This window comes from Condylostylus longicornis, unplaced genomic scaffold (genome assembly GCF_029603195.1).
Source record: "Condylostylus longicornis isolate FDR11 unplaced genomic scaffold, ASM2960319v2 ptg000049l, whole genome shotgun sequence".
Classification (NCBI taxonomy): Eukaryota; Metazoa; Arthropoda; class Insecta; order Diptera; family Dolichopodidae; genus Condylostylus; species Condylostylus longicornis.
Window position 1 is genome coordinate 263,920 of NW_026578018.1, and position 69,363 is coordinate 333,282.

The window sequence follows — 69,363 nt, forward strand, 5'->3', positions numbered from 1 at the left end:
CTGTGAGGGGCCAGACTGAGGACATGAAGTAGAGCAAGTGTGAGTATCAGATGTTTTAAAATTACGTGCGGCATTTAAAATCTCTCATTCTTGGATATTTTTATTTACTTTCGACATTTCTTCAATTTGAAATTTAAGCATATCCTTAAATTAATAGGAGTTTAACTAAAAAATCATTCAATCAAAAACAAACTGCATCATATGAAAAATAAATTATTACTTACACCGAAAATTTTATAAATTTTTCGAAATTAGCGAAATTTTAATTATAACTAAAATATCCCATAATTGGCACATGTGTTATTATTTTTTTTTTATTTATTTTTATTAATGTTAAATATATTTTTTATTTTACGCCGGAAGAAAGAAATAATAAGAAAATTAAAATAATTTTCTTATGTTTATTTTGTCCTTATTACTTTTTTTTTCTTTTGATGTCTTTAATTTGAGTAAGTATAACATGGCTGCATATTATGTAATATAAACAGGGCTATAAATTGTATAATAAAAAGACTAACATAGAACAGAAAAAAATATTAAGTAATGAAAATATAAAACAAAAATTTGGAAAATTTTTTTTTCTGTTTTTCACACGCACATACGTTCATACAAATATTGTTCCTACCTTAATATTAAACACATTGTGCCATGGTATATTTTGTTGTCTTTTTGGGTGGTATACAATAAAAACAGAAATAACCAGAAGAAAAAACTTAAAAATGATTTAAGAAGATAAAATTCTTATACACTCATTAAAAAAAAAAAAGAAACATACAAAAAATCTTTTTCATTTGAATAATAAAAATGCCAGGATATACCAAAAGTATGCGTGAGTAATTAAACAACTCCATTTCATTTCTTGCTTTGTACATGTATATTGTGTATAAAAATCATTATGTATGTATATAATATCCGTGAACAAAATTTATACATATGTGCTTGTCGTACACTCTTTCGTATATTTTCGATAAATTTAAAAAAAAAAATTCTTTATAGCCACAATCTTTGTTTGCATGTCTGTTTATAAAATTCTTCACATTTCTCGAAGTCTAAAGCTGAAATTTTATGGAAAAATAAAGTACAAATTATTTCTTTGTATAATAATTTTGACGAACACAGTAAATACCACCTTCAAGTTGTGAAATTGTAAATAAAGTTTTTTAAGGCGAAACCATAAAAATAATTTGTACATTCTGGGAACGTAGGAAGTTAATGAATTTCTTATACAATCTCAAAATCTTATAGGAAAATCTCAGGTCGTTGAATTTGTTCTCATATTAACTGATATTCAAAACAAGTTTTCCACTTATTTAAACCTCAATCTAAGATAGTTTATAGACATTGGCAAATATTTTTTTTTTGCTTGGAGGAGCATACAAATACTTTTGTATGCTTCTGGTTTGTATTTTGATCTTAACTCCTGTCGAACTTCCTTAAAAGAAAAGATATTGTAACTGCCAAATTAGTAGCACAAATTTTTTTCAAAATGATTGTTTTACCATTTTTCCCAAAAATTATAAGGTAGCTACCGAATTTATTATTTCAATAGATTCTTCTAAATATATAAAAGTATGTTTTATAGACTCATAATTTTTAAAGGAAAATGTGCTATTTTACAAACCATGTCTTTCATCGATTACATTCGTTTTCTTATTTTATAATTTTTGCTGCATACGAGTACTATACTTTCAACAAATTTATACATTTTGCCGGCTTGTATAATAATTATTGGTTATTATTAGAAGCACGTACAAAATTCTAAATAAGTGGATATTACACGTGTTAAAAGAAACTTGTTAGAATAAAATAAGTAAAATGTATTTTTCGTATTTATACTTAATTTCTTAAATTCATATATGCGTATATGTAGTATCAGCTGCTTAATACCGTTAGGTACCTATTTTATTTTCTTCATATCAATAGGGTATAATTATATAGTCAAGGATAATTTTAATTAGTTAATTTGATTTGTGTTAGATATTTTGATATTATCCTAGAATTAATAATAATACGGAAAATTTTTATAAATAAGTACAAGAAATTAAAGTGAAATATTTTAATTGCAAATAATATGAAATAAAAATTAATATGTAAATTGTATAAGAAATTCTTAATATGAACAATAAATTTGACAGTGTTGTTGTAATTTTCATAAGTTTTTAAACAAGAAGTGAGTTTTGGTTTAATTAAGTAATTATTTTTATCCACAACTGAGACGCGATTTCCCAAAAGCTGTCAAAGTATTCACATGATAAGGTGCAAAAAGCTTGATTAGACTTAATTCCCTTGTAAGAGATAATCACAAGCACGAACGACTATCAACTATATGTGCTCTTTTAAAATATTGTTTTTGAATAGACAAATTCTATAATTTTGATAAATTTTAAGGTTTTCAGATTTAGGTTCAACAAAATTGAAATTTTGTTAGATTCTATTTTATATTATATGAAAAGTTCCATTTTGAGTAAAACGTCCTGTGTGTGCTTAATAGTGGTTTCCATTCTATTCTAAAATTCCTTAATATACTAATGTGCTAATTATAAGATTTTATGAATGAAAAAATTAACGAATGTTGAAAATTGAAATGAAATTATAATGAAAATTAGACATCAATATTTTGTATAACAGTGTATGATACAAGCTCTATAATGAATTTGTATAGATTTCCAATGTGATTTAGGAAAAAAATTTTCAGCAATTTTCAATTAAAATTTTGATTATAAGTTTTATACAGTATTTTTTTTGTGGTCATGCACCAATAATGTTGTTAACAAAATGACAAAACAACACGAAAATTATGGCATTAAAAATTTCTGATATAATAAAATTATAATTCCTTTTTATTCTGCGCTACAAGTTTTGAATAAGGAAATTAATTCGTATCAATGTCATTTGGAATTGAAAATATGTTTTTAAATCCCTGAGGCTGTAACATTTCCATGAGAACCTTCAATTTATGGATATAATTATTTGTACATTTTTACTGTTATATATGATATAATATCTATACTTAATATAACAATTATCCCGTAATATAATTTTAAATTAAAAATTAATAAACATTTTGGAAATAACATTATAAACCCGTATAATTGTATTGTTCATCTAAAAAAAAAATACATTCAATCCTTAAAATTTTGTTTTTATATATTTGTGAATGTTAATGGTATTGCATATTATATAATAATATACAAAATTGTTATATATGCCTAGAAAAATTTCAAATTCATTTTAACATTCTTTAAATTTCAAATTCATTTTCAGTTTTATTATTTACTTAATATTTTTCTGCCCCTACTCACCAATCGTAGACTTTTCATATACTAAACACAGCCATATTCGAATAACTGTATTTCATCCTATGCATACGAAAACAAATAATTACACACATACATATGTACATATATGTGACAGTGTGTGAATTTTTGTTGCCATTGTAACATTGTAAAATATAATTTAATGGTATAATATATACTATATTATTATAATTTACATACATATAAGTACATAAAATGATCGGTATATACAACATTATTATTATATACGCATATAAGGGTGCAGAACATGAATAAAGTACAAGAGTATTTTGTAACATCAGGTATAACATGGCTTCAACTTATGTTATATCATTACAATGAAAATACTGATAAATTACTTCAATTTCCATACAGTGATAGTAATTACACGTTTAGACTTGGAAATATTCCTAAAAACAAAAGTATATAAAAGTATGTATATTAAGCAACAAGAAGTACATAATGATATACGCAAAAACAAAAAATAAGAACGAAAGGATAATAATGACACCAGAGACATCAGTGACAAAATATGAACAGTCAGAATTAAACTCAGAAAATATTTTTACTGTAACATTATTTATTATGCATGTATATGTACATAAGAATTATTTTCTTCAATTCCTTTTAACAAATTAACTTCATTTTGAAGTCACCGTCAAAATAAAAGAAATCCTTTCATTATTATTATTCAAACATATGGGCAATTTAATCGCATTATATGACACGATCATATGTGTAATTGTCAGAAGATCAGTGAAATTTAAATACTCTAAATTAAGAGCTTGGACACTTAAGACAACTGAACTAACAGAGATCATTATAACCCCATAAGCAGTGGCAATTTGTTGGAATTTCAAAAAATATTGTGATAGTTTTTCAGAACCCTTAAACAGATGGTTTATAATGGTATGAGGAATATGAAATTTCGAAGCAAACTCTTTGTGAATGTTGAACACTTAATTGTAAGAAGGTAGAATACTTAACACAGATCTTATGAAATGACCTTCAACCTTCTGTCATGATATTATTGTATTCAACTTGTTATTGAATGTCATAATTATAGTTTTAGTAGCTTGAAACGATTTCTAATCATCATTCAAATCGTGCGATTTTATTTTGCTTTTATGATGACAAGAATTACAAATACAACTTAACAAATTAGAATTCAGAGCAGAACCAATTTTCCTCTGTAATATTAAATTTTTTTTTTTGGAACTAATTCTACTAAGGTATACTCATATCGTAAAATTCCTAAAACAACGCTTAAGAAAATATCAAATAATAAATGGCAATAGAGTAAATTGAATATTAATATTAAGAAGAATCTATTCAAACCTAAAGAAAACCCCAATGTAAGTAATAGTTGCCCTAAAAAAATTTTCACCACAGAACATAGATAGACCTACATAATTAATAATAAAATATATGTGAGCATTTAACAATTTTTAACACTTGTTACTTGTGTAAAAAAGGTTTATTGTTGCATATATGTATATGTTCCTTTTTTACAATAAATAAAATATCCTGGAGACTGATACTGAAAAACAACATAGTAGATTCTGGGAAAAAATGGGGACAAAGGAAAAAACACACATAAAATAATAACATTAAAGTTCGTCACTTGGAAAGCTAATAATTTCCTTTTTTTATTGAGAATTTAGTGCGAACGTAAAAATTTTTACCGTATTTTTTGTTTTTTCGTTACCAAAATTAATTTTATTTTCATTTTTGCCAGGTCTATATAAAAGAGTAATCACTTTTTCTTTGACTCGAGTACTCGTAATTTATGGTGATATTTTTTTTATTATTTTTGATGATTTTGTTTTTGGGAGTATGCAAAGATTAATTTATTTAATTTAATTTAAGGAAGAAAAATTTTATTATACAATGTTTTTGTGTTCTGTGTTAAAGTGAAGTAAATCTCTTTTAATTCCTAATTGAAATTAAATGACAACTCATGTGATTTGATTTGTTGTTTTATTTTTCTTTACACTTCATTCTTGATTTTTTTGAAAAAAATTCATCTTGATTTTGTCAACTTTGATTTTTATAATTTCCATGAATTTTTTGGAATATTCATAGAAATATTAATTTTGAAAAAATTTTAGGTTTAAAGTTCACGAAATTTAATGTTATGGTAAATAATAACGGACAATTAATAATTCTCTAAAATATTGTGTTAAATGATTAAGGAAATTCTAAACATCACTTTAGTTTTGATAATCACTTCAATAACGATAAAATTACTGAGATTTATAAAAAAATTTTATGATCCGTTTTGATTGTTTTCTTCATGGATGTTGCTGTACTGAGTTGTTTTAAAATTGAGAGGAATATAAGCGACTGTACTAGGTTTACTGGAGGAATTAAGTTCAACAGCATCTCAGACAACAGAAAGTTTCTGCTCGAATATTGTTTCAATGAGTTCCTTAACAACCGCTGCATTAAATTCGGCAATGAATATCTCAGAGGTAAAATTAAAGGTATAGAGATGGATCTTCGAGTTCGTGAATGTTTGAAATTTCTCGCTACTTATGCTGCATTACCGCTTAGCTTTATTTGACAGGATATTCGCCGTCGTGACAGTATGTGCGCAAGCAGTTCTTCTTTTTACAAAAATTGATGGTTATATGCTATGCAAATCCATATCCCCCCCTCCCATCCCCCTACAACTTTTTGCTGAAAATTGATTAAGGAATCATTTCTGATATTATTGTTACTATTATTTTCATTTGGTTTATTTTAATTTGTTATTTAATTCAATTCATTTTTTTTAATTAAATAATGAGAATAATTCAAGAAAATTAAATTTACCCATAGTTTTTTACCCGTTATTTTAAACGCGTACTAGAGGCATATACTGAATCGACTACATCCGCGGACAGTTTCCGCAATATGTATAGTGATATGAATGTCTATATTCTGTTATTTCCGTGAATTATAATATTAATATTTTATTAATGCCGTTCATAAAAAACTGGGAGGCTCCATAAGATGAATAATATTTATTGAACCCTTGATCAAATTATCAATTGAAATTAAACAATAAAATTTATCGTTATAATTACCAAATTCAAAGATTATTTTAAATAGTGCTATATTAAGAATTAAGAAAAGAGAAGATGTCTGTTATAATTGTATAAATAACATATTTGAAAATAATTGCAATTTATAAAAACACAAAAATTTATAAAAACTTAAAATTTTGTTATTTCATTTAATATTCCATTTTTAAGGTCGGATATTGGTAACAATGCAACCTAAAATATAATAATAATTATTAAATTATATTTTATAATTTAAAAAAAAAGAAAAATTCTTATCATATATTTGCACAACACTTAATCCTTTTTAAAATTCAATTCAAATGAAAAAAGAAAAGCACAAAAAAAAAATATTTTTATGCATTTTATCAAAAAATTCCAAAGTTCTTTACCATAACCTCAAAATCTTTCGTAATACTACGAAAATCTTTTTTCATTCCTTTACGATTGCATATTATATTATTATGTATGTATGTATGTATTGGCAAAAAAACTTATCTTTAATAAAATGCAAAATTTTTTTCCTATTTCCTTACATTTTATACAACTATAAGAACATAAGGACTATAAAGACATACATATACTGTCATTCTAAAGTATTTTTCCCAGTAATAAAAAGGAGTGTAGCTATATTCGAAAAATTCTTTAAAAATCAGTAATTTGAAATAAAATCTCTGATATGGCTAAAAAAATTATTTTTCCCGGTGACAAGATTTAAATTTAAACACAAAATTTCAAACAAGTTATAGAACAATATATTCAAATTAACCAAGATTTTAACAAACAAAGGCTATTAAAAAACTCTAGATTTCATTTTATTTTAACCTTTATTTAGTTTTGAATTAAATAAAAAATTAAATTTGCGTTCAAGTTCAATTTTTAAAGAAAAACAATTCGTGGCCTTTCAAATTTTTTCCACAACTTAAAAGCTAAGTAAGATATAATCACAATCTTTTTAGAGAATGTCTTTCTTAGACTTTTCAAATTAAGGATGGTATAATTAATATCGTAAGAAATCGGCTTTGGCAATAATTGCCAAAAATTATACCAAAGAAGTTCTATTATAATTATTAGATTTTTACAACATTATATTATTGTTTATAGTTATAACGTTCATCAGAAATGCTATGGGAAACATAAAATGTGGACAAAAAAATATTACGTATACGTACACAATAAAAATGAAAGATATTGTTTTTATGAGATAAAATATTTTTCCGTAACTAAAAACAATGTGGTATTTTAAATCATAAAGACCTTTATTTTTGCTACTTTTTATTAAAGAAATAGAAATTTCAACTTATAACATTAATTGCCTTAAGAAATCATTTTTAAAAGCTAGTATTTTGAAGTACAATTTTATATTATTATTTCGAATACTAGAAGAAAAAAATATCAAAATATTGAATCGCTTTTACGTTATTTTTCTGGCATAAACAGCTTAATGTAATTTAAAACAGTTGGAAAAAAAATTCAATGGAAGAGCGGACAACAACCACTGAAAAATAATAAAATTCTTAAAGCAAAAATGGCGTTATGCCGCTGTACTTTTGGAATAAGAACAAACACTGCAAGCTTTTATTTATTAAAATTTTCTATTAACAACTTAAACAATTTTTAAAAATTTTAATGTAAATTTATCTAAAAATTTAATTTCAATATTATCGCACATTATTGAATATATAGTTAAAGTTAATCACCTTTTTATGATTAAACTTTAGAAATTGCTTTAGAAATTATATACAGTTTCTACTCTTCTCAATGAATTTTCTCCTTATACTTCTGGTATCTTAGCACTGTAAATTATAGCACTGTAATTTCAATAGTTTCCATAATATACGTCCAAATGGCTCTCGAAATTCTATGGCAGTTACTACTGCCATTTAAGAAACTTCACTTAGTTTTATCAAATATAAGAGCTTTAATAAAATATTGGATTTTTCAAAAATCCAATACTGTAAGTTTTATAATTTCAAAAGTCTAGCCAAATAACTTTGGTTGTATGGAAATTATTTGAAGCCCTCAAAGTATCAAATCCTATTCATTTTGACTCCAACCAATGGTATATGCTATTGTTTACTTTTCTGGACCATCCTGTAATCAGAAAAATTACTTGAGTTAATGATTGCAGCCACAAATAAATTTAAACTATTGTTGTAATTTTGGAAATTGTTAACAATTTTCTGTTCTATACATAAATTATCTATACATAATTATCTATACATAAATACAATATTTTAAAAGATTTTAGGAATATTAATTTCTTAACAATTTCAAATCGTCCAAATTCCTTCAAAAATTTGAAATTCTTGATTTTAATAGAGTTCGGAAAAGTGTTTTTTAATTAGAAAATAAATACACACCATTTGAACATGAATTTTTTGAATTTTCCATAACTAAATATTTGATTTTTCACACTAAGTAAAAATAGCTGTACTATTGAATAATTATATTACATAAATAGTCATTGCAAGTACACGAAAGTGATACACAGTTACTATTTTTATGGCATACTTTAAACATTAAAATGAAATCAGCATGCATAGATTGTCGTAAAACTTTTCGATATCCTTTTATTTTTGTGTCTATCACAATTTTTATTTCCTCAAATCGAAAATCAATAAAATTCTACATTATATACATACATATATTTTTCGATATTCACTCAAAGATTATCTAAGAAAAATTTGTTCAATGAAAATGTCGTTGTTTTGCAATAAAAAAATTTGCTCAATTTACAATACTGCAGATGTAATCCACATACCTTCTAAGAATCTTTTAGAGAAGATGATAATGAATGCAATTTAATATATTTTTAGTCATCTTGTTCAATTCTTAGAATATTGTCTTTAGAGATTTTCCAAAATAAATAAGATAAACTTTTAGAAAATAAGTCACGAAATGATGAAATTGCTGGATACATGATTTAGTAGAGTTAAAAATAATTGAGTTAAACTATTCAATAAGAATTAATGTAAATAAAAAAACAGTTGAAATTTCATTTATGTTAATATTAATCAGAATCCGGAATTTAATACAATAATTAAAATAAGTAGGATGATTCAGAAAAATCAAAGATTAAGCCCTTTTTGTATTATTTACAATTCAAATTGCGTCATGAACTCAATATTAGAAATCCTCAAAACAAAAAACTCAAAAAACTATTTTAATAACAAAATAAGATGAAAACTTCTAGAAAACAGTCGTTTAGCTATGTACTTAAATTATTTTCATTAATTTATACAACAAACTATTTTATGAAATTCAAAAAATATTGCATACTTTGAGGGGGAAACGTTAGTTGGCGAAATGAATTTGCAAAATGCGTTAAAATGAATAGCAGTGTGATTCAGTAATCGGTGACATAACATAGAGTACTAACAAAAAAGAGTAAAATTTTTGTCCAGAGCTAGGTTCTTAGAAAAAATCAAAATTTTGCCTTTTTTTTATTTTTTATGTATTTTTCTCTAACCCCATAATTTCATACGCAGAATTTCAGAATTTCCCCCAGCTGATTTAGCTTTAATTTAAGTTATTAAACGTTAAGACGCCTGTTATAGTGAGGGAATACAGCACTTTCCACCACAAAAACGATTTCCATATCGTGTTTATTTTAAAGATCCCAATGAAATGTGGAAATTTTCAATATTTTTGATTTTAATTAATTTAAGGTGCTGCAATTATCAACTATTTTTAATTTTAGACCAAAATGGTTATTCTTAAAAGCAGTTAACATTTTTGAAAACCTTTATTTCACAGCATTCAGAAAATCGATTACGTTTGCGATAAATTAATAGTTGACAAATGGCATTTTCAGATTTTTGAAGGGCTATATTATATTATTGCTTTTAGAGTGGCCATTACCTTAAGTTTTCTTTTAGAGAAAAAATTTTATAACAAAGATCTATTTGGAAGTTAATTTTTTTAAAAAATGCTAAAAGGACACACAAACATAATATAATATTCATTTTTATAAGTACAAAAGGTAAGGCTTTTTAAAAAAATCTTTAAAAAATTTCATTAAAAATAGTAATATAAGTGTGTTTCACATTTGAAAATGACTTCTGAAATTTTAAAAATCTTTAAATAAGTTTGGTGGTCAATTTTGTTTAATAGTTGATTTTTTATACCATTTCAAATGAATTTTCGAAAATTTAACTATGGAAACTCTGCATGCATTCTGTATGTTTTCACGAAAATTACGATAATAAATAATTTTGAATACACATCAAAATCAATAATTTTACTTCCATTCAATCTAGTATTTTAAAAATAATAATATTATACTAATTAAATATTAAATAATATTTAAACGTTTTACTGTAATTTCAACTATAACTTTTGAATTCTATTTAAGCTTAATTGCTTTTAAAAAACTTTAAATAAAATTACAAAGAATATTAATTATTTAAAATTTATATAGCTATAATGTATAACTATATCTCTTGCTAAATATTTATGTTTTACCCTTACCGAATTCTTAAAATCATTTGATCATATAAAATTTATATATACATATATATATTACATAGATATATTATATAAATTATTCTCTTACAATAAAAAAAAAAAGTTCTTCATTCTCATTATCATAATATCATTGTATAATTATTATTGAAAATATTTATGGTGGTAAACATCTGTCAGGTCAATGTTTCATAATCATAAATCATAAAGACAAGAATTTTAAATTGTTATACAAGAATACAAAATTTAAGTACGAATATATATGTACTCCTATAATATACAAGATTAAATTATTATCATTATTGTATAAAAAGCAGAATAATAACAGATGGTATCCTTACTAAAAAAAAAAAATGATGAAAATGGAAAATAACCAAATTATCATAATTCTTTATAGACAGGATGCTTTCTTATAATAAATATATAACATTATATAATATACCACCTATACAATATTATATAATTATATTATAATATATAACTGCTTTATAATGTTTCAAAGAGAATATCAATGAATATTTAATAAATAATTCACAACAAAACAGAAAAAAAAATATCTTCAAAGTGAATTCAATTCTCGTCCTTTTAAAACTAATAATCACTCTGTGCTCTTTTTTTGTCTTCTTCTGTAATCCTGTACGATTGATATTATTTTTTTTTTTTGTTTTTTGAAGTTTAATGTACATATAATGTGTGTGTATATATATATTTTAATATAATATTAATATAATATTAAAGAAAACAAAAGAAAAAAAAATAATAATGTATTTTCTCCTGTCATTATTAACGTTGAATCAATTCTCTTAATAAATAATGTTAGGGAGTAGGATACTTTTTATCAGAAAAGAGAATGATAAATTCAATGTTTTTGGTAATGTACCATTATCATTTTGTAACATTAATTTTTAATTCATAGTATTATTGAAAAGTTATTGTAAGTTGAGTAAAAAATATATAAAAAGGATAGGGAAGTAATAAGGATTGAATTGGTATTTCTTTTTATTAATTTAATTTTTTTTTTTAAATTATTCTCTTTATTATTTTACTCTTTTTAGATATAATACCAGTATGTTTTGCTCTATTTTGCAAGGAGAAATTCACTACACTTGTTTACGAGTGCACTTTACACTGCCTTACCTCTTGTTATTTACTTTCGCAAATAATTCTTGTAATTTTGTTTTAAGATATCTAAGAAGTCGTATTGAAAACTTCACCTGAAAGCTAAACTATTTTCAATCGTAAATATGTGTTCTTGCTTATATTAAAAGAAATATATTTGAAATTTATGAAGAGAAGAGACATAGGATCATTTTAACATGCTGAATTAAACATATCGTCCTTCATTATATTAAAACAATAAAAATTTAATTATACACAAGAGCAACTTGAAAGTATCGTCTTTTATATTGTAATCTTTTAATTTGGTTCCTCAAAAATGAGAAAATATTCTCATTTTATTGACTGAAGTCAAGAACATTTATTTAAAAGCTCTAAATTCGATATTTAAAATATTACTCTTCTTGTTAATATTATTGATACGTTCAGGCTACCATTGTGGTAGCACGAACATTTACTTTGCTTATTTATTCCGTAAGTTTACGCATTGAAAGTTTAACAAGCCTTATAGAAGGGAAGGGTTAACGGTTAAAATTTGTTAAATATGTTTATTAACACATATTTGCTTTGAAAATTTTAGAATTATCAACATTGTTGCCTGCAATATTTGCAGTTAAATATTTTTGGAACGCATGTATTAATAGTAATGATGTAAATAAGAGTGTAGGCAATTTAGTTCAAACTTTTTGCAATTGGTCTCACTTTGCAAGTTCTATATTTCATAATTTTTAATTTGGCATTAAACTTTATATTTTGGGTACATATTTAACAAAGTATAAGGTGCGATACATACAAATGGAATTTATTTTATCGAAGCAACAAATATTTTTCAAATTTATCATAATGACAAGATTTACTTTGAGTATAATCCTCACGTGGAACTAAATTTTTTTTCAAACGATCTTTTTAACTAATTTCTATTTAACTAATATCCTTTTACATTATCCTACTGCGTTATAAAATTAAAATTTCCCAAATTTTCTCAAAATTTTAATTTTATATAGTAAAACATCTACTAGTATCATGGTTTAATAATGCCTTTTGTAAATCACTATATTAAAGAAAAATTATTTTAAACATTTCAAGTTGTTAAAGCCTCTCAGCTTTGCAAACACAATTGATTTCGTCTGTGCCTATTTTTCAATCCGAATGTTCAGTTCGATTCTAAACGTAAAGACATACTATTATAATAAAATTAATATACTGTTACGATACTTATAATTGTATACTATACTGTTATAAAGTCAAAAATTAAAAAAATTTATTATTACTACTACTATTAAGCAATTTTTTGTACTATAACAATGATAACTGCAAAATTTGTACTAATTTCGATATTTTCAGAGCCAAAATTCTCTTAAGGAATTTTGAATAACTTAAAATTTCTCTTTTAAAATAAAGAGTAAAAAAATTTTATTATCATTTTAGTATTTTATATGAAATATTTTTTTTTACTATTGGTCCCTTTTTTAACAACAATTTTCATGTTTCTTGTAAATGATTCTAAAATTCTCTAATAATTCTTTAATATAATTGTAAGTGTGTGTGTTTTTTACTTAACTCATTGATTTTATGAAAATATTCTTGTAATATTGAAGTCTTTAGATATATTTTTTGATGATTTAATATGACATTCTTTGATCGTTCTAAAAAAAACTTTGAATTTCATTATTAAGCTAAAAAGTTTTCCTTTTAAACCACTTTATTATTTTCTTTTGAAAAGAAAATTTTTAAATATTTTTAATTCGGGCAGATGTTTGAACTTTCATGATCGAAAAAAAGTGGAAATATTGAATTGCAATTCGAATTTTACATGCAAAATATTGTTTAACATTTTTTTACGAGTAATAATTTTCCATACAAGTGCCTAAATATTTTATTAAATTAAATGCCAAAAGGAAAATAGTATATAGCTATATATTTAAAATTTTCCGAGAATTATTGATTTCTCACTATAGTTTCTAAGGGAACTTTTAAAACTTCTTGAAAATTGTATTCAATTATTTTTAATTTTCATAGAAATATGGAAAATTATGTTCCAATTGTAGCAAAAATTATGTAATTCAAAATATCTTTCAAAATCTTTCAAAATTATGTAATACAAGCAAAGTGGCAACTTGCTTTTTGTACCGCGAAACAGTCATACAGTGCAATAAGAAATTATTAGCAGTGTGAATTAATCACTATCCCAAATCCGTGCTTTTTTTTATTGTTTTTTTGATATTGTTTTAAGCTTAGAAGGTATTTTGCGCGAGTTTCAAATTTTGATAGCTTGTACAGAACGATAATTAATTTATTTATTAATTAGAAAAAAAACTTTTTTCAACTTCCTCGTGTTCCAAATGCTATTGCTTCTCTAAAATACATCACTAAAAATTTGAAAGAATTTCGTAGAATTTAGAATCAAATTAATGCATTTAAAATTCAGGGTTAGCAATAATTTGTAAAAGTAATAATTACATCTTACTACCCAAAGTAGTATTTACTACACACTCTTTTAAAAAGTTTTCAATTTTCAACGCAAACTCTTTTATTCTGCAAAATTACTGTGGTGCTATGTAATTTTCCTGTACTTTTCTTTAAACAATACCATGACCACTATAAGCATCCCTCTGACTATAAATAAAACTGCATATATGGATCCAAATTCTTGATAAATTTTTTCAAGGCTTTGTTAAAACAGTATCTTAAGAAAGCTTTCACTCAAGGGTAACTCAAATAAGGTTTAGTTTATAAAATATTTAAACAGTTCCTGAACCGATTACAATTTTTATTTTAATTACGATACTTTAACAACTTTCATGTTGTCTTCTTTTGTTATTATTATTTTTCTTTTTTTTCTCGTAATGTATATATATATGCGAATTTCATTGTCCTTGTCATAAAGTTTTTCGTTATTGTTTCTTTTCTTTAAATTTTTTTTCTTGCGTTCATTTCTTCTGTTGCCTTTTGCTTAACATAATAATATATTAAGATGATGGAATGTCCTTCAAAAATGTATAAATTTTTTAAGAAGGTGAATAACTTTTTCATATACATACATACATTACTTTTCCATTTTTCTCGTTTAAGTTAAAAAAATAAAAATGATAATGATCCGCTTATTGAATTTTTCAACAACTATATTATAATATAAGAATATTGTATGATAGTGTGGAAGGGGGTAGAAGATTATTTGTATTGAATGAATGAATAGCTAATGACTTGTATTTGCTTGGATGTGTAGGTATGTGATGTAGTATAGAAGAACTTAAGGAATGAGTGGATTAAATTTATTATTTTCTTTTCATTTTGTACTATAATAAGTGTGTGAAATATCGAAATTGTACTTTTAGTTTTATTTTTTTCTTTTGAGTTTATATTAAAAGTTTTATGTCATATTTACGTTTTTCCTCCCCATCGCTTTTTCTCCTTATTATCATTCTTGTGTCTTCAAAGTCTTTTCTAATATAGTTTGTTTTTTTTTTTTGTAAATTACTTTTTTAAAAAACACACTCTCTCTAGCTTATTATCTAACTTTCATTTAATACTCAAAAATGATACTAAAATATATAAGTACTAAGATTCCTTATTAAAATGAAATACTTTGTAAAACAGCAAAACAGGACGACTCCATATGCAAAAAAAAACTTAAAATAAGAAAATAAAATAAAAAGTGGAGAAATGAGAAAAAAACGCAAAGGAAAAAAATTTTTTTCTTTTCGCTTTTAAATTTTAACAGGCCCACCATTTTATGTACACTCTTTTCATTTTACTTTGTCAGGACGATAAAGTTCTCTTTTTTTCCCTTATTTTTCCTGTTTTTTCTGTTTTTTCTTCTTTATGATGTACTTCAAACTTTTTTCATATTATTTAAAAGTTATTTATTTCAAAGTTTTTGTTTTTAAACTATTTTCATATTTTTTTTTTGTTTTGTTCTCTTAATAATACAAAAAAAAAATAAAGCAACTTTATTCTCTTTTAAAACAAAAACAATTTTCTGGAAAATATCAATTAAGTTTTCATGTCCTTTATTTTATTTGGCATAAAGATGACATGACAAGGAAATTTTTTTATTTTTTTTTTGTATCAGAGGATGAAAAGGCAATTTAAAAATGTCGAAAAATAAAAAAAAGAAAAAACTGTTCAAAAAAGAAGAAGAGAGAAGCGATTATTAATCAAGATAATTATCAGTAAATAAAGTTTGAGAAAAAAAGAAGCAGAACAAAAAAGAAAAATTTAATAAGGTTTTTTATATGAAAATATTTTACCATATTTAAAAGTAAATATTGTTTGCTACTCGCTTAATGAAATAACAAAATATATGTATCTACGGTTTACACTCTTCTGTCATAGTTAAACGATTAATAATTTTTAAAGGAATTTTTTTCTATAATAATGAAACCTTTATGCATATTTAAACTGGCAGGAATTTACAATGCGTAAAGAATATTACGCAAATTTAAATACCGATAGGAAACTGATAATATGAAGTAGTACAACATTATTAAAAATGTTATTCTAGGTATTTCCTATCAATATTTAAATATTAATCATTAATTGAATATCAATATAATTATTATGTAAAGTTGTGTACGTAATTAGCATTTTTCCAAAAAAAATTTTTGAAGAATTTTTGAAACTGTTCAACCTAAATATATGCAATCCCAGAAATAGTTTCGTAAATGAATGAAAATAATTTTAATAGTGTGGTAGGTATACATCGATTGTTTTGCAAAGCAGTATTTTCACTTGTTGAAGGGAAAAGTGCTACAATACAAACCATTGGTTTGACCCTTCTTTATTTTTACATTCCTATGAACAACATAAAATTCCAACATTATTAAAAATTCACCACATTGCATATTTTTAAATTAAAATTATTCTTGATTGGAATAAAAGTTTACTCATTTTTAAAGTATACAGATGAGAACTGCATTGATATTATTGCACATTGAAATTGACTTACTCATAAACTAGTATGATTTGGTTATTTTTAAATTAACAATAAAGAACTAGGTTTAAGAGTTTTCAATAATCATATTTTAAATCGTTTGTTTTTTTTTTTTTGGCAAAAATTGAAACATAAGATGATCGAAATGTAATATAAGATATTTGTATTATTGTTGGAAGAGATTTTTTGAGAAAGACAATGTCCTATCCAACAGAGTTTCATAATAACTTTTTAATAGTTAAGTTTTATATTAAAACAAAAATTATACAAAATAATAAACAATTAAAATGTTCTAAATCGATCAGAGAGAATACAATTCTATATACTCACACATGTATAATATGAATTAATTAGACACCACTGTCGAGCCTGTCGAGCCCTGTAACAATTGACAATATGTAATTAATTGTGGGCTGCGTTCGTAGGAGACAATAAGAATTTTGTCAGAACATCATCAAACTTTTTTTACTATTTTTCTTCATTTTATTTACACTTATTTCTTAAATATTTTTAATAAAAGAAACGCAACTTCCTTTTCCGAGCAATATTTTATTTGAGTTTTTTACACAGAAATAAAGAAGGTTTGATGAAGGGTGTAGGTTACACATAGGCTCCACAAAATCCTCAGTCCTCACGAGAACCAGTCCGAGCTTTACAAAAAACGGCCAAGGCATTTACATTCGTCAGGTCAGTGGTACGTAAGAAAAAAAATATCTAAGGTACCTCCGGCTGTTCTCCGCCAAAACTGAACATAAACAAAAGAGACGACCTACCGTCTCAGCAGCTGCTACAGAGATCGTTCAAATTGTGGCTTATCCTTTTGGCATGTTCACTAATAAGACAATTACTCAATCTTCCACCTAAAGGGCGTATGTAGCAAAGAAAATTCACGCATAGTAGCACAAATTTTACAAGATAACTGTTCAAAATGCTTACAACTCAAACCCAAATGGATAAATAAGGAAAATTGACCATGAAGTTAGATTTTTATGAACTAAATAAATGTATTAATATAAATAATATAGATACTAACTGTCTTATTATTAAAACACTCATTAATTTGAATATATCCGAGTTACTCTACTAAAATTTCTTGCCTCTGTTTTGATAAATAAAAACTAAGTAAGTTTAATCATCATTTAATATGATTATCCAAAACAAATTCGATTTCTTCAGAAATTAAATTTAGTTTTTCTTCCTCAACACGATCATATTTTTTGAAGTTCTCAAAATGTTTCTATAATTTAAAAACATAGGATAGATTGTTGATTTTGCAAAATTACTTTATGAAACCTTTGAGTTGCAGATAATTATGTCAAGTCATAAATATTGTTTTTAAGCACTATAATATAATAAAAAAAAAAATCCGGAAAAAAAATCGTTCACTGTAAATAATTTATTTAAGGATCAGAAATTTATAATAAATAAAATTTATTTCAGTTTACGTGACCACAATTCTACGCTATATTTAAAAGATTTATTATTATATTGACCTACATTATTATAGTTTGTTTAGGTATATAAGAAAATAGTTTCGAAAAATATTTTTTATATAGCAACGATTTTTTGTTGAAAAATTTTCGATCATCTATCTGGACATCAAAAGTAAATTCTGTACTAAAATAAAATACCAATAATATAATTTTTTTTTCAGTTTTCTTCAGTAAAATAGGACGGCGTGTATAAAAGTTAATAACTCAAAATAAAAATGACAAGATATTGTTAACTTTATAAAACCAGTTGAAAATACGTGACTTATTGTAAAATTTTTTTCTAATATATTATAATTTTTGAAAAAATCTACTATAATTTTCTTGATAACTTTCAGTTACATAGAGTTTTTGTGTGTGAGTTTTCTATAAGTAAAGTACTATACCAAGAAGGCATCACGTTAATGTTTATTTTGAAATATGGCATAATTTGTAAGGATAGGTTTGTTTTTTTTTTACATTATTATGAAGGCAGGAATAAAGTTTTATGAAAACTATTATTATGCATTATAGATGACATGAAAATAAAATGAGATTATACGCAGTCAACATATTTTCTAACATTAATTGAGATAACACAGTTATAAACTATTGATTTAATATATACTGTGTTATAATAATGTTGATTTGGCGTATTTACTTATCTGCATATACGAACAAGTTTGTTAGTAAAACAGCGAAAAATACAAATTGCAATAATTTGCTACAAAACCTCACTTGTAAACACTATATTTTTAATAAAAATCTTTAATAAAATTTACAGTGGTGAAATTTTATTTTTTAATAGAAATAAAGAAATTTTTATTATGTATCTAAATACAAATTAATCTGCAATTCACTTCATTTAGAAAATTAAATTTTTGTATAACTAGTTAAACAAATTTAGTATCCTATTGCCTATAATAATCTGTGCATATAAATTGCAACATCGGAATTGTTCTAAGACTCTGTTATAACTCAATTCAGCTTATCAATGTGAATTGCTGAATTTTGTGGTAATGCAATAATATTGAAATTTTAATCGCAGTGATACTTTAAACACTCAAAGTTTAGTTGTTATTTTAATTATATTTTTTAATTTTAAATTTTATAATTCAATTGACAGTACTTGAAAGTTGTCCTTCTAATGTTGTTAATAATAATTATTCAACATGTTCTTATTCAGCAACATAATAGTATTATTTGTTCATCTAGTCACAAAATATACACCATATTCTTTAAACTATAAGGCAAACGCGTCATTTTGCAAAAAATCACGTACAACTACAGGATATTTGACTTTCATTTAATTATGGAACATGTAAAAAATTTGTCATACAAATTTTGACTTAATTTGAAATGTATTTTGTCAAAATTTCAAAAATTCTTTAATATTGTATAATTACTTTCATTATCAATTCGCCTACAAGTTCTCTTTGAAATTGAAATGCTACTATATTAAACAATAAATTTACTTACGCAGTTTTAGCTGCTTCACAAAAAATCTTAAAACTTTTATACTTCCAAGTTCAATTATAATATTTAAACTCCTATATGAATTGTTCATATATACATACGCACTTGTAATATTATCATGATACATTATTTTTGTCATAATCTTCATAAAAGAAAATATACGCACTCTTGATGTTATTAACAATTCATAATATTCATTCACAATAATATTATTATCGTGAAGTAAAGGTAAAACTCAATACTTACATGCATAATAAATAACAAAATAAATCTCATGTAAACAAGGATTTTATTGATGTTATCGAATATGAAAGGCAAAATATAATACCTTACATCGAAAATACACCACTATTATAAGATAAAAGTAAAAGATAAAAGCATCTTGAACAGTATTTTATGGTTGTATAAGAAAGCAAGAAAAAAAAACAAAAATCAAATACTTTATGATTTTATTAGAGAATTCAAGAGGATTTTCTGTTTTTTATTTATTCGATGTTTCCATATCTTAATATACAGAGAACGACAGCATTATGAGAATTACGCAAAAGGAAAAGCATATGGAAAATGTGTAAAAGAAAAGAAAGCTAAAAGCAGATAAACTAATAGCTACTTTAGAAATAAAAATAAAAGCAGTAAAAAATTTTACATCAAAATGTAAGTATCACGTTTATTCTGTTCTGTATTAATCATACAACTATATACATACATACACATAATAATGTATGTAACATGTTATTTCGATCAATGTTGTCAAAGGCTCATAACTATATCTAAAACCATTTGAACACATCAACATTATTTTTTATTGATTATTGATAATATCATTTATACCAGGTATGAAATGATCAAATATTTTTGGTGTCGTGACTCACGAAATAAAACTGAACTTAAACTAAGTTCATTGTAGGAGCTGAAAGGAAGAAAACTGAAAATAAAGTAAAACCAAACTTCGAATAGAAAAGTGTAATATTTTAAATATACCGAAAATGAATTTTTAAAAACAATGAATTGGCAATTATAATTTGCTTAGTGATTAGTTTATATTGAAATCAGTAATATTATTTTATTCTTTTTATAAAATTGGCATTTGAAGTAGAGCAAAAATATGTCAATCTCAGACGTAAAATAAAAACGGAAATAACTGATGGCTGATTGGTACCCAATGCTCCCATTGATCAAACTCCTATATTTTTGATTTTAATATTAATTAACAACAGATTTTTAATTTTTAAATTCCAATAGCATGCCATATACTTACCACTTTGACTTCTCGAAAGAGAAAAAATTTTGTTACAATATAAACAATATCGTGAATAGATAGTACACGAGGAATGTAAACATGCCTTACGCACGTGCTTTTAATTAATTATTAAGTAAAAAGCAAAAATAAGTAATAACAAAGAATGAGCATTCTGTGCAATTCTTTACATGTGTGCCTAATCTGATATTTCCAAAATTACAACTCAACTGTTGAAAATGATAAGAATCAAAATGAAATATGTAAAATCTGATATCAATGAACATATTACTATTTTACTCCTAGGAAGGTAGATTTTCTTGTTGTTTGTTATTTTTATTTTAATAAAATAAACCATCATGTAATATTTTATTTAAAGTTCCAACTCATAGGTATTTAATCTCAATTAATATTATCTTAAGAACTTCTGTAGCATAAAGAATTTTCAAAAATGTATATGAATTTTTAAACTGGTTATTGAAAACTGAATACTAATTAGACTTAAATTTTCGATTATTTTAATTTAATTTAAATCTATTGTATTACAAATAACATGAATTTTAATAAAAATAATGAGTTTTGTGTAACAGCATCAATTCACATTCCCTATTTTTTGGGTGTTCTTTTTGAATAACTGCAATTCGATAAGTTGTATCTATTTTGTTACTATATTGTGACATAAGTAAAACATTAATTTCAATAAATATCACACACATGGTATGTGTTACATGAAAATTATGTATATGACCAAGTTGCAAAGAATCGGAAAAAAGGAACGAATTTTTTCAGATAACTAACATGCTTCTTGAAAATTTTCCGATTTTCTAATTTAAAATTTTATGTTAAAACAACTATTATTCAAATAGTTATATATATTATACAATATATTATTCAACAGAACGAAAGTGATGAACGGCAATAGGCTTATACGGGAATTATGACATCAATATTATATAGGTCTATTAATTGTTAAAACAGAACGAAAGTGATGAACGGCAATAGGTGGCGTTTTTGATTGTTAACCAAGAACAAAAGTGGAACAATAAACTGAACTATGAACAGTATTTTGCATAAATAGCACACACACAGATCAAATCAGAAGATGTCGAAAAATATAGCCAGCGGTAAAATAAAAAATTTGGGAAATTTTCCCGCTGCCGGTTAAATTCGTGGCAGTAAATTCACTTGATTCTGGATACTGCCGTTTGATATATAAATATTTTAATATTTCGCCGTTGAAAGTCGCTCTTGTTCTGTTTTCAACTTAACTGAGAAAAATTTTTAACGCATTTAGTTGCTCTGTAGGTTTTACAGCTTAATATTTTTTCTTCAAATCGATTTTCTTTAATTCCGAAAACTAAACCTGGTAGTCCGAATTTCACCCCTCCCCATTTTGGACCACACTGTATAGAAATTATAAAAAATAACAAAAGTAAAATTTTATTTTATTAATTTATTTTATTTCTTTTTTTCCATTTTTTTTTATTTATTCATTTTTAACATAATTATAATTTTTATATTTTTCTTTTCACATTATTTTTATTTTTTTGTTTTTTCTCTATTAATTTATTTTTATACATACTTAGTTTTGATGCTTTTATTTTTTATATTTCTCATAAAATATTAAAATAAAAATTTTTAATTTATAAAGAAACAAAAAGAATCATAATTATTTTTTTTTATAGGTTTAATTTGTTAGTTTAATTTTCTTTATTATTATTTAAATTAATATTAATATTCTTACAGTTTACATTTAAATAAAATTTTTTTTTTTTTTATTAATATGGCAACATTTCAATAAATCTGCTTTCTTATATACTTTTAATTTTATAATATTTTTATATAATATGCTTAATGAATTTTTTAATAATTTTATATTTTTATACATAATTTCAGAATTTTTCACGTAAACATAATAATCATTAGTTATTTTAAGTACATTATAACGTGAGTAACTTTCTTATCTATATTAAAATTTTTTATCTATATTTAAGAAATTTTTTGATATTTTAATTTAATTCTTATAAAGTAAAAGGTGGGCAGGCAGATTTTTAAGTAAAAATATAATTATTGCATTTAATTTTCACTAAAATAGTCAATAATATAGTGCAGTTTGGTTTTTCAAAATAAAATGTAGCTGAATAAAAATATTTGGTTGGACAATAGTTTATTGGCATTCAAATAAAAGCATAACCTAAGATAAGACGGAATTTATTAGTAAATGTTCTATACTCGTAAATATTATTTTCTCAATTCTTCGAAAAATGTTTTGAATTTGAAACCATTCAGAAATTTCTTTTAGTCCAAATACGTAATTTAATTTCCTAAACGGCTATAAAGTCTGTTCTGTTATCTTTAAAAAAATATGTAATTTAGATAAAATTTTTCCTATTTTCATTTTCAATATTTTATTAAAAAAATATTGTTTACTGAGTCATTCCTCATCACTGTTTTTATTGATTTTGAACATTTTTATAGGAGCAATTTCTTGCAGTCCTTTTAAACTGCGATTAAGTCTAAATCAAACAAAAAACTGTATTAACAATTTAATTAAGCAAATTTAAATAATAATTATAAATTATTTTACAGAATATTTTTAAAAGAATGTTTTTCATGAAAAATTCTGAATCTTACTTATTAAAATTTTTTTTTTTTCTTCAATTTAATGACATTTTTACAATATTTTTTTATGAATATGCCAAATATAGATTTTTTTTGTGTTTAAAAATATAATATTATTTTCATATTTTTTTTATATTATTTAACATTTTTATAATATCAACGATATAATCATCATTCTGTTTTTGATTTTTGTTAATACAATAATATTTTTTTAGTCATTTTTTAGTTATTTTGTTTTTGCTGTTAATATCTTTCTGAAAAATTTTTATTTTTTTATTTTTATTTTTTTTATAGAAACATAAACTTTAATTTTCTTCCTACAAGATTTAATTTTATTAAGTTTGAGTGGTTTTTTAATATTATATTTTTTATTTTATTTTTTTTTTTTTCGATTTTTCAATTTCTGTTTCTTTTATTTAACAAAGCCCTATAAATTAATGATATCATTTCTAATTTATTTATATTTTCTTTTTTTAATTCAATTTTTTGGTTTGATAATTTTAAAATTTTCTTCTTATTTAACACTAAATTTTTATACTAAATATGTTTTTCCTGATTTTTTTTTGTCTCATTTTTCTTAAATTTTATTCATTTTATTTAAAACTCATATTTTAATTTTAATTTACTTATAAGTATTAATTTATTTTTAATATTTTAATTAATTTTTATACTCTGAATTTAATGCCTATATAAACATTGGTTTTTTTTTGTAATAAAAAAATTTAATATTTTAGTTTTAGTTTCTTTATATAAATACATAATATTATAGAATAAATTAATTAATTAACACAATAATTATTTACTAGAATATTATATTAAATTTTAATTTTAATTAAAATAATCATCACTATATGGAATTTAATTATTATTAAACTTATTCGTTATGTTTTTATTTTTTTTTTCATAGTATACACATATTGTGTATTTATAATAAGCGTTTTTTGGAAGAGTTTTTCTTTTTTTCACTATAATAATATTAATTAATATTTTGTAGAATTTTAAAATATTAAATTGCTTTCGTATTGCAATTATATGAGAAAATAAAATTAGGATTAAAAAATTAATAAATAAATTATTAATAATTAAGTTAAATTTTCTAGACATTTAAATTTATAAAAAAAAAAATTTTATTGAATTTTGTTTTTCATAATGGTTGATGTCGTATTGAATCTTTAATTCGCAAAACAAAAAATTTCGTAAGAGAGGTGGGGTGGATATATATATATATATTTGTTTTCAAGCTACAGCCTGTTGATATGTACACGATATTTCCTGTACATATGTAAATTAATGCTTATAATTTAAGAACCATGCAACGTAGGCTAATCGTCGGTGTGTTCTTTCATAGTTGATTGATAGTTCTTCATTTTTGGCCTTATAATCTATTTGATTTGAGCCATACTTTTTAAGATCAAGCTCGTCAAAATTAGAATATGTTGTTGATTTTTTTTTTGAAATTTAAAAAAAAAATTAAACTCGAAATTTCTCGATAATTTGTTTTACAATTGTTATCTTTTGTTTATGGATTGAAATTTCATGCTTTTAATTACAAAAAAAAATTATCGATATTCAATTTCATCATGCCTCTGTAGCTCAGTTCGCCTAGCAAGCGGTAGGTCACTGGTTCTAGTCCAGTTCAAGGAGAAAAATTTTTAATGAATTTGTCTGCCTTTAACTCGTTCCTTTGATTACGTAATCCATCTGTTCTGCAGTTGCATGAAGAAATTTCCATTAAATTAAATTATCGATATTTTATTTTTACTTATTTTTATTAAGATTATATGAAATAATTAATTAAGAATTAGATATGGTAATATTCTGAAATAAATTCTAAAAGTGTGAATAGATATTTTTTAAATTAATTTTAAGCAAACTTTTGTAAGTAAATCAATAACATAATTTTTCGAAGAGATGTGCGTAAAAATACTTGGAATATAGCCTAAGTAATTTAGTGGCTAAAATATTTACTTAGAAATTAGCAAAAATATGATTTCTGAAATAATTTAATTTGAGTTTCAAAGGACTATTGCACAAGAATAATTATTATTGAATTTTTTTTTTTTTGAAAATTGTTGAACAACAAATAACAATATTATTGCATTAAAAGTATTCGCAACTTTCTTTTAATTTTTCATTAGTTGTTCTTTCCGTAAATTTATTGATATTAGTTTTGTTAGCCAACACTAAAGTATAAATTTTATATTTCATTAATTTCTTTTTATAATATTATTGACTGATGCAATGTGCATCCTATCAGGTCACCAAGCTGAAATTATTTTTCAAACTATTGCGAATTGAGAACATTACAAAAACAATTTTTAGTGTTTTATATTTTTCGAAATATTCCGATTGAAATATTTTTTTTTGTTAAAATTTTTGACGATTTTTTGTAATTCTTTCACTATTTTTTGTGATTTATTATGTTTTCAAAAGATATTGTATAGTATTACTATTGACTGAGTATTTCAAATTTAAAATTTTTTAAAAGCCCAAATAATATACCTCCCTTTATGTTTTTAAAATATTTTACCATCTCTATTTTTTGGGTATTCTTTTTGAACTTCCATTTTGTTTTAAGGACACTGTGACATGATAAAAACGGTAATTTTAATGAATGTCACACACATGGGTCCATGCTACATGAAAATTATGTATGAGCAAGTTGTAAACAAAAATATAGCGTATTAAAAAAAAAAGGACCAAATTTTTCACATAATTAAGATTTTTTTCAAAAATCTTCGGTTATTCTAAATAACAATTTTATGTTTAAGCAACTATTACTCGAATTATTATACGGGAGGTCTGACATCAATATAATCGTTATGTATAGGTCTACTAATTTTCAAAACAGAACGATAGTGGTGAGCGAGAATGGTTGCCGATTTTCATTGTTAATTAAGAACAAAAGAGGAGTTGCCGTTTTTTTTTAAATAAAAAATGATTTTTAGTTTTAAAATAAATTTTTACTTTTAATTTTTTATTTTAATTAATTAGAAATTAAGTTGTTTTTAAAACTGTTTGTATTTTCTTCCAAACTTTTAAAATTAATAATTATCAAAATAGTTTTTATTAAAGTCTAGAAAAATTAACTTCAACAATTGAAATTATTTGATTATTACCTTAAATAATGAAATATTTGTATTTTGAACTCAAGTATTATAAATTTATAATTAATTTTAAAAATAAAAATTTTTTAATTAAAAAATTCGAAAAAGAAAGTTATCAACAATTTCTTATTTTACTTTTAATAAAGGAGGGGCTCATCTTTTTTTTTTGTTATAATATTTTTATATATTTTTTTTTATTTACTTAATTTTTAACAATATTCATTCTCGAATAACTGTATAAATGTTTTTTTCTTTTTATATTTAAAAAGTAAGGAAACTCTTAAAATGAAATATGAAAAAATTAAGTTTTAATTAAAAGAAAATTTTCAAATTATAAAGAATTTTTAGAAAGCAAAAACATTTATAGAGTTTTTCTTTTTGTATAAATTTTTGAAAATTTAAAAAAAATTTTTTTTTTAATAAATACCTAAGTGTACATTTAATAAATGAGTACATTTTTGTATAGTATTTTACTTATATAAAAAAAATAATAAAAAAAAATCATAAATGGAAAAGAATTTTTTTTCTTAATGTTTTTCTTATTAAATATTCACTTACATTATTACTGTTATTAATCTATATTCTTCCTTTATATTATATACAATTATTATATACAATATACAAATTTAATTAGAAAGTATATATGTATATACAGACACATACACATACACAATCATAATTATATTAAATGTATAGTATTAAGAAATTGTGATAAATTTCTTTTTTGATTAAATTAAAATTTAAGAAATCCTTAATTGAAAATAACAATCAAAAATAATAATAATTATTATTATTTAATTATGTACTTATTAATATTCAATTACTATATTCTAAAATAGCCTATATACATAATATTACATTTATATATTATATTATTTTAATTCTTATATAATATTTTTAGTATATAAAATTAATTTAAGAAAAAAAAATTTTTTTTTTCTGTACATTAGAATTGGTTCCTCTGTTCGTTATAATTAAATTTTGTATGGCTTTTTGATTTGTTTCGAAGACAAAAAAAATTATTGAAATTTAAATGCGTGAATAAAAAATAATGTTATATAACAAATATTTATTTGTGACCTTGTAATTGTAACCCTCTTTTTCTTAAGTCAATAATTTTAAATAGTACATTCCCTAATAAATGTAAAATGTAGATTTTTATACCCTGTACCGTTGTAAATGGAGTTTGTAATTACTTGAAGGAGTCGTTTCCTGTATGGACATGTATATATATATTCTTGCTCAGCGTAAAATTCTGCGTTTATTTAGAAATGTTCATCCGTCCGATTGCATTTCTGTCCGAAATTTTTGCAAGTTATTTCCTTTGTATCAAGGACGGCGGTTATTTTAATCGGGCTAATATAGACTACGGGTTCGGATAGCTTCTTACATCTCAAAGATGTTTTTTGTATATTAAAAAATAATACAAATATCAAATTTCGTAAAGGTAAAAGTACATATATTCTAAAAAATTTTAATGGAATGGTTGCATTGGTTCGTCTAGCTTCCATAAAACTCCAAAAGTCAATTTTAAATACTTAGAAAAATATTAAAGTTAGATGCATAAATTTTGGATATCGTGTGTCCAATTTTAAGTCAGACATATCCATTAAGTTTCCATTTAAGGAAATCTACTCAAGGTACGCAGGGTATAATTCAGTCAGTTCAGAATAAATTAAATGTTTTTACTTGTTTGAAATTTAATTTTGCAAATATGAAGTAATTTTGTAAGCAAAATTTTCTTCTTTAAATGCAACTAACATTTAATTAGACCAATCACATTTATTCTTTGATAAGCACATAATATTAATTTTACAAGATTTTAAGAAAGAAATAGAAAAGATTTCTTTGAAAGGAATATGAATAAACTCTTCAATATGGTAGGATAAAATGTAAAAATTTAAAATGAAAATAATTAGGAAATCAGCTTATTAAAAAGTTATAAAAATTATTATGTCTCGTTGAAAGAACACTAAATAAAATGAATAAAAGGATAACATTATTTATTTTTGAAACCGTTTACAATAGTGAAATTTAAGAATTAAAATTAAAAGAATTTGAGTTAATTTTGGATATAATTTAAATAAGTTCACGTTCCCCAAGGTCTGAGCTCTGAGTATAGAGCAGAACTAAATTATTTAGATATTGATAATATTAAAAGAATATTTGATCATTAAAAAAAGAATCTAATACAGTCAAAGGGGAATGATTTGTATAGCACATTTAATAAACAAAATTTATTATACAACATTATTTTTGCATAATTTTATAATTTAAGCTACTTGATGCTTGTTTATCTGGGGGAAAAAAAATTCATATAGATATGACTATGAAGCTACAGCTTACAATTTTATTATTATTTTTTATAAAGTAAGTGATTGTTGTAGTAATTTTGTTTAATTTAATACAATTTTTTTTTCAATAAATCTGTAATATATTTTTAATGGTCAGTCAGGTTAATGGATTAAATTTTTGTGTATTTTTTTGTTTAATTTTTTTTTTATTTTTTGGTTTTTGGTTTTTACTTAATTACAAATTAATAATTATATTGAATCCTTAATTAATGGATATGTAATGTTTTCGATTAATTAAATTATATCCTTTAAAAATTTTTTTTTTTTTTTTTTGGTTTTAGGTTTGCACTCCCATACATATTATTATTTTTGTTCCTACTTATTGAATTGAGTATAATTTTTTTTATTTTTGGATTTAAAAATTTATAAAATTTTTAATTAAATTTTACACAAGTTTCATATTAATTTAATGATATGTTATGAAAATTAATAAAAATAATCAATTAAATTATACAAAAAATTAAGTATTTATTTTCAATTTATTTGCACAGGTTTAAATGAATTGGAAACAAAAAAAAAATTTGTACAAGAATTTGTATTACAAAATTATAATTATTTTATTATAATTATTTTCTTATTGTTGCTGTTTTTTTTTTTGGAAATATTAAAAAAACAAAATTTTAAATTTTTTTTTTTAAATAGATTAAAGTCTAGGTAAATGCTTTGTGTTTTTATTAATTTTTTGGTTTCATTTTGAATAGTGGGTGTTCGATATTAATAATATTTTTCAAATATCTCCAATTTTAAAGTATAAAATAAATAGTTAATGAAAAATTATAAAAATTATAAATAAAAATAATAAGATAATGAAAATTACTTCCTATAGTCTCCTGGGAGCTATTAAAATTTTAGCCATCGCGCTTTTTGGATCATTCATTGAAATTAAATTTACAGAAATTAATCAAAATATTAGTCAATATTATGAAATATTATCTGACCATTGGTGCAGTGGTTATCGCACCGGTCCTTTAACCGAAGGGTCTCGGGTTCAAACCCCGGTCAGGTCACTATAAAAATTATAGTCAATATTATTATAACTTAATATACAATACTAATAAAAAAAAAATATTATACAAGTAATTTTCAAATATTCCTAATATTTGATATTAAAAAAAAAAACTAAGAAAAATAAATAGTAAATATTAATAACCTCAAATAATTAATATATAAATAAAAAACTACGGTAGGCTAGTCACCTACCTAGTTAAACGCTATGACGCTATGAAACTAGTGCATGAGAAATCATGCACTAGCCCTATGCTCCTTCTAGGAGTAAACAAAGGAAAAAAAAAATTATGAAATATACTAAGTCCTCGAGAAACGCCAATGTTGGGACAAAAACTTTAAATCGTTAATTAAGCCGTATTTTCTAATTGAAAATTTAAAATAACTTAATTACATAAATTAATCAGTTCATTTATAGTTATGTACTTAACTAGGTACACACTGTTTAATACTTTCGGATGTTAAGTGTGAGCTCTCAAATACTTTAATATTTTCGGAAGTGTGATTTCTCAAAATTGTTATCAAATTTTTTGAAAATTTACAGAGCTTTACTTATACACTAATACTTCTGCAACTTTTTAAAATTGAAACGTGTCCAATTTGGTCGTTATTATTATATGACTCGTGATCCGAATTAAAAAATTTCTAATGTCGTAATACGTATTACGAAATTTATGTCGGAAGTCGGAAAAAAATAACTTAAATTATATTGGATCGTATCTAGACATGTCGTATTAGGAAACGTAGCATTTTGGGGAATTAGTGTATGTAAACTATCTTCCTTAAAATAAGAAAAGTTTTCAGTAAAACAGCTCAACTAAATTGAAACAATTAGATCTGATTAAAAACAAATTGAGCTAAAATAATTAAAATCATTAAAGGTACAAATGAGTTCATTGAATAATCAAAACGAGTTGTAGATTATGAAAAATTACAAATAATATTTTAAAACATAATTGAATTTACGATATAATTGCAAAATATCTTATAAAACCCTGTCATACGTGTTGCTTTCAAAATTTATTGTATAAACTTAAACTTGAAAAGAAAAAGTTACAATTTAAAATTAAATAAATTTCATATTAAAAACAAAAGTCCCATCTCTATTATTCAGAATACCAAATATTCTGTAGGATTTCTTCCGTAAAATTTTGTTCTGCTTTTAGAACTAAAAATTATTTAGTTTTTATTCTAGAAACTAAATTATTTTTTAAATGAAAGAGTTTGTTATACATGAATTTTACTGCAAAGAATACAAATAAAAATTAAATTAAAATACAAAATAAAATAATTTAAAAAAAACAAAAACCCACCACAATCATAACGATTTCAATATTAACATTGAATATTTTGTATAACAAAATTTTAAAATAAATTCATTAAATTTTTTTTTTATTCATTTTTAAATTTTTGTATTAATACTCTTATTGAAAATGATAATAAGAAAACACGATAATATTCTAATATAAATTTAATTAATTTTTTAGATTTTTTACATTTTTTTCTTCTTTTTATTAAACCAATAATTATACTCATAATTATAACAATTATACCTATTCTGATATTTTTAGCCATATATGTAGCAAATAACAATAATCACCCCATATGCATAATTTTTTTAAATGCTTTACGAAATTCTGGATTAAATATTGTATAAATAATTGGATTAACAAAACTATTCATATAACCTAACCATGTTGTTAATATGAATACGGTAACACCAGGTGAACAATCTTTATCTAATTTTGTACATAATGCATCCATAATATTACATGAGAAAAATGGTAACCAACATATTAAAAATACACCTGTATTAAAAAAAAAATAGAAATATAATAAGCAAAAAATAAAAAAAAAATTATTAGAAAAAATTTTCATAAAATTTTGATAAGCATAAAAAATTTTATAGGAAAAATTTATTGCGGGCCCCTAAAAGTATGCAATTTTGTCGAAAATATTCTAACTATGGCTATTACTAATTCAAAATGAATGCAAATCAAATTGAATTGTAACATTAACAGTTATTACAATTAAAAATTAAATTTAAACTTTTACTCAAAACTAAAACCATAGTCACAAAATATGGTAACAAACGATAACAGTTGGATTAGACTTTTCAAGAAAAAATATGATGACTTAGATATCACATATCGTACATTTGCCACAACAATGAAACAAGTCAAAACGAAGAGTTGCAAACTTGCTTTTGTTACTATTATATTTTATTATATAAAGATTTTCTGTAATAAAATGATAGAGAAAATATGCTTGTATACGTGAAGAATATGGCTACACACACGTTTTTTAGCCTTCGATAGTAATTTACACTCGGCTATAAATACTTTAAGTTCCGGAAGTAGAATTTATATTTTTGAGTTGTGTTGTTATTCCTCTCAATATGCGATATGTATATTATAAAATAAGACATATGAAGAGAAGCAGAATTTTCACTAGTGAAAGGAATCATACTTCTCTTATGTTTTATATTACAACATCGCTCCTGGACACGGCCACTATAATTTGATTCTACTCATAATTTCCTTTAAATGCATAAAGCATTTTTAAAAAACAAATTTCTCTTAATTTTGCTGCGACAAATATTCAATGGTGCTTTACAAGAAAATTTTTCACTAGCGTGCTATTACGTAATCTATCTAAATTAAATTGTTGAAACTAACATTGAAAGATTTAGCAAGCAATACTACATTTTTTACAAATAAAATAATTAGTTTTTCTTTTAATGATTCATTCGATAAAAAAAAAAATCCTTAGTAATTACTAAAAAAAAATTGCTATCTGAATTTTTTGGGAAAGGAAAACAACGAAATTTCTTGTTTTTAAAATAACAAAAGAATGAAATTAAAATTTCAAACTTTTTGTAACAATTTCATTCCACAACCGTCTTTTATCATTTAAGTAAATTAGATTGCCGTTGTTAATTTTCCCTATTAACTCCCTTTTTTTTTTTGCTATACTTCTTCTTGATACTAAATGCTTCTTATCCTGATAGCCATATTAAAAAAAAAGAAAATGCTTTAGCAAACCTTTTTCTGTTATTTCATTTTTCCTTATGCTCTTAAATTTTTGCCTTACAAATTTTGTAAGGCAAAATTAACACAAAACAAAAAAGAGTGAACAATATAAATACAAGACGCCCTCTAGAATTTAAGATAAAACAAAAAATAATTAGCTTTACATTTGTTTTTTTTTTTTTTTTGAATTATTTTTTTGTTGTTGTTGTTTTCCTGTGTTTCTTTTTTTTTTACATTACTTACCTAAAACAATTGCCAAAGTTTTGGTCGCTTTACGTTCCTTTTTAGCTGATGATTTTTCTCTTTTCTTTTTTGAAGCTTTATGAACTTTATAAAGGGTGAACCTGGAAGCAATTAAAGTGAGAAAAATTAAAATGGCAGCAAAGAAAAAAAATGTTTATATATAAATATAAATAAGGATTTTTAAAGTTAATATGTACAAGGATAAAAAGAAAAAAAAATATTTAGTTATCAAAAGCAGTTAAGAGAGACAAAAAAAAAAATTAAAGTGTAAGAATACAAAAAATAAAAAATACTTAAAAGGTTGACTTCCTTTTAAATAAAAGAAAAAAAGAAAAAATTATTTTGCTGTTCATTTCAGAAAATTGCAGATCATCATTGTCGCTATCATCTTCAGTAGTACTAGAATATTTGAAAAGGCGTACAAAATGTACAACTCACGAAAACTTCACGAATCTTGGAATCAAGTTTCCATCTAGTTTAATACAAAATTTTATTCCCTTATTTTGTATTTCAAAGGAATATTAAATTTATTTTTGAAAAATAATATAAGAATGTTATACATAAAGGGCGAAAAGTTAAAGACTAGACAGTAAATTGTCCCACCGTGATTATTAAAATTAAAAAAATATTGTTGGTATAATAAAAATATTATTTATGCTAATGCTTATGTAGTAAAATTGATTTCCAAGATTCCATACTTCTTAACAAGTTTTGCTTATATTTTCAATATAATGAAATTAATTTGACATTGCATTGTATTTGAAAAAATTGAACTATTTCAATTTTAAATTTAGTATATGAAACAAAATTTTAAGTTGTGACATTTTAGACATAAAGTCAATTATAATGAACATATTCCAAATTAAAAAGAAATTAGAAAGAATATATGTAGTTGACCGTGTTAATTCTGTGATACACATACGAATAAACATTTACAACCTCTTATATTTTTTATGTATAATGCTATTTAATAAATATATGGCAACTGAAAATAACTGAAAATTATCAGCAATGTTCAAACAACTTATGGAGTTTTATGGAAGCTAACATAAGCAGTCAAAAAATTTCAACGGCTTTTATCAAACATAACAGCCCTAATTGTTATTAGATTTTGATTTGTTTGTGCAAATTTTCAAAAGTATACCTTGAATAATTTATATATGGTCAGATAACTTTTGAAATTATGTGGCAGCTATCATAAGCGCTCATGACACCTCAACAAATTTCAATAAATATAGTTGCCATTTTATCATTTTCGGTTTTCAAAAATTTCAATACTGTGGTTTGAACAGTTTTTAAGGTATAGAGCAATAATCTTTTCAAGATCTAATGCAGTTACTGGAAGGAACCAAGTTATTACAATAACTTTTATCAAACAAAATAGCTTTAATAATATAGCTCCTTTTACCATAACTTCTGCAATTTCTGAGATACAGCCAAAATAAACTTTGAAGCTGTAAGGCAGCTACCCAAATCAGTATTTCGATTATATCCTATTTAAATAGGGTTCAGATATCTACTATTATAAATGATTTTAGAAAATTAGATAATTTTACCTCAACTAGTTTTTGATTTATCATTAGGAGAGACGGACGGGCGGATAGAGCGACAGACATGGTTAAATCCTCAAGTACATCTTTTTAGCGCTATACAAACGGTAAGACAAATTTAGTACACCTTTCAAACATACGTTCGTACGGGTATAAAAATATTTTATCTTAAACACTGTGTTGAATCAAATTATTAATTCATATAAGTCTTTTTTTAAAAAATTCATAATATCTCATTTTAAAAGAAAATCTCTAGTGAGTAATTTTATTAGAAAGCCTAAAAAAAAGCAAGATTTTTCTTTTTATTATCTGTGAAGCAAACAGCCATGTCCAACAATTCAAAATATTCATAACGTTGATTTACCTGTTATGAGACAATTCAACTCTTTGAAATTTCAAAATGAAAAAAGGATATTTTTATCTTATCTCCATTTTTGTTTTAAATTTTATTTGATGCTCTCATTTTTATAAAGGACCACACAACAAGGACCTTATTTGTCTATTTTAATTTCATTATCATCGTTATTATTATTATTAGGAAAAAAAAAATTTATAAATTTTTCTATTTTAGGTTCGTTGCTAAATCAACGCCTTCTCTTGAAAAACAAAAAAGAAATTAACTAAAAAGAGATGTAAACATTAACGAAAAAAAAAGAAAAATAAAATATGCAAAAAAAATTAATTTTTATATTTTTATACCTTGATGTCTGAGAATTCTTTTTATCCTTTCGTGATGCTTTTGATGTTGTTGACATTGTTGAATCATGTCTTGTTAAGGCTAAAGCTCCTTGTACACCATAACGTACAAATGATAACGGTTTCATAGGTACACTGTTTAAGATATTTTATACAAACAAAAAAAAAAAATTAAGAATTAAAAGAAAAAAATTAATCATTTAATAATCAAAAGATAACAAGAAAATAATTATCATTTTGTGTTTGTATAATAAATTAAATGTAAAGGACAAAAATAAAATTTTAATTAATTTTTTATCAACACAAATCGTTCAAAAAACATTTACTTAATAATTAATTTTTATAATGGAATAATTATTTTGAATCAGACGAATTATTAAAATTTTTAAAATATTCTTGGGTAATTAAAAAAATTTTATTTTACTTAATCCTTTTCATATTTATAATAGAAAATTTTATTAATTGCCATTAGACTGGAAAATTAATGATCAATCATAGTTTTCTTAAACATTAATTCGATTAAATTTAATTTTAAGTTCAAATCAAGTTCAAAAATAATTTCTAATAAATTTTTCGATTATAATATTTTTGTTATACGTATTACAAATATTTATTTTTATATTTTTGTCTTGGTTTTCTTTAATTTATTTCTAAAAGTCTTTCAGTTTTTTAATTAAATTATTTTATTTTCGTGTTATTTTTAAATGTTTGATAAACGTTTACGTCGCAGACTAATTTTAATTACACTGGCAATTATAGGTTTTTGACACAATCAAGGTGAATGAATTAATCAATTTTGAGATTTTTCAAAAGGGGGAATTACTATTATAATGTATGTAGTGGGAATAATATTATTGGAGAGTTTGTTGTGTTAATAATAATTGCTCTAGTCTTTCTATTGAACTATCTATTCTATTGAATTGATTCAGAACAAAAAATAAATCTATAATGGAATAAAATTAAAAATTATTCAACGCAAACTAAATAGCTTTTAAAATTATTTTGTTTTTGAATTCTCGAAACATTAAGAAGTTATCTGTGAAATTAAAAAAAATTAATAAAGCCCTACCAAAGCCTACAATTTTATATTACATTTATGACATTTTCTATAGCTAATGAAAACTTAAAATTCATATCCTCTCTGCACGTCGTGTAATTCAAAGTTGACCAAATTATTAAATTTATATCATTGGTGAAATAAACGATATTATTAAGGTACGAGTAACTTTTATATTAAAAGAAATTGAAAATCTGAAAAAAAATTTATTGCTTCTATGCTATAAGAAATAGAAAAAATCTAATGTGATCAATACATAACCGACCGCAAGACGTATTGTCTGGTTTAGAGAAAATGTTGCACAAGATTATAAAAATAATTTCTGGAACACTTCTTTTAAATTTTAAGTGAATTTGGCACTTGGTAGAGATTTACTTTATGCTATCTGAATTCCCTGGGAAGTTCGTCAGTTATTTTCGGTATCAAGTATTAAATTTTAAGAAATTTCGTTAAATAGTTCCTTAGATATGATAAACAATTTAAAATCGGCCGCTAGTTAAAGTTCGATTTCCTACCCTTGATATTCCCAAAAAAAAATTTAATTCATTGGTTTAACACTCTGAATTTTGAATGTTGAATTTCAATGGAATTGGTTGATTATTTCCTTGTATATGTACAAAAATGTAAATTCGACCCGAAATAAAAATCCGGTTGCTGACACCTGATTTCCTCAAAAAATCATGTCACTTGTTCTATTGTCAGAGATCTTACACATCATAAAAATCTGTTCATTATTTTCATAAATATAGATAAAAATGTAAAATTAGCCCGAACTTCAGATACTGGTCCCCACAGACAAAATGATACACAGACAGTCAGGCAATAAAGTTTAATTTCAAGTGGATATTATATTTTAAATTTTTTTAAGGTAAATAATAAAAATTAAAAATTTTAATCATAAACGGTGAAAATGACCATAAAGCTTACACAATTCTTTTTATAATTAATTTTCACTCCATGTTAAATTTCAAACTCAAAACAAACGAAAATTTTTTTAAATATTTTTTTTGGATTATTGTACATTATAATACCGACTACGTTAAAGTTTCATTAAAATATTTGCTTCATTTTCAATATTATTTACCAATTATACCATATTACAAAGCAGATTACAAACCATAATGTTTAAGATAGATGACCAATATAGTACACTCTGATATATTGCAATATACAGAACAGTAGAACTTAATATGAAACGCAAATATTGGTTTTATTCAAATTTAATAGGTACACAGATTGGATTTGTACGTATACAAAATTGTGTTTATACATTACGCATACAATATTATACCACATGAAAAAGGAAGATTAAGGTAAATTTTTAGTACCAAAAAATAATATAAATAAACCGAATTAGTTCCTATAATAGAACATAATAATATAACGATATAGGGTTTTTTGTGTTGTTTAAAAAGTTGGTTTCCGTTAAAAAATTTCACACAAAATCCTATAATAATTCACAAACCTTCCAGTTATATTATTATACCAACTACTACCATATTAAGTAATTTTCAATTGAATAATTATTCATAGAATAAATTTTCATATTATACATGTAGTTGCTGTTTTTTTTTCAGACCATGGCAAAAATGATTACAATATAAATAATTTCAGATCCTTGTAATGAAAATTTTGTAATGGAAAATTTTTACTTTAATAAAGAACATGGCATGAATATACATGTAAGTCACAATATATTCTATGATATAAATTTTTTATTCATTCTATGTTTTAAAAAATAATTGAAAATAAAAAAAAATAAAGTCTCACCCCGTTCCTTCTCGTTTTGGTGAACCTCCATTTGCTTCTAGACCATTCCTTTTACTACTTAGGCTACTAGTCTTCTTTAAACTTCCACTTGGCATTGGACTTTCTGGTGGTGTCAATTGTGTACTATTTCCTGCAATAACATCATCAACGTTTGATGGAGCATAACCAGAATCATGATTACCATTTGGATCCGCTACAACCAAATTTGGGGTTGTTGTTATCTGTGCCACAACACTGCAATTTTTTTTTAATAATTTTGAATTTTGACTGCCACGAAAATAATTTTTTATAATTTTAAATTAAGTGTGAGCTCTTTATGAATTTTTAAAAATATTTTTATTTTGTTATTTAAAACACGCGATATATTTATAAGGTATTTAAGGCATTTATTTTCCAATTATTTCAAATTTAAATGAATATTTGAATATACATTTGAACGGTTTCAAATTTTCACAATTTTCTCTGAAATTCAAGTTGTTGTACTAAAATTTAAGCAAGAATTTGGATATTATTAAGGTATGAGTAATCAAAAATGATAACTACCTTTCATTTGTACAACAATAACCTCATTACAACTAAATTTTCCCGCTTACCGGAGTTCATAATTAATTTTACCCTAAAATCACAATTTTTTGTTTTAATTTTTCCAAAATTCAGCATTTTCCAAATTTATTGAATTGAGGACACAATCAAAAACTGAGATTACCATTTAATGCCATTAAACATTTACATTTAAAGATCTAAGCATTTGCACTTTTGTTTTCTTTTATTTAAATTTTTTAATTATTTAAAATACACATTCATTTGCTTTACAAATACCGACAGATTGTTTTTATATTTAATGTATACTTCTATACTATTCACAAAGAAACTCACACCATTATGAATACAAATAAAAATATTCTTATTAAATAAATATTAAATCAAATTAAAGTACTCACTTTCCAGTTTCTTCAACAACAGTTGCTAACATAAATTCAGTTGATTTATCATTTACAATAACATGACAATCATCAATATCTTCTGGTGATATTGCGTTTTCATCTTCTTCTTCATTTGAACCAGATGCAGTATTTGTTGGTTGATCATCTGGCATAATACGAGCACCAGTTGTACATACAACACCAACACCACGTATACTACTATCTAATGTTGTTTCAGCTAAACGTCTTGTTTGTGCTACATTTTCAATAACACTTCCACCTGTTGTCATATCTGATAGATTTGGTTTACGGGCAGCACGATGTTTTAGGGCACGATGTCGCAAAGCCTAAAAAATAAATAAATATAACAAAAACGAAAAAAAAAGAAAAAAAAAAATTCAGACTTTATTTACTTCTAATTTCTATTTATATTGAATCTATTATTCATTTTGTATGTTTACCTTAAAAATATTCCAATATAAAAATACCATTATAATACAAGGTATGTAAAAACTGCTTAATGATGAATATAATATAAAATCGGTATTATAAAATATACATAGATCTGGTTCACGATTTGGTGTATTATTTAAACCTAATACAATTGGTGAACCAATTGCTGCTGATATTGCCCATACTAATAATATTGTTAAGCATACACGACGACTATTTTTATGTTTTGCATATTTTATTGGTTGTGTTACAGCTATATATCTATAAATAAATAAATTTTAAGAAAATAATATTAGAGTTTTATGAAAGTGTTGAAATTTATTAATATTTGTATGATTCAGAACTAGATTATATACCGTGATAACACTGATTATGTTCTAGAAATATTACATTCTTTTTAGAATATTAAGTCCTAGAAGCCGTACAGGTTACTAACTATTCAGAAATCTGTTTGTTAAAATTGTATTGTAATGTTGGAAACCTGAATCTGTTAATGAATATATGTCAAGCTATTTGTTAGAAAAAACTTGAATGCGGATGTCTTCATATAAAAATCCAAATAACAAATAATGCTAAAATTTTGATTCAAAACCGAAAAATGATTTTTAATAAGCTTAAACTTGCAGTATAAATAATTTGGATCTTACTGTCTTATAATATTATAAATTTAGAAAATTGCCGGTTTTCAGGCGCTTGATATACGCTACATAATGTTATTATTGCATGAAGAATGACATGTAATTTATGATAAAGATTAAGAAATAAAATTTTTGTGGTACATTAATAATATCGAACATTAATACATTAATAATAGAACTATTATGGATGTTAAATACGGCATCATTAACTCGAAAATTAAGAACCTAAGAATTTAAAAATAAAATTTTAATGGTTTTAGTGACAGTTTATAGTTCACTCAAAAATTCATACATATACTTCGAATGAAAATAATCAATTAAAACCGAATAATTAATCAATTAAAACCGTAGCCATAGTATCAAGTTGAATTGAATTAAAAAATATACATATACAATCCCATTTTAATTTAATTTAAATTTAAAAAAGAAAAACAAGAAAAATTGAGTTGATCATGTTAACTCTGTGATACCCGTATACGAATTTGCTATTCTATGGACGAATAAATATGTCATAGTTGTCTGTGGGACAGACTAAGACTTCAAATACGCTAATTGGCTTTTATAAAAAAATGAAATAAATTATCTTTTTGTTGTTGAACCTTTTGAAACCAACTTTATTTGACCATTTACTGGAACATTTACTTTACAGAAAAATAAGAAGAAAAGTTACGGGTAGTTGAATTTATAATACTCTTCCAGCATAAGTTCGCACGGAAATAATAGTAATGTTGTCGTATTACTAAATTACATTATGCAAAATTTAAGATATGACTAAACAACTATTTTAGTTGTGTGGCAGCTACCATAAGTACTATAATCAAAAGCTACCAAAAACCAATAAATTCCAAATTACTTTTATCACACATATATAATACCCAATAATACAATGTTCACTCGAAATTTCTGTAACATAGCTGTAATAATTTTTACATTTAGCCGAAGAATTTTAGTACAGCCTATAACTTTTAATGTTGTAGTGCAATTACCCGAACTACTGCCCCAATCACATTAAATTTAAATAGGGCTCCAGCATTTACTATTATAAATCATTTGAAAATATCGGACAGACGGGCAAGCATGATTAAATCGACTCAGAATTCGAAGCTGATTGAAAAACATAAAATTAAGTTGTCTCTATCTCAGACCATTATTTTTTAGAGTTACAAACGGTAAGGAAAATTTATAATAAGTTCTTACGGGTATAAAAATGCATCTTAATTGAATTAAAACATTTGATACCGTAAATCAATTTTATTTTTAAAATAATTCATCAATAATAATATTATAATATTAAAATAAAATTTATTCATTATTATTTTACAATTAAATTTCTACAATTATTTTATTTAACGGTATACATATATATCCATTTCCGATTGCTAATATAATTTCATTTCAAAAAAAAAATTAAATTATTTAATTTTAATAGTTTTTTATGTTCATTTAAATAATTATTTTAATAAATTATTAAAAATTTATTTATTTTGGCAATTAAATATTGTTATAATTATATTAATTTATTACCTGTCTATTGATATTGCAACTAAATTAAATATCGATGATGTGGAACATATCACATCCATGGCAATATAAAAATCACATACAAAATTTGGGAGAGACCATGCACCGTTTACCTAAAATTAAATAAAAAAACCAAAAATTAAATTTTGTTCTCTTAATAAATAAAATAATTAAATTTAAAAAAATAATTTCAATTAAATATAGACTAATATGTGTTATTTATATATGGTAAAATATATTTTAAATTTAAATATTCCAAAATTTTAATATTCATTTTCTAAGGCTTTCCACTTAAATGATCCAACAATTAAGTTTTATCCGCATCGTATAAGTAATTATTTTACTTAGATTAAATAAACTTCTAGTTGAAATTCAGGGTCATGCATATTCTTCTAATTTGAATCATCAAATTTTTTTAGTCAAGGAAATTTTAACAGGGAACTACAATTTCTTTAACATTATTACAGAATTTTATTATATTTCTCTTACTAATCGAAGCTCAGGTAGCATTTTTAACCGCACAAATTTCTTCGAATTTATTTTGCGAAGTTTGTGTTTTCCGATTTATTGACATGAAAATTTAAGGAGGGACAATTTTTTTTAATTATTATGCATGTACGATTTTTCAAATTGTCAAAAATATTATTGGCTATTCCTAATTATAGAAAATCACTCAAGATTAATTAGTGATTGTCTGTAATAAGCAATGCTCCTTAAATGAAAAAAGCATAAAATTTTAAAAATTTTCAAGTTTAAAATAAAAGACTATCAAAAATTAAAATCAAAAAATAAATTCTTGTTTTTCATCAAGGAAATTCTCTCTGTAAGTAAATAAATTTTATTCACACTATAAGATCAATATCATAGCTGCCAAACCCAAAATCAAAACTGAGGGATATCGATTTTAGAGTTTTCAACTTAAAATATTCTATAAGTATCTATATTATCATAATACCATAAATTTAAGAAAATATTTTAAGAAATCGTTTGAGGTTTTATTTATAAACATCTTTTTTATAATAGTTATATAAAAATTCATTCCCATTTAAGGAAAATAAAAATGTCCTTAAAATATTTTTTTTCAAAATTTTCTTCTTTTTCCTTGTAAATCTATATAAACATCTCCCACAAACACCTTCAGGGTCATTTAGATTAAATCTTCCCTGTTATTCCTTTCCTTTTTGTTTTTTTTTTGTTTCATTGTATAAGCATCATAAGACAATGATATTAATTTTATTTTTGGATATATCTAATTTATGACAAGTGACAAATTTTCTTAACTCTTGTGACAAGGTCAAATATCTTATTTATTTATTTTTTAAAATAATAGAAAATATTAGTCCCAATACATTTAGAGAAATTATAAATAAATTATTGTGTCCCATTATCGTCCCTAAAAATTATTGTTGTTATTTGTTTTTTTTTTTTGTTTTTGCTTTCTTGATTTTTCGGAAATTTCATTTATGACACTTTTTATTTAAAATTTCTTTAAGATATTTTTACAATGACCTTCTCAATTTGTTCAATAAAAAATATAAATGGGAAGAATATCCTAATTAATTTTTTTAATACCCAAATGACTCAATGATTATTATTAAATGACTAATAAAAAAAATTTAATTTTTTATACGTGTAGTAGAAATGAAAACCTATAAAACAAGGAGTAATTCAAAGAATTCTCATACCAGCAAAATTTTCTACATCTTAAAAGATATTAGCTATAGGCCATCTCTTACAATCATCACCTTTAATTTTTGTTATACTGAATATAAAACTTGCTACTTAATATTAAAATTTCTGTATATTAATCCTAAATTCTCGGAATTTCAATAAACTGCAAATATTGAATTTTTTTTTAATTTATTTTCACCTTTTAATATCTTAAATATGAGCATTGCATTAGAATCTGTATGACAGTAGTATAGTCTATATGACAAATTAGATCTTATTAATAACATTAAATATAATGAAAATAATTATTAATATTAAATTTATATCAATATTGACTGACATTATCATGTGCTATTATTATTAATATATAATAGAAAGTACTAATGAAAACTAGTGTATAAAACAATTTTATTAACTAAAAAATTGTCGTGTCATTCCTAATTTATTTATAATATAAAGAATTATTTATATCAAATATACATAGCTGATATCACGCTATTATAATTATTTCTACATTGTAAAAAATTGTTTTTGAAATTCGAAAGGATCTTCTACCAGTTGTACAGTGCAGTTAAAATTCTCACAATATAATTTTGTATGTGAATTGAATGTTAAAATATCAACACAAAATAGTGGGCGATTTAGCGAAGATGACCTCAAAAATGGGCAAATAGAGTATAAACAAGTAAAAACGTTTCAGTCGGTATAAACCGATTGAATTATACCCTGCACCTTTCGTTGTTGTATAGCAATTACTCAAACCTGTGAAATCATTCTATAGAAACTTCACGGACATGTCTGACCTATACATCCGACTGCTAAGTTTCATGAATCTGACTTTATTTTTCCAAATATTTAAAATAATCTTTTAGAGTTGTATGGCAAGTACCCGAACCTGTCAAGCAATTCCATCAAAACTTCAGAAATATGTCTGACCTATAATTGGACACACGACTGCCAAAGCTCATGAATCTGACTTTATTATTTTTCCAAATATTTAAAATAAGCTTTTGGAGTTGTATGGCAAGTACCCGAACCTGTCAAGCAATTCCATCAAAACTTCAGAAATATGTCTGACCTATAATTGGACACACGGCTGCCAAAGCTCATGAATCTGACTTTATTATTTTTCCAAATATTTAAAATAAGCTTTTGGACTTGTATGGGAGCTACTCGAACCTGTCAAGCAATGCCACTAAAACCTCAGAAATATATCTGGCCTATAACTCGACACACAACTGTCAAGTTTCATGTATCTGACTATATTATTTTTCCAAATATTTAAAATTAGCTTCTGGAGTTGTATGGCAGGTACCCGAACCTGTCAAGCAATTCCTCTGAAACTTCAGAAATATATTTGACCTATAATTGGACACATGACTGCCAAGTTTCATGAATCTGACTTTATTATTTTTCCGAATATAAAAAATTTGCTAATGGAGTTGTATGGCAGCTACCCGAACCGGTGCAGCTATCCCATTATAATTTTTAGAGCATGTGTAGAATATAATTGGACACATGTATACAGAATTTTTTATTTATAGCTTTATTAGTTTTTGAAATATTTAAAATAAACTCTTTGAGTTGTATGGCAGCTACCCGAACCCGTTGTCCGAATTAGTCCAATAACAATAGGGCTCGTCCTTGGCACAAAAGAAAAAACTTGTGAAAGTTTGGTGTCGATTGCATTATTCGTTTTTGAGTTATCGTGCGATCGGACGGACGGACGGACGGACGGACGGACGGACGGACGGACGGACGGACGGACGGACGGACGGACGGACGGACAGACGGACATGTCTAAATCGACGCAGAATTTTACGCTGAGCAAGAATATATATATATGTCCATACCGCAGATGACTCCTTCAAGTAGTTACAAACTCCATACCAAAGTTAATATACCCTTCACGAAGTGCAGGGTATAAAAACGATCTGAAATATTTTTGATTCATGTTTTATTTGGAATTATATCGAATTTACATTAAAATCTGTATCATTATTCAACAAAATCTGATTCTCTGAATTCTCTGAAAATTACCCGTTTCAAGTCTTCGTCGATTATTTTCGGTAACAAACAGAGCTCAAATTATTAAAAATTTAATGGGTTATGCAAAATTCATCATGAGATCTGGACAGTAGTGGAATCCCAATTACTGAAATTATGCTCGTAGCACATTAAATTTTATAATCGTACTAACTCGAATAAATAAAATTTGAGTCTATTCGTTGAATTTATTTTAGCGAATTTTACGCTCGAATTTAAAAATAAATCCCTCGATTCAAAGTAATATTTTTTTTTCATTCTTTCTTTTTACCGACCGCATACAATAAGGGAGGTTATCATAAATTCATAGAGAGTTGTCAGTCTGTTGGTTTGCATAAGCACGTCTCAGTTTCGGCCAAATCGATTTTGATGAAATTTTTTATGTGAGTTTATTTTAGCTATGGCACGGATTGATTAAATTTGGGTTATAAACTTCGAGAACTGGACAGTTTTTGCAAGCCGATTTTAAATTTTTGCGTATATAAAGAGAAAATATCAACCAGCCATCATAAATATTAGTTAAACTCTATAGAAACAAAAAATCTTGGCGACTTTTCTACTTGGATTGGCTAAAATATTACTTGGGTATTTTATTTTTACAATAATAATTAAAATAAACAAAAAAGATTTGGAATAAGTCTCAATATTATACTTAATTTTAACTTAACTACAATAACATGTAACTGATAATCTTTTAATTTATACCCTTAATTTGGAATAAATTAATGATTATCAAATAATATTATAATAATAGTATCAAATAATAGGTATTAGTATAAAGAAAAAATAATATCGATCAATTATACTATAGTCAAAGAGTTCAGTAAAATAAAAATTAAAAAAAACAAAATAATTTGAAGCCTAAATTGAATAAAGGAATCAAGTTGAGGTAAAAAATGCTAATAATTTTGATCAATTATTATTTGTCACGTTATTCAATATAACAGAATAAATTAAGATATGCGTTGCTATACTATAATTATACAGTTTAGTTAATAATTTAGAAAAGAATAAACCAAAATTTAATAATAATATACTATCGATACTCTTTGTCATGTAATAATATTACAATTTCCATCATATCCACGATTCTAAATCAATTATTATAGTATCTGCTATTATAAAAAAATATACACAATACAATTTTAATAAAGAAAACAAAAGTATGACAATTTAATAAAATATTTCTATTTTTCCTCTTATCATGTGATTATTTTGACATTTTAATAATTCTATACATTAAGTGGGGGTTTTTTTGAAACATATATAATACGCATTATAAGCTTGTTGATTCTAAATACGATGACGTTTCCATTTGTAAAGCATTCGCAATCGATAATCGTATTCAATGTTTAGTTAATTGAATTCAATGTATTTTGGGACACACCTACACTTTTGTTCTTGAGTGTAATACTCGTAACAAGGAGGAATTCTGCAAGAATATAAATTCATATTATGCCAAAAAGGTGAAATATACCGTGTGCCGAATCAATTGAATTTAAAATCATAATTTTAAGTCTGGATTTAAAAGTTGCAAGTTTTCATACTTCCATGCATAATTTCGTCACACATTGACTCACATTGAGTAATTAAATTTTAAAAGAATGAAAAATTCTTTCAAACTTAAATTGGAAAGTTTAAGTCACATTACGCTTAGATTACGTGTAATGCAACTTAAATTAGAGTCGGATGGTCATAATATCGGAATTGAATTTTCATTTTACCAAAGTGTTACACTTACTTGAAGATACACAAGTCAATAGTGAAAGTGGCATACTTTATTTATTTAGGAACTCACTGACATTACATTTTTGATAAGATAACTACGGATTTGCTAAAGATTAACGAATTCACGACACGAGTTTGCAAAATAGCTTAATTCACTTAATATGATGGCAATATTTGAGTATAAAGGTAAACTAATCGGTACTATAGCCTTTTTAATTCCGCAAATCACATAAATAATAGATTAAATTAAAGTTTGTTTTCGCAATTCCTTAAAACTACAATTTTTCGCCGATTCACGAATTTTTTATTATTCCGGCCATATACGCAGCACAAATTGTTATGATCAACTAGAAAGAAAATCCAGCCAAAGTAGAAATTTTTTTCCTCTCCTCCACTAAAATCATAATTAATTTTTTTCACTTTTATGTCATATTTCTAATATTTTATTGCAATTACGAGCACTGAATTTTAACAATTCCCAATAAGATTAAGGCGATAATACATTTTTTTTATAGAAACAAAATCCTATATTATACAATCCATAAATCTAAAAATTTATTAAATTATTTTAAATGCACAGTTGGCCATATTTTTTTCACTAGCAATTAAAAAAAATAGCATTAATACAACATAGAAATAACAATTAGAATCAATTCATAAAAGTAGATTTTCAGACGGACATTAAATTAAAAAAATGTTCATCATAAAATACATAAACGACCATAAGATTGTTACCAACTGTTTCTCCAACTCTAAAAATAGTCAATTTAATCCTAAAATAATATTTATTTTCCATTTTCTTTCACCCCATTTTTATTATCGCTTAATAAAAAGAAAATATTAAAGAAAATATTTTTTTAAGAAATTTATAACAAGAACAAAAAAAAAATATCCTTAAAGAAAAAAATATTGTAAATATCTAAAACGTTTTTTTGGTTCAAAGTGTGACAATAAAATTTCATTAATTTTTAATCGATTCTTATAAAAAGGTTAAAATGTATAAGTAAATAGATAAAAATGTCTGCTGTCCATTAAAACACCTGTAAATATAAATAGCGCACATAGGAGTACCAAAAAAGAAAAAAAAAATGAAAATAAAAATAAAAGAAAAAATCCTAAATTGGGTCAATATTTTTCAATAATCTCAGTTAAAATGTATAAGAAATAAAAATAATAAACTAAGGATCATAATGTATTTAGCTTGGTAGTTGTTAGAGATATAAAAATTATATCTATACACAGGCGGAGACAGTAAAGGAAAAGCAAATGTGTTTTTCATTGCTTAAAAAGAAAAAGTCACCGTGTGTGAGTAAGAGGAAAGAAGCCCCACAGCAGTAGAAAAAGGATAATTTTGTGGAACATATTTGATTACACTTCTTGTCTACCTTAAATTGAGTGTGTTTCTTGGAAAAGTTGTAATAAGTTGCAATAAATTAACCTTAAATATTTGATTGGTAAATAAGAAATGCAAAATACAAAGTTGATTGAACCAAATACGAATATACGAGAAGACCTGGATAGTTATTTATGCACACATCTCATTTTTTACTCACGAAGTGAAGAACTAATAAAGTGAAGCACAACTGTAGATTTTTAAAAACAGGGTAACAGTGCACCGCGACCACGCATAAGGGTCTATTGTGATCCCACCACGAGTGCGACACCCGCTTGGAATCTGCCACTATGATATACTAGAGCAACTTGTGAGGTGCAAAGGACCGCAACGCCGCCGCCGAAAAAGCAAACTCCACCAGTGCTTCCGTTGTCTTGCTATCGAAAGAAAATCGTCTTTCTCACAAAACCCATAAATGTCTTAATTTTCCAGGCCCAGCCTATGGAAGTGTCTCATAAGTCTGCAGTAGCCCGACAAGTAAACGGTGATAATTCTCACCTATTTCTCGCCCATCCCTTTAATGTAATTATATCGTTTCTGGTCATAACTTCCCAGAAGCAATTCTTTCCTGCCACATCCCGGGAAACCTCTCCAGTTTCAGCCCGCCTCCTTTCTGATTGCTTTCTCAATTCCCAACGAACAATATACTGATTTATACATGATCAAAATTAACAAAATTTTGTTTTCACTGTATATACTTTCATTTTCTTTAATACAAAAAAATAATGAACGTCTTGCTTATTTTATTATTATTGTTATTTCTTGTAATAATTTACCCAAAGGGGGTAATCTATCCATTTAATCTCATTCTTTTGATTTTGATATTTGACTTTATATTTGAGTTTCTTTATAATTTTTGAAAATGTTATCATTACTTTGAATGTTTGGTTTAACCTTGACTATATAGAGCTAGCAGAAGAAGAAAAAAAAATATTAATTTTCATTCTACGATTTTTCACTTTTATTTACTATTATTGGCCATATTATTGGATAGAAAATTAACAAGAAAAATAATAACGTTGGCTTTTAAATTTTTATTAATCAAAATAATGTATGTGTTTTTTTTTTGCTAAATTAATATAAATTGTTTCCAAATTAAAAATAAAGATGAGTGAAAGAGAAATTTATAATACATTTTTAGAGCTAATAATACAACACCTGACATATGGCAAATATTACAAGTATAATTTGGAAGTACCACCCGAAGAGTCTTAAAAAGTGTTATGTGAAAATTATTCATAATTAGAACAAAATATTTTCAATTTCAAATTAAATCAAAAATAAGGTTACACAAATTAAAATATTTATTTTTATGCTAATTTTTCCTCCTTAAGGTTGAAATTTTATTCTTACTCATTAAGAAATCCTATATATTTTCTTCACAGTTCCCAAAATTCATATTTAATGCTATTCATTGAAATTTATTGTTACTATTATGATATTATTATTGTTAAATATTACTGGTATAAAGGATACCAGGAAGGACTGATTTAATTCACAAACCTGTAAGTTATACTAATTATAATGTAGGTTAATAACACTAATTTATTATTATTATCTATAATATTAGAATTTCATTTTCAAAATATTTTAAAATTGTTTTTTCTGATTTTATTTGATTTGGTTTTAATTAACTCTCATATTTGTCATTTGCAATACTCGTATTTGCATGTCATTTACAAAATTTCCTTTTATAATTGTATTATTTATTAGCCATCATATTGTTTGCATAATTTAAAAAATTTTTTTCAAGATATCTCTCAACAGCGAAAGTATATTAGAAAATAGAATCAAATTTAGTATAGATATGTGTATTTATATTATCTTTGAATATATAGGATTATTGCAGAGCTACAAAAATATTATTATTAATTTATTACAAATATTATAAATCTTGTGCAAATGTTTAACCGACAGTGTGTAATACAGAAGTTATGAATTTGAGCAATCAATAAACGCACATGTATAGAATGAGTTATAACCCTAGGAAGTATTAGGCTTTAATATAGCCTCTCCTTGACGCGCAACCAATATTACAGGGTGTCGTCTTGGGATGTGGCAGATTCATTTCCAGTTTTTTCTTCTTATCTGGGTTTATATTGCATCTTGATTCGTCATCACTCATAACTCTTGGTTTATGGTCCTTTTTGGCCAGAATGATTCTACATAATATGATTTCCAGGCATTTATTAACGAAGAGCTATATCTTCTGCATGTTAGCTCTTGAAACCAACCACGTCTCGCTTCTGTAAAGCCGCACCGATTAAACACATCCGTTGAATATTCTTAATTTGGTGCGGTGTGTCATTTTGATGCTCAGATATTCAAATTGTGATACCCTATATATAGACGGCAGCTTGACTCGTAATTGACAATTAATATTTGCGAATCAGACGGTATTTTGAATAGCTTTAAATTTTTCGTATTTCCAGGATGATAATCATATTACTCAGATTAAGGTTTTAAAACAAATTTCTCATTTTTGCCAAAAGCACAATAAAAGATATGACAAATAAATCAACATATTGTAGAAAATATTTTGACATGATTAAAAATTTTCAATTTTATTTAATTTAACTATAGCAATGGTATTAAAAGTTTTTGAAAAATGCGGTCTTTAGTTTGTAAACTGCTCGTACACATGTACATCAAAATGTTAATTCAAATTTATTTTTATTATAAATGGTGGATACGGTAATAATATATACTACATACGATAATAATGTAGAGCTCATATCAGAGCACAAACTAACATTTACATTATACACGTTCGTGTAGTTATTATGTATATTAAAAGCAAAGAGAGAGAAAATAAATTAAAATTCATTTTATCACTTTATGCTTCCCTTTTATAAGTACGTAACGAGAATTTAAGAAATAAATCATAATAATAGCAGCATGTCCTTGTCTGTACTTACATATTTATATTATTGTACATATAATATCTTATCAAGTGCACTTAATAAATTAATTCATATTATATACAGCACTAAGAGTATTAAATATTATTAAACAGTGTCGTATATTTACATTTTGAAATATGAGCACTATTTAATAAGAAATATGTAGGTGCTAAATTTATAACTCCAATTTAAATTCAAACCTGAGTACCAAATCCTGAGTCGAGAAATGTGAGTAGCGATTATGAATTCTCAGTTGTAAAGTTTTAGAAATGTTGAAATCGCAATAAATTGGAAGCTGTATCGAAAATTTAAAATCCTTAATTTCTGAAATTTATCAAAAAAAAAAGGCGAGGCTGAAATCCGAGACGAATTGGAATTTGAATTTGAACAAAATAAAACTAGTATTACAGTCGGAATCGCAAAATTTTAGACAGTCTCGAAATATTTTGAAAATAAAAGTTTTCATGTGATATTATGAAATTAAGATATTTGACATATTGTGTATTTGGACAGATGCATTGCAATTAAACGTTGGAAAAGGCCGTCGAATTATTTAGCAAAATATGGTCTTGGGAGATCTTAGGTCTCGAACAAAATTCTTCTACATAATTTTGACTTAAACAACCTATAAACAGCTGTACTAACTGTACAAAGCTTTTTGAAAAAAAAAAATTAATTGAATAACATCAAAATTAAGTTTTAATAAGAAACTTTGGTAAAAATTCCGCCACCCAATTCCTTCCCTATAAAACCATCTGTAATAATGTACTTTATATATCTACATATACATACATACATACGTAAATATTTTTATATTTTTATTTTATTCTAAAAAATATTTTTATTGTGGTTAAAAAGATTTTTTTATTATCCATTTGTTATTCCGAATAACCCGTTAACTGTTGCAATTTACGATTATTATTACGATTATTATACTGTTCACAATTTGTTATTAAAATTTTACGGAATACTTTGATGGAAATACAAAGTATGTATATACGTATGTCTGTATATGAGTATGTATACCTATATATGATGCAATGTAATATTGCAACACTGGTATTGCTACATACGAAGATTACTTTGTATTAGTGTTGTTTTTTCTCAATATACAAATAAAAATGTTATATTTGTATAAGTACTTATTTTGTTTTATCAATTCTAATGCATTTACGAATAAGTATGTAAAAAACGTAAAATATGTAAAAAAATATAGTATGAATATATTAAATTTTAACGATATTATTCTTGTATACATTATATTTGAAGTGTGTGTTTCATTCAAGAATCTGAAAAAGATGCTAAGATAATTGCAATTTCGAAAATTTTGGTTAAAAATTTTCTAAATTTAAACTTAGCGTAAATTAATTCAAACTCGGTTTTAATTTAAGTGCTTCAATTTTCCCAAAAATAACTTGGACATTATCGTATTTATAGACATCGGAAATGTTTCTAATTTTGGCCTAAACTTGGATTACTGTTATCGCAAAATCATTGCTTAAGTACTGTTCTGATCCATACTCCATTTTCAGGATTTTTGACTTAAGAAAACTTTCAAATGCTTCTCTGAATAATCTTTCTTAATATGTAAGCCATTTTATCACTATCTCATTTAGTTTTACAGATATTCAGATGTAAATTTGATCTACCTCTGTTTGTAAATTGATTTGGGAAACATTTTGATCCGTATCTAAATCGAATTTCTATAGAAATTTTTTGAAAAATGTTTAAGTTTTATAATGATCTATATCATGCAAAAAAATGCTGCTTTCATGCAAGAAGATTTCAAAGTCTGTAAAACATTATTTTTACTGTATATTTTAATAGGAGAGATTCGAATGAATGTGTGGAATTATTTCTGAAACAAAATTTTCAATATTATTCTTTTACACAATAGTAAGCAATAAAATTAACCAAATACTGAAATTTGAGTTTTCTCTTACCCACACATGTATTTGATTTTACACAATATTTTATTTTCATTTATTATTTGCTGAATTTCCACAATATTGAAACATTTATGATTGAATTTCCCCTAAAACAATTCCCTTTTTCCATAACGTAGAAAAATTTTATTAATTAAATAATATATTTTGGTATCATCAAAGATTTACGAGATTTTCAATAGCGTAGGTATACTTTGTATATTTTCTTCTTTAAATATTATTATTATTATTATTGTATTTACTGAATATTGAATTTTAAGTGTTATACAAACGAAATGTAAAATATCATAAAAATATTCAACAATTTTCATTTATAAAATTTATTATTATTATTGATATTTTTGTTTAGTTATATTTTTACATTTTTTGTACTGAAGTTGTAAGGATAATAGTATTTTATTTCAAATTTTATGCAATACTAAAATTGAACTCACAACATAAGAAGCATAGCATTTTTCATATTTTGTATAGTACAATAATAATGTGCCAAGTAGAAATTGAATTTTGAAGTTTTTATTGGAAGATTAAGAATTTATCATAAAATACTAAACACACGCTTATGAAATTTTCAAATAATTCATAGTCCCTGTACAATGTACATACACTATATTATTGCTATAACAATTAAACGAAATTGCACACTTTATTTGACGGAATTATTAAAATACCAATCAATCTTTATTAATTATATTAAAATTTAGTCTGAATACAATAAAATTTGTTTCCCAAAATATTAGTAGTCATATTAGTGTACGTGGTTTAACCTAACTTGAATAATCAAAATAATCAAACGTTTTGATAATTAAATCACAAACAATAGTGAGTCTTAAAATGAATTTTTATTAACATACTTTATTTTTAACAATTATTTGGAATTTTGTATTTTATTTTCCTATCTTATATAATATTATTGCAGTGTGACATTCAAATGTTACAAGGATTTTAGTGTTGTTTTTTTTTTCAGTTTCCCTATGTTTAAACTTCATATTTGTGTTTTCGAAATTCCAATAGAAAAACTCCACGAAGAGTGATAAAATTCAAGAGAATTTTTAATAACAAACCACTTAAAACGTTCTCATGATATATTATATATGTATGTATATATGTATCTATATAATGTATGTGAGAAAAAACCTTTTCAAAATAAAGTTTTAAAATTAAATGATCCTTGAAAAAAAAAAATTCTCCCCCAAAAAATTTTTATATATGTACTCTTATAAAAAAAATAACACAAGTACAAAATATATTTACATAATAATATTTACTTAAATACTCCCATATATGTGAATATATGCATACATAAATGAATAATGTGCGAGAGGGAAGGTATATGGATGGGAAAATACAAATCACTTTAAAAAGTTTTTAAAATCTTTATTTTTTCAAAAAGATTTTTGGATTTTTTTTTTTTCAATTTTATATTTCAATAAAAAAAACGCAACTATAATGTAATAAAATAAAAAACGCAACAAAAAATAAGTTTGTATTAAATTATTTGTTGGCGGAGACAGCACATTTACCTTCAATAAAATTTAAAACTGCGTTATACTAAAATTCTATTGTAAAAGAAATGAGAATTTTTATAAGCAAATGTCACCGAAAGTACAAGACTGTATTTTAAAATTTTTTCGAAATCATCATTACCTTAAACCAGCCGTCGATAAAGTCTAGCTCATGAGCACCATGCAGCCCATTAAACTTCAAAATGCGGCAAATCTATACTACGTACAAGAAAAAAAATATTCAATTGTGGCTATTAAAATTTTTCTAAAAAATTTTAAGAATTCAATCATAGATAATATAGGTATAGGGTACATAAAATTCCATAGAAATATATTATTTATCAAAACAAAATAATAAATAAAATCAGTTGAAAATGTCATTTCTTCTAAAAGTACGAGGGTTACTATTTATATTTCGGGTCTTGGCAATACTAGTGCTGCCAGGTGCAATCTGACACTTCCATTGGAAAGTTTGACATTTTTTAGGACAACTTCACCTATGATTTTTTACGATTTTCGGCGCGGATTATCGAGACAAGAGTGTCTCGATCAACTTGTTTCGACTTTTGGTGATGAAGCACCATCAAAAACCACTGTAAATCGCTGGTACCAAGAGTTTGGTTTCGGACGCCGTTCGCTCCAGGATGAATTTCGTGAAGGTCGGCCAATTTCGGTCGTTTTGCCGGAAACCATCGATGCTGTGCGCGAAATGATAATGATAGACCGGCATGTGACATACTGTGAGATTGAGGCATCCTTGGGCATTAGTTCCACCAGCGTACATAAGATATTGCATGAACATCTTGCCGTGAAAAAGGTGTGTTGTCGATGGATCCCAAAAAATTTGACGATTGCACAAAAGAAGGCTCGTGTCGATTGGAGCAAAGAAATGTTGAAAAAATTCAATCGCGGTGCGTCAAAAGACGTTTATAAGATAGTCACAGGTGATGAATCATGGATCTATGCATATGAGCCCGAAACGAAACAGCAATCGACCGTATGGGTGTTCCAAGACGAGCCAAATCCAACAAAAGTTGTTCGTGAAAGAAGCACATCGAAGCAAATGATCGCGTTTTTTTTTGGTATAACCGGTCATGTGGCCACAGTACCTTTAGTGGAACGTAGGACGGTCAATTCTGAATGGTACACCACCATCTGTTTGCCGAAAGTTTTCGAAGAAATAAGGAAAACAAACAAGCGCCGGCGAATCATTCTTCATCATGACAATGCAAGCTCTCACAAATCAGCTGAAGCAATGGATTATTTGAGCACTCAAAATGTCGAATTGATGGGTCATCCGCCGTACAGTCCTGATTTAGCACCCAATGACTTCTTCTTATTCCCTCACATCAAAAAAAAAATGCGTGGACAACGATTTTCAACACCTGAAGAAGCAGTCGATGCGTTCAAAAACCATGTTTTGGAGGTGTCTCAATCGGAGTGGAAAAAGTGCTACGAAAATTGTTTTCAGCGCATGCAAAAGTGTATTGATCTTCATGGGGAATATTTTGAAAAACAATAAAACCATTTCCAATGATAAATGTTTGTTTTTTATTGCTAGACCCGAAATATAAATAGTGACCCTCGTAGATGATATAAGAAACTCGAGTTGTCTATATTTAAACTCACATAATAAATATTTTCGCATAATCCACAAAAGTTTGTCAACGGATCCTTTAAACTTTTAAAATAATATAAATAATATAACTATAGACTTTTAATATGAAAGGGAAATAAATTGTGAGAAGCATCCACTCTTAAAATTAAAGTCAAAACAGCAATAAAATCCAAAAAAATATCCTCGAAAATATCTTTTACCGGAAATTGTACTCAGTGTTTTACATTTTTAATGTTATTAGCTTATCGTACTGTACAGGCTCATTTCATTAAAATAACTCCAATAATTGTCTCTACAATTTTACGATTTTAAGTTTGTTAGATTATAAACAGATACACAATCACATAATTATTACAATTTCAAATTTAAATTATTTCGAATTTAATCCTCCGAACAGACAAAAGAAAATGCTAAAATATGTGCAAAATTTTGGAAAATATGCTAAATCACAAATAAAATAAAAGCTCAATACTATTTTTTTTTCCAAAAGAAAAATATTTATATGACAAAAAAAAAAAAGAACCCTCCATTTCTGCATATGAATTTTACAAAAGTTTTAAAGGGTAAAAAAGAAATAATTGAAAAAATGAAAGTATGTTAACAGAAAAAAATAAGTACAAGTGAAATTCAATTTTCACAAGTTTTTGGAAAATAAAATGTAAACTTTAAAAAATATTTTTTTTCAAAATCCTTTGTGATTATATAAAATACGCATTCAATATTCAAAATTATTACATAAATATTACAGTATTCCTTTTTTTAAAAAAAAAAATTATAAAAGACAAAAATATTTTTTTTAAAATTTAAATTGGTTTTACTTTGAACACAGAAATTAAGAATATTGTGTAGCTTCCGCTGTTTTCTATTATAAAATTTTTTGTACTGAATTTTGAATTATTTTTTTAATAATTAATTTTAGTGTGATTTATCTTTTTTAATATTATTAAATTACAAACAAAAATTCGTAAAAATTGTAAAGATATTAATTTAATTTTGTTTTCAATTTAAAAAATTTAAAGTTGAGTTAAAACAATTTTTTTGGAAGGTATATCTGAAATTTGCCCCAATAACAATGTAATTTCATATGGCATTAGATGAATACAAATTCTTTCAAGATAAGTACCTACTTACACAATCACGGCAACATACACTGCGTACTTTAAAGTTCGCTCATTCCAATTTAATACATAGTCGAGACTCCATAACTTGAATCACTATTTTACAACAAAATTAGTTTATTTAAGAGGCAATTTGTGTTACGGGGTATAAGAAAAAATTTCCGACACAAAATTAAAAAAAAAAAAAACAATTTATTTTAAGGAGATTTCGGTCTTATGGGAATTGGGGTTACAAAGGATTTGTCTGTATTCACAGATTTCAGATCCTTACAGATTTAATGTAAGTAACATATTCATAATCAATTCTATTGGAAATTGTAAAAACTATTTGCATTATTTTTTTAAACATAATCCCAAAAAAAGTCATATTTTTGCAATTTTTCTATATAAGATACAATCAACCTATTATGTGTTTTGTAAATTTTTAATATTATCATCAAATAATCTATGGGCTGTACAATATCAATATTTTGTTCTTTAAATTATCTTTAAATATTATTTAGAATTTGAATTTACTTTTTAAATTTTCCAATAAATTTTCTTTTTTGTCAGGCATTTTTATTGACCTCTTCTACATTGTACATACATACATAATTCTAATCTAATTTAAATCGCAATTTTTCAAATTTAATATTTTATATTTGATTTGTAAATAAAATAAAAATGAAAAAAGAAAAAATTAATTTGAATAAATTTCGAATACTTCATCTTCAATTATCCTTATATATAGACAATTTTAAGAAAGAGTAAGTAAGATAGAGAATTAAATATCAATATACATAAATTATTAACGCAGAAAAGTAAGCAAAAAAAAAAAAACGAAAAAAGAAGAGCCTTATACAATAAAAACAATTTTTTTTTTTTTTTTGGATAAAAAATGGATTATGTTTTTTATTACCGTTCACTAAAAATTTTGAAACAGAGAAGAGAGAAGAACTTGAGAAAAAAAATTTTATTTTTTGTAAAAAGTCCTTGAATTTTTATATCATTTATATTTATAATAATATATGTGTTATCACCTCTGTAAAAATATCATTACAATATTATTCAATATGTGATTCCAAGAATTTTATTGAATAAGCTCTATAATTTTATTTGAATAAGACCGTAAAATGCGGCTGTATAAAGTTTGCAAATTAATCGATCATATTTTTATTACAAAACTTATTTGAAAATCCATTCATATTGCTAACACATTAGAACTTAAAACACGCGAAAATCAAAAATTAATATAATTCGTTAGAATTAATCACTTGAACAAAGAAGCTAAAAATTTGTAAAAGAAAAAAAATTAAATTCTTAATGGAAAATTTTGGTGATTTTGCCAAAGTTAAATTAATATTAAATTAAGGGTAAAATACAAGAAAAACGTTCTCAATTTTTATTTAATTTTCCGAAATCAGTTGTCTCAATTATTAAAATATTTATTTTAAATAACAGCATCTGTGTAAATAAATAATAATATTTGCCCTTATACAAAAGTATTATAAAATTGCCTACTTCTAGGTGCATAGGGTGTGATATTTTAACAAAATAATAATATTATGTGCCTATATATCAAAATATCCAAAAAAAAAAAGAAGAAAGAAAACAGAAAATCAAGTAGAAAGGTTTATTCAAGCACAATTTGATTTTGAATGAACATTATGCAAAAGCGAAAAAAAAAGCAATTTTTTTATAACACACTTAAGATTTCATTTTTTTATAACTCACTCTGGGCGACTGATAACGCAAAGTCATGTAAAATAAAATTTTCATATATTATAATATTTTTTTGCTCCCGTTTTTTTTTTTCACTTTAAATGCTCATCTTTTCTTTTTTTGCTCCTGCTCCTTTTATTTATTTTGCAAGTATACGTTTATTTAAATGCATAATAAACAATATTTAATTTATAAGCAATTTTCGTATATTTTACACTCTTAAATTCAAGTATATTATGTGTGTATATAATAATCAACTCTAACCATTTTAACTTGAATAATTTTCTACTTTTTGAAAGATTAAAAGAAGGAAAAATTAAAAATATAAGATGAGTTTTTTTTTTGGTTTTTTTTTTTTTGGAAAATGTATCATGTGTATATATTAAATGAATAAGATTGTGAATGTTGTGTAAATGTTGTGTAAGTTATTATAATAAATTGCTTTTGTGTTAATATGAATGTTGTTGTATATTGGTACACTACTTTCTTTATTGTGCTTATAGTACTAAAAAATTTTTTACTTTATAATATTGGTACTTTTTTCAAGGCAGTAGCTCATCAATATTAAAAATTCTGTTATTTCATTTTGATTTTGGCGTTAAATATACAAAAATATTCTTTTACTGAATACAAAAAGCTGAAAGGTTTTTAGAAAGATACTAAAAGGTTAGTTATGTACAACATTTGCAAGCATGCAGCTAAATTTCGTTTTGATACCATACCTTAAGCATTTTCCCAACTAATTTTACCTTACGCATAGCTCAGAATATCAATTTTATCGCCGCATAAATTCAATTATTATTTCTGGCGAATGTAATAGAACTTCTTCTAACTACTTTTATTAAGAGTATATGAAACCACTCTTCCAAATTTCAAATTCTTGGGAATTTGAAGAAGAAATTCTTGTGAAATACCAACTTGCAGAACCTTAAAGTTTTTTTTATTTATTAAAATTTCCACTACAACTTTTATTTATATAAATTTCTTCTAATACACATTTACTTGCCAAATTAAAATCTTAAAATTATACGGTATAAAGATCGTACTTTCAAAGTTCAACAATAAACATAACAAATTTATAAATCTGAAAAAGTACGAAAACTAAAAATGACCAAGATTTTCTGCAATACTTCGTTGAAATGAAATCTTCGCATTAACCCATTAGTGTTATATAGTATTAACCTATTTCAATATTAATTTTCAAATTTATACGAAAAATTAAGAAAATAGTTTGAAAATACAAACTACACAAATCATATTTTTTCTCAAATTATAGCAAGACAATATGCAATTGTGTGGATTCTTGTACATATTACGTATGCCGCACTATAAAAAAATTTTATATATAAAATTTAAGCTTACATTTATTTTTTTATCACTCTTACTATTCTAATAATGTATACAGATTTCCATCATGTACTGCTGTTATTCTTAAATAAGGTCAAAAATAATATTATACTCGTATGTGCTATACGTAATGTTCCTTCATATTACATGAGCTCTTATATTATGTAATTCGAATTCCCAAGGAAAAACAATGATGGAGTATAAGCAATTATATAAAACAAAGGTAATTTTAATAGATTGGTGGTGGAGAAATGGATGAAGCTACAAAAAATTTTACAATTATTTTTCAACATATTTTTTTCTCTTTTTAAACAATTTATTGCTTAGAATTGTTTTACTTTTTTCGTGTTATTTTTTTTTTTTTGTTATTTTTTTTACCAGCGCAAATATAAAACAAAAGAGCGAAAAATCACTTGAAAAGAATATAGTGTTAAGCCTTTTGAATAATTCATAATATCCGGTTGAAAGGTGGCAGGCAACGAAAAAGAAATAAAACATAAATACGCAGGTATTGTATATACGTCTTTTGTATACACGACCAAAAAATATAAAAAATTAAAAAAAATGGGGGAAAAGTGAGCAGATCTTATCAGTTTTGTTTTCAGTTTCTGCCTGTAAAGAAATGAAAGAAAAAAAATGAAAACTAAAATTATTACAATCAAAATAAATTTTCAAGGGAAAACAAAATATGAAAAAAAAAAAATAATTTTCCTTTTTCATTATTACTGGAAAACTGCCATTTTTACTTCTTTTTTCTTTTCTCAGTTGTTAAAATTTTAGATTTTTTTCATAATTCTTCTCTTACCATGTAATATTATTATTTGGAAAATTTTTCACTCAAACAGTTTAAATTACTTAGCTTATATTCAAGTGAATGGACATAAGTTTGACATAAGAATTTATGCCTTATTTGTGGCATAACTTCTTTATGTTCAAGGTTCTCTAACAAGAATAACACACTGTCTTTCTTAATGTCTTAATGTTCAATAATTATTTTTTTATACATTTACTTAAATTATTTCTAAATCTCGATATTTTATGAAAATTATGAAAACAACAGAACAAAGTAGGAAAATGCAAACCAAAACTAATAAGCTGCTAACTATTAAATTCATAATCGCTTTATTTCTACTCGATTATAAGTATGACATGTACGTGAAATTATAATTTATTAGGAGTTTATATTAATCAGTTTTAAAATATAATTTACATTAAAATAACAAGTTTTATTCGTTACACAAGCTGCAATTGAATTCTATCAGGTGGAAAATAAGGAGATAATCTCTGTGAGTGTCCGATTGTGAGCCGGTCCAGAGTAGTCAATTGGGGTAAAGCATGTGTGACGGGGCTGTACTAGAATCAGAGATTTAGATTGATAGGTGGCTTAGATAGGCCACCTGTAATCATTCGCTCAATGGCAGCCTGATGATCACGATGTAGTGGCAGCAAAACGACACATTTTATATTAATTTGAGTGCCGTGGACGTCCTGTATCGGCCACGTCAACCAATAAACTAGTTACAACAGCAGGTATACAACAGTATGAGTATAATTATTTTATTATTATATTAATTATATTATTATCAATATATTGACATTGAAAATAACCTTACATTATTAGAAATATTAAATTAATAGTGATTTCCATTTCAATATTAACTTAATTAAATAAGAAAAAAAAATTGTTTAATAATCAAAATTTATTATTTATTTATACATACTTACTTTATTTTAAACACGCATACACATTCAATTTTATATAGATACACCGGCAAACACGCATAAGTAAAGAAAACAATCACAGTTAAAAAATCAAAATAAATTAACAATTTAATTATACTTTATTTGAAAAAGGAAGTTACTAAAATATTTAAAAGGAAGAAATGTTATAATTTTTATTCGTGTTTTTAACTTTAACAACAAAAATTAAAATAACAATTTATCGCTAGTCATATTATTACAACATAGGCATAACAATTCATTTAAACCATATGATTTTTCTATTCCTTTTCTTATACCTAAATATATTGATAGTAAAATGTTCTCAAAATATTGCGTGTAGACATTTTAGTAATAAACTGTAAGTATAAAAAACAATAATCATTCAAAATATTATAGACTTATACATATTCTTATGCATATTAAATATGAGTCACTTAATATACCCTACACCTAAAAACTATTTTTAATCCTTATTCACTCCTGGGAGGAGCACAGGGTTGTTGTATGATATCGTAGATAACAATGAACCGATTTCTTGCGTCATTGAGTTTACTAGTTAGGTGACCAGCCTACCGTAGTTTTTTCTTTATATTAAAAATTTACGATTTTTTATATCACTAATCACTTGTGTTCTATTTTGCTTTTATTTTCAATATTGGATATTATTATCGCAATATGGCAATTATTTGATATTAATTTTTTATTTTATATTTAATGTATATAAAGCTTTATAATATTGGATATAATTTTTATATAGTGACATGACCAGGCTTTGAACCTGGCACCCTTCAGTTAAGTGCAACAACAACTGCTCCGTAGGTGTTATCTATCCCTAAAAATTGGTTGCCTAAATATAGGCAATGAATGAAAGAGCAACGAATTAGTTAAACAAAATTAATAGAATTTCCCATTTTATCCCGTGTAATTTTAGGGGGATTTTATCTTGTATTAGGAAATCAATTTCATTTTAGGCTACTATTTTTACAATATAGGTTCTACATATTTGCAACTTATATGAAAATTTTTTAAGGATTTTAAAGGAAAATAAATTTTCTAACAAAGTTTAATGAAAATTTCAGAAGAAAACTGTTAAACATATAGAAGATTGTTTTGGTGTGCAATCGAATAGTAAAGAAATTTTTTAAACTTAGACAAATTGTAACATTTTAGTGGCACAAGCAAATTGTAAATTGCCCCAATAAACTGATCCTGTTATTCAAAAAATTAATGTTCAGGAGAAAAATACTATTTTTGAAGAATTTATATCCACCAAAAATTATAACGCGTTTGCCTAAATTCTTTAAAAGTTTAAAATATTCTGCAGTAAAATTTATTTAGAACAATATTATGTAAAATAGAATTGAAATCTCTTCAAATTTAATTAAAATAATTCATCAGCAAATATTATCGAATGAAATTTAGAGATAGGGTATGAACAAAAAAAAATATTTCCACCATTAATATTTTCAAACTTCCTTTTCTTTATAGCATTCGTATTATAACAATTAATCTAATAATATTTATAAGGGAAAAATATTACTTATAGTTTTTTCTTAACGCAAATCAAATATCATAGCGTTTTAGTGAATCTATATAATAATAATAAATTTAAAACCATCATAACATTGACATTGACCATTAAAGTAAATTTTTTCAAGTTAAAAAGGATAATTGAAGGAGAACCTTAAAGTGATCCATAATAGAATTGTTTAGGAAAGGAAAACAAAAAAATTACACGAATAAATTTTCATACATACACACATACATAGTTTCTGATAATATAAATTGTAAAAACACGTAAAAGGACGTTGTATATACAAACCCTTAGATTTTTACTAAACAATTAAGTATAGTAAGTAGTTTTTTTCATATAGCACGGTGTTATATTGTATGCAAAATAAATATCAGGCACGGCATGATTAAAATACTCACATTAAACAATTATTTTTGACCTTGATTAAGGAAATTTTGTTTAACAACTACAATGTAATATAAAAAGTAAAACAACAATTAGTATAGACATTATACGAGTAGTATAGGCCTTTATATTTTACTAGTAATCAAACGTAAAAAAATTATGAAAAATAAAGGTTGAATAATGTTAAAAGTAGGTTTAAAAGTTAAATTTTATAGGGTTCAAATTTCAGAATAAGGCTCTTGCAAAATTTAGTCAAGGTCAATTTATAATCAATAATGTATATGAGTATTGTAAGAATTATTTTAATGAAGATTTGAGTCAAAATTTTTTAATTTATCCGAGGGAACATTTTGTAGTTAGTAGAAGAACCTAAACTCTTTAGAATATTAATTGACTGAATAAATACAATCAATTGTTTTATAAAAATTATAAAAACTAGCAGTTTCTAATTTTCACTTGAAATGTTGACACAATTCACCAGTATATAAAAATCCTGTTTTGTAGCAGCTCATTACAAATTCAATATAAATAATTTTGGCTTGGAAATATTATGTTGAATAAACTTTCTTATAAAATTACAATAACCACTCCCAAACACTTTTATCGCGTGTTTTAATATTTTTTATAATTTAATAGCAATTCTTATTAAATTCATTTCAATTTAGCACCAAATAAAATTTTTCGATACCTTCTTGTTTAATGCGGTCATTTTAAAAATTTTTATTTACTAAAACTTCAAATCCATCCCAAAAATATTTAAAACTCTGAAAAATATAAAAAACCAATTACAAAATTAATTCGTTTTCCCATTACTTTCGTTGTTTGTTACCTCGACCCCCTCCCGAACCTAAACCAAAATCATAATGAATCTTTTAAATTAAATACTTTTCTTGTTATCTTAACCTACATTTTATTTTAATATTAAATAAAAACCATAAGCAATACTTTAAGGGTAATTTGGTAAAGGTGAAAATAACTGGAATTTCATTTTTCTTTTATTTCTCTTTAAACTACAATAAACCAAAAAAAAATGTATAACAATAATAAATCTTAAGATGTCCTTGAGTTTTTTTTTTTTATGACCAAACTTTTCCATTCATTTATTGAAAAAATAAAACTAAACTTCATAATGTTATGGTAATTTATGGGTCAAATAAATGCAAATCAAAGAAAGCAGGAAGAGAATGGCAGTAAAAGTAAAAATATTAAATGCCAAAAAAAAAATAAATTGAAAAATAACTTAAACAATATAAAATGAAAAACATAAGAGAAAAAGAAATTCAAAAAATTTCTAGAGTTTTAATGAATCGCCAAAAATTCATTTCAATTTATATAAAAAAAAATTAAAGCCAAATTTTTGGATAAATAGCATTTTCCGAATTAGGAGAGGAAAGAAAAATATTATTCAACAAAGAAGTTTTTGCTTTTTATGGAAATTATCAGGTATTGAACACTTACCGTTAAACATTGAACATTGTTCAGCAATACTGTTGTGAGTAGGCTCATCAAATTTTAATCAAATAAAAAAAAATCTACATTGGTACGTAAAACCGATTTGAGATTTTATCTTTGAATTTAAATCAAAATTTGCACATCAAATTATAGGTCTAAAATTTTCATTAAGGCTAAAATCAACAGAAACAAATTCAATGAGCTCAAATCACATCAGGAACAATCAAACTAAATCAAACAAAATTTAGGAGCAATTATTATAAATTCTTTAATATTCAGTTTGAAGTCCAGTGTACCACATAGGAATTTCTACATTTTATTTCAAAATAAATATTATACAATATAAATTGACGTAGCCACCTTAGGTCACCATTACCCGCCTCCCCCTTCCAACCGGTTGCGAAGCAATGAACCACATGCAATAATAAATTCATATTGCGCATAACAAACTACTGTCTTATACTGAATCAGTAATACAACCTGTAGTTATTTGTAGAACTAATATAACCTGTAGTTGTCTTTAAAAATTAAAAAATTTTTCTTCTCGAACTGGACTCGTGAACCAGTGACCTAACGCTTTCTTGTCTTGTAACTTTATCATGCTGATTTCAAAAGTTCTCGTAGTGTTAAAGCTTGAAATTAAACTTATAATCTTTTGTTTTGAAATGTTTATTTATAGATACAATGTTTTAAAGTTAATTTCACTGTAAATAGGAAGAAAAAAATGTTTGGAAAACACGTAAATAATGGCAAAAGTATGAAAAAATTCTTTTTTATTGTTTGTAATGTCTCTGCTTTCCGGCGCCCTCTACAAATGCTTGCGTTCATATATGATAGATTGGACGCTGAATTTACGTATATATATGCATATGTAGATTTATATTAAATATTTTGTTGTTGAATTTTCCATCATGCCTTTTCAAAGTTTTTACATCCTTTCTTCGATTTTTGAAAATCAAAGAACGACCATACTTTTCTTTGATGGCAACTTTCAGGAGCAAAATCAAAACTTTATTTGTTAAAACAAAAAAAAATAAATTTTTCTTATAGAAGAAATAAAATATCTAATAAATTGAAATATTCTAAAGGAAAATAAATAACGAAACGAAAAAAATATGAGAAAAAATAAACCAAAAATCTGACACGTGGATAATATCGTTTTCAATAGTGTTATGCGGTTGTTTATAAAAATAAAGCCAGAAATTTATTATACCTTGATTGAGCTTATGACACACACAATATTCTTTCATCATTTTATCACATTGGAGAATTTAAGAATAGAATTTTTGGAATTTTATCAATTTCTTATTTGTTTTTTGATTTCAGCCAAATAACAATTATAGGCTAAAATGTTTTTCATTTAAACTCGTTTTCAATCAAACATTTTGTTGTATAGCTTTTGTAGAAAAATCAAAATCGCGCATATTGTAAATTTTTTCTAATTCTTAAACCTAATCACGCAAAACCATCTTGTCTTTATTTCATCTTTTATCTCGTCTGTCGCATATGTACTCTATAATTATAACCAAATCATTATAACGTTACATATTAGTCCGGTTATTTTTCAATTTAAAATGGTTTAAAATTTTACTTAAAAAAAAATTTAATTCGGATTACTTCAATACAATAAAAATATATCATCACTTTTATGAAATATGATCTTCATATAATTACATTTATTTATGCCACAATTAGTTTGATTGCTTGCAACAAAACAACCAGAATTCGAAAAAGTTCAGGCAATTGTTGCATGTTTTGTTAATGCTAATCGAAGCGTTTCATTTGAAATTATATCACTTTTCTAACCAAAACCTTTTTGTTATAATAAAATGGAAAACTAATTTGACTAATTTCACATTAGAATATTTTAAGGGTTCAAAATTGAAATTTCATTTGATGAAATTCTAACAACCTGTTTGCTTTAAAACTTTATTTGAATAAAAAGGTCCTATACTATACACATTTAAATTTAGGTTATTCCAATTTAATTCCTGTACTATAGGCAATTTTCTTTTATTAAATTCTCATTTATTTCCTTTGTTAAACTGAATAAATGAGGCAATAAGGTATTGAATGACATGTACTGAAATTAAAATAAATTTCCCTTTTTTTTATTTTTTTTTTGTTATTTTTCTTTTAGTTTCTTATATAACGTAATGGTAATACCTTTTCTGACGAAGATAAATGAAAGAAATATGTAGATACTTACATATTATGGATACATGCAAGAACTATATAGAACAATATAACAAATATAATAAATTTTATATTTTTTATATATTTAAGGGGAGAATTATAAAGAATCTCAAAACATTATTTACGTTTATAATATTTTCAATGAAAAGTTTGACAGTCATTGGGGTTGTAATCACCATAATATTTATATAATAATTATTTGTTTGGAGAATGTATTCTATTGAGCATGTGAGAGAACAATTGATGTGGTTGTCGTGAGTAACACATACTCAAGGTTTACTTTATTAAGCAATAACGATTTTACTTGAAATTATAAGTCTTGTCTTTTCTTATGGGACGGTTATTATTTACGAAATAAATTTTTATTTGTGCTCTAAAAACTTAAGAGCCGTGATTTAATATACAATTTTTAATTTTATTTATTTCCAATAAAAGAAAATTTATAAATTTTCTATGTTATCCTTTGAGTTATCAATTCCAACTAAAAATAAATTCTCCTTTCTTCCAGAAAATTTTCAAGAAAGGACCCAAAAACTATTTATTTGAGTAAAACTATTTTTGGAGCACATATTATTATATAGAAATAATATTATATATTTAGATTAAAGTAATTTTTGGTTTTTAGAGAGCTCATATCTCTTTGAATGAATTTGCAATAAAATATATGCAACACACAATTGTACTTATTATATATTTTGTTTGTTAGAATATATGCGAACGAGTACAATTGATTGAAAACCATATAATATGTATATTTGTATTTCAGAACAGAAATAGGTAAACACTAAGAAATTTCAAGTGATTAATAGATTCGTAATGGAATTGTAAATGATTATTTGCTAAAAATAAGGGATAATATATTAAGAATTTAGAAAAAAAGGATAATTTTCATGCATATATAATTATATTAAAGTGTATATGTAGTTATACATAGAAGCAGAGGTAACACAGTAATATGAAGGTACGCATCAAACATTAAAATATTATGTATGACACAGGAAATAGAATATTATGTCCTTTGTTTCTACCATTTATGAGGAAGTTCTTGTTATATAATTGGAAAATGATCAATCATTAATAAAAAAGAAAG

At 24.5% G+C, this 69,363-nt stretch overlaps 1 protein-coding gene across 4 annotated transcripts; it reads right to left on the reverse strand.

The window, feature by feature from the left end:
- Window positions 1-31,701: 31,701 nt before the first annotated feature.
- On the reverse strand, window positions 31,702-42,136 carry LOC129611357 (dopamine D2-like receptor). Of its 4 annotated transcripts, none has more exons than XM_055524462.1 (8): window positions 42,016-42,136; window positions 39,862-40,114; window positions 39,419-39,747; window positions 38,659-38,711; window positions 38,478-38,607; window positions 35,654-35,785; window positions 33,405-33,505; window positions 31,702-31,937 (listed from the first exon to the last, which is right to left on the reverse strand). In XM_055524462.1, the coding sequence occupies exons 1-8, from the start codon at window positions 42,072-42,074 to the stop codon at window positions 31,726-31,728; spliced, it is 1,269 nt and encodes a 422-aa protein (XP_055380437.1). In that variant the 5' UTR covers window positions 42,075-42,136; the 3' UTR covers window positions 31,702-31,725. The 4 variants fall into 4 exon arrangements, with proteins under 4 accessions (XP_055380437.1, XP_055380436.1, XP_055380435.1 ...); XM_055524461.1 differs by having other exon boundaries at window positions 38,659-38,744; XM_055524460.1 differs by having other exon boundaries at window positions 38,478-38,711.
- Window positions 42,137-69,363: the final 27,227 nt, after the last annotated feature.

Coding starts and splice junctions, on each gene's coding strand:
- LOC129611357 (XM_055524459.1), bottom strand. CDS start 42,074: ATGGATGTGATATGTTCCACATCATCGATATTTAATTTAGTTGCAATA. Junction 40,115..42,015: donor GTTGCAATATCAATAGACAG/GTAATAAATTAA, acceptor ATTTATTTATAG/ATATATAGCTGTAACACAAC. Junction 33,506..35,653: donor AAGAATTCTCAGACATCAAG/GTATAAAAATAT, acceptor AATTGCTTCCAG/GTTCACCCTTTATAAAGTTC.